At 32.9% G+C, this 72,089-nt stretch overlaps 1 protein-coding gene across 1 annotated transcript; it reads left to right on the top strand.

Moving 5' to 3' along the window:
- Positions 1-24,466: 24,466 nt before the first annotated feature.
- Positions 24,467-45,528, top strand: LOC148623063 (adipokinetic hormone/corazonin-related peptide receptor variant I-like). Its single transcript, XM_088573561.1, has 6 exons — positions 24,467-25,363; positions 42,705-42,909; positions 43,506-43,628; positions 43,957-44,020; positions 44,683-44,771; positions 45,042-45,528. Exons 1-6 carry the CDS (start codon positions 24,752-24,754, stop codon positions 45,167-45,169), a joined length of 1,221 nt encoding a protein of 406 aa, XP_088429687.1. The 5' UTR covers positions 24,467-24,751; the 3' UTR covers positions 45,170-45,528.
- Positions 45,529-72,089: the final 26,561 nt, after the last annotated feature.

Below are 72,089 nucleotides of genomic sequence, written 5' to 3'. Positions count from 1 at the left end.
TGTTTGTTGTTTAGTTATCATTGGACCATTTCATGTTCATTTTATCATCTATTCAATGTTCATCGCTTGAATATAGCTCCAATATTGATGCTCGGGCGTTAAACCCAATCAATCAATCAATCAATCAATCAATCAACATAGTTATCGTTGGATAACATTCTTGTTTCCCTCAGTATATTGATAAAGTTATCAATGATTCCTACAAAAATTAAGAGGGGTTGCCTATGGTACTTGAAAATTAAATGAATATCATTATTCATTATTTGAAAAAAATAATCGAATTGCTATGAATCGAAGATGTAAGGACATTAGGCTGTGAATATTGCCTAAAAACTATCAACTGTTTTGTAATAACATAACAGTTATTCAAAGCAAAGTAAAATAAATAAATATTAGAAAAATAAATGTTTCGTGGCTTTAGTTCATTTTAATGACGTTACAATAGTGTAACAAGTATACGTCATTTACAAAAACTGCTTAGAATTGTAAATTTTGTACTTTTGTGGGGCATGTTTACATTCAGAAAAATTTTCTAACCCAGGACACGTCTTTATATTTTCACATATGATGAATAAGGTAATAATGAATGTTTTCAATAAATATAAAGTTGTTTTACTATTTAGGATATGGACCCAATGTCTTTGCAAAAAAGTACAGAACGAACAGAACTTTAAGCAACTCTTTTGTGCCTTTAATGAAATAGTTTTAAAAAGTCCTTATGTTTTATTCTGGGTTATTATGGATTCAAAATAAACTTTTATCACTTGTTTATAATTTACAGTTGTATTTTAGTCCACTAAGTGCTTTGAACGCCTCTTCTCTTTCCTATGGCCTTTGTCCCTGGATTACATTCTTTTGATTTCAGCTAGAAGCTTGGTTCCATGAATTACTTTTTGCTGATATGTGATTATGATAAATTAAATTCCTATATTCTATAACTTTTTTCAAGTAAACAAGAATTAATATATGACTGTCATATCCATTCAATTTTTATCTATTATCTAAATACCATTGTATATGATCATTTTCCCTTCATCTTGACTATTTTTTTTTCTAACAAAACAAAAAGAAAAGTTCTTTTTAATTTGTCTCTCTATGTACAGCACTGACATTTTGACTTACTTTACCCCCATAACATAAATTTGGTTAAAATGGTACCTTGTATTCTTAAATGTCTGGTAGTACCTACAGTTTCAACTTTTGGTGTTTTCTGTCGGTTGAAATGCTTTATTAGGAAGATAATGAAAGCATATGCAAATGCACTTTTTTCAAACCGACAATCAGAAAACTAAGTCACATAGATTACACAAATTGATTTTTAGCGAATTTGTAGTCTAAGATAAAAGAGGGTAATTTATCTTTCAATCAACACAAAATTGGTGCTCTGAAGAAAGGAGTGTCATAATCGTGTTCCTTCAATGGTTATGCAACAAGTTCACTTAAAATCACAAATGATTGATCCTATAGCAACTACTTTGAGACAAATTCTGATTGAAAGCTGCCTCTGGCTTTGACACAAAATCTTTCATTTCTTTTACATTAGGCAAAGCTAAATTGAATACAGTTTTGGGAAAGCTTTATTAATTTGAAAAATGACACACGAATCATGAATAATATACAAGGTCGGCATAAGGTTGTAAAAAAAACTCTTTTTAAATGAGACCATTAACCAATTAAAAGACATTTTTCAAAAGACTTTTTTTTTCCAAGTAACAACTGAATATTGTACAATGTCATAAATTGTCTGTTAAGTATCAAATACAGAGACAGGCAAATTGTCTTATCTAAGCGATATAATGTATTTTTTAGTTGAATTTGCATTTTTTATATTTTGTATGATGACTAGGTAGTAACACGTTTGTATTCGTTTTGATTTGTATGGTATGTAAGTCATAAAAATTTTTAGAGTTTTAGAGGATAGCATGCTTTGTTTAGCGATGTTTTGTACCGTGCAGAAGTTTACAGATAAGCTTTTGGAGCAGGGTTATGTTACATTGAAACTAACAACTTGAAAAGAACAATGACCGCCAAGAAAAACTTGATGACATATATGGTGTGTTAAGCACTTTTGTCATTTTTTATTCGTTAGTAAACTACCGTTAATTTCGGCTGATTTATCTAAACAAAGAAAACAGAGAACATTAATCTGGTGTAAGGCCCGGATCCCGTTTTTTAAAGTTGTTCTTTATCATTATAATTATTTTGGTAGCTTTGTGACTTTTCTATTATGCATGTTGTTGCTGCCTTTGTGCATCATTGCTTTGTTAATCTGTTAAAACTTCAAATCTAAGTTTAGCCGTGGTGACTTATGATATACCTGCCGTAAGCTTAGAAAGTACGTCGTAGAATTTTACATGAATATAAATACACTGCCTAATGACTTTCTTAATATGAAACGTCAGACAAATATTACTACTGTCTAATATCTACAATTTTTCTTTGATTGAGGTCCAATCAAACAGAATAGATATTTGTGTTAGGAGGAAGCATTCATATATCTGGATTGCACCAATTTGCTAAAGGAAATAAGACAATTATAGTTAACATCAAGACGGACTTTTTCACCCATGTAAATTTATTACACGATTTGTACACATACCAATTTATCCCCTACCGATTCAACATGACAAGAAAGCTAGAGTTCATTATATTAACTGTCAACTTAGTCTACTCACAAGGAAGAGACGCTGTTAGTAAGTACACGTGTTGCTTACCAATTACCTCATTCATTCAAATCCTGGACGGTCCCTGCTCATAAAATATGAACAGGTTTCATTGTTCTGTAGATTGGCTTGTTATATCGATAAAGCTGATAATGCGAACTGGTTGTACATGTGTCAATATATTATTATTAAATAGGATTTTCCATTATTGTCAAGGTATATGTCCAAGGTCTGTAAAAATGGCCCCAAGGAAGACTAATGGTTCGAGGCAACACCAAGGTATATCGAGGGTTTATTGATAAAGAACAGGGAAATAATGAAGAAAAACATATTTCGGATACAAACGGTCGGTTGAAATACTTGATTAGGAATACAAACGTTTTACTACCTAATCATCATAATTTTTTTTTTAAAATATAAAAACATATAACACGCTGGAATTCTAACAAATAGGCTTCTGGAGCGAGGTTATGTTGCTACAAGATTGAAGTCATCACTACAAAAGTTTTATGGTCGTCATCATGAACTCGTGGATCGTTACGGTGTATCCATCTGCGCCATGAAAACTGATTTTTTTTTCAACGTGTCATAGTTTTCCTTTCCTCGTTTGTCTACCCCGGACTTGACTTTTTATGAGCAACTCGGCGGGTGTTTCTAGAAAAGCAGAGGATGCTTACCCTACCGGTGCACCTGGTCCATGCTCCCAGTTTTTAGTGGAGTCCGGGTCGCTCATTTGCTTTTGTTACTTAAAATGTTTGATTTTAGTAACTTTGTTCTTTGTTGTTTATGTCTGTTTTTCATGTCTGATTATTGTCCCTGGATTGCATTATTTTGATTACCACTATAACCTTGGTTCCATTGATTGCTCTTTCTTTATGCATTAACAAGTTTAAAATAATTCTTCCTTGTCTTATAAGTAAACATGTACATCGCGTTGTATTTACCGTGCATTTTTTAAATACTTAGTTCAAAATTGAAAGGGCACTATAATTTTAGTTTATTTCTCTATCATTTTAACAGGAACTAAAATTGATAACCCTACACTTGCATCTGCTTTTGTTTAACAAATGATGATGCAATATGGCCTATTTTTAGTAAGTCATAATTGAACGTTCCGGAAAGTAATAATTAGTCGTAATGGACCGATGAGTGGCAAGTAAAAAAATATGCAGTATGAAGTAATATATACCAGGCAAATAAATGTAACCACAATGTAATCAACTGAACTGGATAATGATTGTATTTACATGTCTTCGTCACCTTGTCGTGTAATTGTTTATTTGACATAATAAGCTTGGGTATTTTAGGTTTCGTTATCTCATGCCATATATATCTATTTCTGATTAAAAAAAGAAAATGTTGGCATAACCATTTCAACATTTTTCCGTTAAATTTAAACATAAATATATTTTTGTAATTTTTTTTTACATTCTTGACCAAAAGGGTTACAGTATCAATCAACATGATGAAAGTATTGGTGGTGAGTATTTGAAAAAAATCTAATTACCTTACCTCTTTTTTCCATTATCGGTGTTAGACCATGTCATGTACAGCTCAGTCTGTTGCATCAATCACATATTTAAAGTTCAGCAGCACATAAAAACCCTTAAATATAACAATAAATATTATGGTGAATATGTCTAAGAGACAACAATCTCACAGGGATAAAAATGTGAGCCAAAGAAAATCCATTGGTCTTCCATGAAGGACGAGGAAACCCTCACAATACCGGGCAGGCTGCCACTGGTCCTAAAACTTCAACATATACAGATACAGCGGAAGAATTGCCCCTATATACTCAAGTAACATAAACATAAACTAAAGGTGAAAACAAAACAAGTACGTGCTGCAAATAATATGTCTAAAAATGGTTTATCTTACTCTTGTAGAAAGAAAATATCATTACAGTGTGTTAGCAAATGAGCAATTGACCAGTACAGATAAAATTTTAGTTATACGTCCAATTATTGTATGAATGTGCCAAGTGAATTAAAGTAATTGGAAGATATTATTTCTGGTTTGAAGATGTCATTGTACTAATTGTGTTACTTGATTCTGTGAAGAATTCCATGTCAATTTGTGTAACAATGAGCATATCAAATCCCTTGGTAATTACAAATACTCTCTCTAAAGGATGCACGAATATAAACTGAATGCATTAGCATTTGTTTTTCAAGTATGAATGGGAGCCTTCAGAAACAGTAGTGTACATTATTCCGTGTGATGGCCGTAAACTCTATATTATATTGTAAACAATAAAAGGCTAAGTGTATATGGAGAGGTCAACTGAAGAATAAAGGTCACTACCACAAGGATTTACCACACAGAAAAGATGCTGTATTAGTAGACAAAAAGTCGGGGACATCACAATAACAACATTAAGAGCAAAATACTAAGCAAAACAAAATTAACCCCAAAAAAAAAAACAAAAAAAACAAAAAACAAAAAACCCCGGAAGTGCCAATAAAAAGGGCAGGTTTAAATAAGGAAAATCCATGAGCCACAAAAAAGTTCGAGAACACAAATACTGACAATAAAAAGAAAACAAAACATAAAACACACACACACACACACAGAGAGACGAACAACATCAAAGAGCTTTAAGTTGTCGTACAACGTTACCATTTTACTATAGTTCAAACCACTGACTGCCATGAATGGAACAATAGTATCACTCATCCCATTTGATGGTAAATATATACTTAATTGGAAGTATTATTAATATATTTTTAGGTCCTATTTTATTTCTTTAACTATATTTTTTATCATAATACTTTCCATTATAAACTGATATTTGCAACCACCACCCTCCCCTTTTCTCTCCATTATTTTTTTATATTGTTGAAAATGCCATAACTGTGGCTCCACACACCAGTAAAATCCAACAAGTCTGGTACAGAAACTCTGTGCATTATAAACTTATTAAAAGCCTTAGCAAATGTTGCAGTCTTTAAGGTGTTGAAAATTTAAATTCATTCAATTGTCATCAATCCCGAGGAACTCAAAACAAGACCCACACGCCATGGATATTACTTTCAAACCATAGTCACCAGTGACCACCGGAAGAGTTGTCTTTACTATTATGGCATTCGTTTCAAATCTACTGAAAGTGAACAGTGGGATAACATTTTATCGTATATATTGTTTTGGTTAGCTCTAGTACTTTAGTCTACAAAAAGAGTGTCTACATATAGGTATTGTGGCATATCCATGTTCAGATTTCCGTTATCTGTCTGTTTTCGGTATCAATTAAGTATTACTAAAACAATAGTTTACAATCAATTACCCACGCCTTTGATCCAAATATATTAGGTAATATGAACACAACCATGTAGTTCCCCTTCTAAGACCACCTTATAGAATTATCGATGTATGGTAAAAGCAAATATATAGAGAATAATCTGAGATAAAAAGCTTTTATATCACAAATCAATTCACACTTAAGATAGTATCAGCCAATTGCATATTAATCAAGCTTCGTCTGTACAAATGATTTATCATAATTAAGACGGAAGGATTAAGTCCGACTGTCTTTCCTTTTTTCAGTTTGTAACACAGTATTACTGTTCTCATTTTGTGATATTATTAAACCGTAGTGGTATATGAACGATAGAATGAGACAATTCATGCATTGTCCTAGAAAAAATGAAAATAAGCGTTTAACGGTTAAAAATTACATTTTTGTTCTATCTATACTTCAGTTCTTATTCAACAATTCTGGTAGTGTAAAAGATATTAAACTAAAAAGCACCAAAAAGAACAATGACAAAGTAAAGCACAACATTAATCACACAAACCCCGCAATTTCTGCAAAAATAAAAACAAGGAAGACAAAACTTAGAGCACTGCAATTATTCCAAAGATAAACATTTCCTGCTTTTGTGAAAACCCTATAATGTGCTATGAGCCATACAACAGAGGAAGCATCTTCATCAGAACAAGGAACAATAAAACTTACAATACAAAGAACAAAAAAGTACAAGTAGAAAAACAAACATCACGAAAGAGGGGTTCAATTAAGATTGAGTTCTATCACGAAAGAGGCCCCGTGCAGATCTGGGTGTCAAACGAATAGGCCTGCAGCAGCGCTAAGCTTGTCGTAAAAGGCGACTAAATAGTGCTCAGAACCCTAGCCGGGGGCTAGGGCGCTCTGCCCACAGAGCAACTGGGATGTGTGCCCCAGGTGGTGGAATGGGGTGCCCCTAGCGTGTTACATGCTGGGGTTGTCAGGCTATAATACGGAAAACCTGACCGCAAACCATAGTGGTGCACCGTGTTAGGAAAGATGCCACGTTCCTCGCACGTTAAAGAACCCTGCTGTGGTATTCTCCCGGAGTAGGAACCACAGGGCTCCGCCACAGGAGGCTAAATTGTCCGACCCTACCCACTTCTCCCTATTTCCAGTGGCAATCAAGATTTGTCGACCCCATTGTCCTCGTGTCCCATCCCTTTTTCATTTCATCATTATTTCATGTTCATTTTATCATCAATTTTATGTTCATCGTCTGAATATGGCTAAAATATTGCTGCTCGGACGTTAAACCCCAACAAACAAACAAACAAACATCACGAAAGAGGGGTTGAATTAAGATCGAGTTCTGTCACGAAAGAAGGGTTGAATTAAGATCGAATTTTATCATTGTTTTCCAAAAGCTTATATGTACTTTGTTCAACACGGATCAAAATGTTAAGGTGTGAGGAGAGTACTGGATCTCGGGAAAAAATACTGAAGCAACAAACCATTGGACACTAAACAGACGTTAGAAGGCTGTGGCCAAATGTTATAACAGAAAGGATAGACGGGGACAATATGCCTGGATTTCATAAAACAATCTCAAATTGAGATTGTCCTCACCTCAAATCCTTGCGTTTTCCTCAAATCTTCAAATTCAAGTTATTTGATAGGTCAAAAGTTGATTTGAGGAAGTATTTGAGGAAAATCTCAATTTGAGATTATTATGAAATTGGGTCCAGATAACAGAACAATTACATTTTAAAAAAGAAGAAGAAACAGCTCAAAACACGAAAAACACTTTGAGCTATTAAAATATGAACTTCCACACAACCGAGAGTGATATTTGGTATTCTGATAGGTTTTAGATATGCATAGCGAGTGGTACTCGACACATTGTGCAAGAGGTAAAACCCTGTCATTGTCAAAGTTTGATGGTTGTAAATCAGGCAAGTCGTAGAATCTGCCTGAAGATATCTTGTCTCTTCTGTGAGGTAGAGAAACTTTATATTTGTCAATCAAATTATGTTGACGACCATAAGACTTCTATAGTATTGGCAGCAACAAAGACTGGATATACCCAGAATTTTCGGACACATTATTTCCATGTCACTACGTATATACCATATACCCCTCGCATGAAAGGAATTTTTTTCTGGTTTGGCTGTATAACTATCCCCCTTAATCATTATTATCACCTTCTGACCAATATGAGTAGTTTTATTTCACTTCCAATCACCTCTCTCTCCCCCGAATTCAGACAAATATTTGCACTTGGGTATAATGTAAAGCATGGTTAGATTTAGAATGTTAAATTTGAAATTCATTTTTGTGAAATTAAAATAGTTAAGTTTTCGGTATAATTTTACATCAAATCAATAGAACTTTCTCATACTTTGGCATGCTATATGCTTTCAATTTTTCTAGATACTCAGGTTTGCATGTTGTCAGTGGGAAATTATGGAGAAATTGTGCCCACATATGTCAAATAGTTCAAATGATGAACCTTAATCGAAGTCTTCATTTATGTATCTGAAACATATACTATAAAAATCTATATTGGATAAATCCGGAATTGTTGATTATCTTAATTATTAAATGAGGAAAATAAAAGGGTCTGAACTGACGAAAAGTTCAATATGTACCAAAGTCTTTCTCATAAATCAGGTATAAACATTTGTTTTGTTGATGAGACACCATGCTGACTAATAAACTACACAACAATAAACCAAGAATTGAAAGCTTTTGTGTTAAGCTATTTCATCACATCATAGGTATACCGATTCCACAGCAAAAAAAATCTTGGTCAAGCAAAAATGGAATGACGAATAGTTATTTCAGATATAGAGTTAAGGATTTACAACATTTACCAAATAAAAAATGGGGAAAGGGCAAATTTCTTGGAAGAATATAGATCTGATGTACCTTTTCTATGATATCGATTGGTGGTACGGTTTTACAAGGATTGATTGCACAGATATGTTAACCTAAATTTACATTTTGCAAAGAATAATACACACGATTTGCTTCAAGTGGAATAATTCAAAATTAGTATTTAATTTTGATTTAAAAATGTCAAAAGCCTTCGTAAATGTTCAAAGTCATAATATGACCTTGATTCATTGATGAATAGAATAAAATTGCACTTTCTTTTTTAAAGTAATTAAAAGTAATAAGCTGAGGATAAACTCTGTAGATTTTTTTCCGTTAATTTATTAAGCGAGAAATATATGCATACTACATTGTAAATATATCTGAGGTATGTATTTGAGCCTCATTCTATTAGGATAATGCAGTAATTGGCATTTATATAAACATAAACTGCAATAAATGTTTTTAATGCTGACAATTGTAAATCTTCAATAACTTGATAAGAGCGATAAAATATAAATTTCTAGGAAAATGGATATTATTTTGACTTCTTTAATTGAAGGCCGATTCTCCAAAGATTGATGTATATTCATTTTGTATAATTTCACAATTATGTTTTATTTACATATGCTGTAACGTATTAACCTTCTTGTTGAATTAACAACAATTCGTATCCATTATAATTACTTTTTAATGCAAGTGTCAATGTAATTTAAACAAATCTTGAGATTTTCAAAAATAACAACATATCCTATCCTGATTTGACTAGTTAGTAAATATTCATATGGTTTACAGACCTGAAATTTGATATATGTTCATTAAACTGTAAGACCCGTTCAATCTTAAATAGTCATAGGAATAGGAATGGAATTACTACGGTTTTGGTTCATGATAGACCTAATAATAACAGGAGCAAAGTGTTATCACCATCTGATATTACATCAAATTCGTCTTTAAGTTTGAGATGGCTAATTTTTGTAGCAAACTTAGCATTACTTCTCAAGTAGTGGAAAAAATTATACATTCACCACTGTAATGAACGAAAGCATAATAGCTAAAATGGTAGGGTTTTACTTTAAGTACATTTTTCCACGGATGAATCCCTGCGAAATGCCTGAGTGCATAAACTTTTAAAAATCAAGAATGGTGAATAATTTTTAGCTGTCAACAAAAATGGCTTATGTCTATCAAATTAATTTATTGTTCATCATTCGGTGTTTCTTTTCTTTGACGGAATTTAATCGTTTTTTACTTACTTGAAAATATATACATTGCTCAAAACTGGTATACTAGTCATGTTGCCCTGTGCACTATAATGTCGAACAATTTAAACATCATGACGGAAAGGCTTAAATCAATTACTGAATAATGTTTTTGTAGTCTTAAGATATACTCCGACTCAAAAACTGTTTAAGTAAAACCATGTGACATAGTTAATACCGGACTTTGGAATAAATAGAAAAAAATGCTAATGTGTTTATGGAAGCTATACATTATCACTATATATATAGCTCGGTGGAAACTTCATATTTATAGTATATTTGCAAGAAATGTAAAATTTTGGTATAAACAAAGCCTTACAAAGATATCACTTAAGTATATCTATCAATTTTAGCTAATGCTTTATTGTAGTCTAACGTCAAATTTATTTTAATTATTGTAAATGTAACAATCAGCGCAGCTCTAATTGGTATTATTTTGTTCCATTCTACTAAAAACCTGGCAAGATGAATGATCATCGACGAATCGATTTTAGTAACAAAATATAATGTGCATGAAGGATAACGATTACATTTAGGCAGCTACTTTACCTAAATGATTGAGCAGCAATGTGTGTTTTCAATATCAGGAACAGAGCTTGACGGGACAATGCATATATATTTTTTACCCGTTAAACATAAAATTAGATTCAACTTTGTGTTTTCATGTGTATATTCATTACTTTTGTTATTATAATTCCAGTTTATAATAGTTGCTTGTTATGAAATATCGTGGCTTGGGCTGTGTCAGATATTGGCAGTTCATGAAAATGCACGATATAAACTGGCACTTAGACTGCCACTGCTTATTCAACTGATTGATACGTTTAATCACCCCTAAAAATGACAGAGATGTTTTAGTTTTAATGAAAACTTTTATATGTACTCTAAACTACTGAATTCATTCAACGCATGTGAAATTTCAATGAACGATATAACAATTTCGCAGCCATTTTAAATTTATTGAATAAAAAGAAATGGATTGTGAATATGTCATTGCCTCCAGTTATTAATAAGACTCTATTTAACATGTGTGGTAATGAAATCATTTGGTAGTGAAAATAAAACTTAATTACGGATTGAAACTCTGGAACCATTAGTAGCATTTCAATACAATATTGTATATCTTGATTGAAATGAAATATAACTTCATGTTCAGAGGGTATAATAAAATTAAAGCCTATAATTGGATCGGTAGTACACATGAAAACAGTGTCTGCAACAAATGAATCGAGGGTTCGTTTTAGAAAAAAAAAGATTTATCACTTTAAAAGTTCATTAGTTGAATGAATAGCAGGAATTCTGCAGGGTTTCACGTGATACTATCTTTTAATTTCTAAATGTCCCATGTGCTTGAAATTTCCTTGAGTTAGAAAACAATTGTCGATTCATATATTGCAGAGAGTGTTAAATCATTTTTTTCTAGAAACTGCGTATTGAGATCAACAACACATATTTCTCCTTTTTTGTTTAGAGTTTCGTATCTTGAAGTTAATACGTATTATCTTTAAAATAAAGTCCTCCTATACATCTTTTGAATGCAGCTTGTTTTGAGGAAATAAACCTAGTTATCAACACTGGCAGTTTAAAAGTAATACATTTTTAGGCTTTTAAGCAAATTGCATTCAAAAATAGCTGTTGATATTTTTCGGATGATATCTCAACCAACGAAAACATGCAAGATTTTCCACAACGGCCGTTTTGTGTCTGCGTTTAAAGTTCTAACAATCATTTCCGTCGAAACAAATTTGAGCTGTGTCAGAACCCCTTAGCTTCATATTGGAAGTCGCTGAAACTCTGTGCTTACAAAACAGTAGGATATGATTTTGATATACTTTCATTGGAATCATTACTTGAAGAGTATGGGCCAGGTTACTGTTAAACAGTCAATTGAGGTCTTAAACCTAGGTTTAGGGAGATGATCTGAATTGAAAGGTCTCAGTCACTAGAGCGTTTGAATGACGTGTGATATCCAACCATCAAGCGATACTGATTTAAAACAAATAAATAAAGAAAAGTAAGAATTTCAACTTTTAGAACAAAGATGTCAGCCTCAAGCAACTTTACTCCTTGTAAACCAGGTATGTACTGATCAAATGTATCATGCACTAGGTTGGAGTATGTTTGAAATGCACATGATATTGCATAACAAGATTCCTTTTGATCATTTATTCAAAATGAAATTGAAAAACCTTGCCAGTTTTACAACTCCCTTACATTTTGGAGTTAAGAACAGAACATTTTAATACTTCGATCAGATTTCAAGCTTTCTATATTCATATAGGTATGTACAGCATATGACTTTATTTGGCATTTAACTGTGTCTATCAAATGAATTTGTCCGTTCATGCACAAAATGAATATTTGCTGACATTTATTTTGCATCATTAGTTGCTCGACTTTGTACTTTATGCTCTTTATTCAATATATTATACCATACTTTGATATTGGAAACTTACATAAAGTAAGCCATTTAAGACGTTTTCCGATGACTTACACCGTGATCTATAGTGTTGTATGTGAATGGTTCAATAAATATCATTTTAACTGTAAAGGTTTATGTATAGACAAATAGCTGAAAATTACCTTTTTTTACAATACTTGAAGAAAAATAATTGCAAGTTAAATCGAATATTTTTATATTTTTTAAGTTTGATTAAATATTCAATTGTTTATGCTGATATTTTTTTAAACAAATAACCAGATATGGTTCGATTGGCCAATTCTTCAAAACCAAAAAAAAAAAAAAAAAAAATGGTAATTTTCTTTCAAAATTGTCAGAGGGTATATTACAGCAAGTGCTATATTATCTACAAATTTATAGAAAACTGAACCTCGGGAAAACCTTTGGGGTATCTGGGTCTACTACATTGAATGAGAAATGTCTGAATAGTGCTAAAGATGCCAGGCGAGCGAAGGGTGTATTTTTATATAGCCTAGCTGGCCGAGTGGTCTACGGCGCTGGAGACGGTGTTGCCATATATGTCACAGTGGTACGAGTTCGAGTTCCGCGGAAGGAACGACCAAATATTTGCTTCGTAAATTTGACAGTTCAAACATCGTTGACAATTTATCAGACTATTCTTTGCCTACGTTATCTTCCCAGTCTAGGATAGACGAAAGAGGAAAGGAAAACTATGACACTTTGAACAAATCAGCTTTCATGGTGCAGACGGATATACCGTAACGATCCCCCAGTTCATGATGACGACCATAAAACTTCTGTAGTGATGATTTCAATCGTAACAACATAACCCTGATCTAGAAGCCTAATTGTATTCAGTCTTGAGCGAGCAATTCGGGTTCCACTAAAAACTTGGATCCAGATGCACTGGTAGGGTTAGCGTCCTTTGCTTTTCTATAAACACCTGTCGAGTTGCTTATAAAAGTCCATGCTTCGTTACAACATCGGTATCACATTAGTTGACATTTTTTTATGAATCAAAACGACATGTATACATCGCTTGCTTCCAAATTTATTTATCTTTCCTCTCTAAAATCTTCTTTAACACTAAAATGACCTCATGAAATTGAAATCAATTACAGAAAACAACACATAATTCATTTATTTTTACAGCAGCTATTAGATGGTATCAGCAATATTACAAATTAATAAAAATACCAAAATATACCACATGTATCAATGAGTTGCAATGTTGCAAAGAATAGAGTAACACCGAATGATTATTTTTTTCGACATGCCAATTATTACATTAGCAGAAAAATTAATAAATTCAGAAAAGGGATCCCATTAGCAATCGTCAATAATATGTACAACAGTTTTGTTTTTAGCATTAACCATCGCTATAACCTTGGTTCCCTTGATTACTCTCTCATTAACAATTTTATCCCCAAAAAATATTATAAACTACTTGACCTATTGAAAACAAGAACCTAAAGTGGACCATACAGTAGATTATTGATACTCTCCCAAAACCATTAGATTAAGACAAATTCTGACATTTGGTAAAAGTGTTCAGCAATATAAAAGATATCAATGGCAAAACTAAAAAATCTTCTATGAAAATGTAAAACAGATTCTTACAAAACCTTCTAAAAAATTCTTTCATACTTTTTAGGATATTGTTCACAGAACCGATGCTGAGGAATTTTATTCATCGACAAAGATGTCTGTAACTAAAAATAGACAAAACGAATCAAACAACAATTTGACATAATATAATTCTAACCCATCACAAAAGGACGATTGGTATTGATTTGTGGAGATATGGCTATAAGCGATATTGAATAAAGTCCAAAAGGGGACAAACAAGCATTTCATAGAATTTAACTTAATTACTAAAAAACATATGACTGTCTATAATATTGTTCTACAATATTTTATTCTAATGTCAGACTAGGGTTGAAATTTCAGATGGAACAACCAAGAAAATTAATTTTCATTATACAATCAGCCAACAAAGGGAACCAGGCAAGTATTTCAGGTTTTAGGAAGCATCTAGTTTTGTGTAAGCTTCTTTTTTAAAATAACTACAAAAATATTTAAATTATAACAAAACAGATCTATATTTTGAACAGCTTTTGTTCATCAAAGATGAATTTATAAGTAGAAAAAAGTAATTAGAATAACTGCGCAAAGCTCACTTGGTGATTCCTATCGCTTAAATCACAAGAAAACATTGATTACCCAAAAGTGATTTATTTTGAAAACAAAGTAGGAGGTGCACAATGACATAAAGAATCTATGAAAGTTTCAATGCATTTCAACGCTTTCATGGGACAGATGAATAGCACGAAATCTATATACCTCCATGTTGCAGGAGTGGAAGTTTAAAAATCTTACACGTACTGTACGTTTTGACTTGTTTTATAATATTATACCGAGTAAACTATCAGCAAATGTATGACACGTTGACTTTGAAAGCGATATTACGTAATTATTAGTTAGTTGTCTCAGTTTTTTGCTTGTACAGTCTCGTACTTCCTGTTTAAGGAACTGAATGAAGTTTGTAGTGATTTATGGAATGATTAACACGAAATCGCATGCAACGGTCTGCTTTAAATGCATCTACAATTGACACAAACCTAGTAAAACACAAACTAATCAAGTGTTATAAATTGAACACTATTGACAAAAAGGAAAATCAAAGTCGACTAAGTGACCAACAAAAAAGTTGTCAATCATTCGACAATTACATCAGTTGCATCCATGCTGTATTTTTTTTTGACACACGATTCTCGGCTGCCTATGCTGTTAAGAAAAGCCTTTTATCTGGGTCAGTTCAGCTCAATTCCAATTTTTGTATTTGTAATATTTATTTTTTTCAATAACATTTATAAAAGCAACATTGTTCCTTTGTATCAACGCGGAAGGGGGCATAGAAATTCCGGTGTCCGTCAGTACGTTCGGTCACATATATGGACGCAACTCATCGGAAACTGCTCAATATGTAGTTGATAATGTTTCCATTTTCATTCGACAAATTTTACAGGAGTTATGGGACTTTTGTTGAATTTATAGATGTTACACTATAGGAAAACTATGTGGACGCAATTTCTCAGATATCACTTAACGGATATTGTTAGAATTTCGTGGGATTATTACTCACCATTCGTTGTTAATCATATGGCGCCATTCGACACAAATTTTACAGGATTTTTTTTATTTTGTATTTGTAAATACTACACTTTAGGAAAACTTTGTGGATGCAACTCCTCGGATACCGCTCAAAGGATATTGTTCGTATTTCGTAAAATCATATTGCACCGCCATTTTGATTCGACAGTTTTGATAGGAGTTATGGAACTTTTACACTTTAACTTTTTTTCCCTTTCTTACGAACTGTGTTTTATTTATCTTCAACGGTAGCTTCCTTTCTGGCTGTAAGTTAGTAGTGCTGTCTGACTTCAGTTTATCAAAATTGTAAGCTGAAAAAGCTGCCATTAATTTTGCGACATTTTGCTACCCAATTCCTTTATCTTATAATTTATTAAATATCGTAATTGACGGTTCAAAAATGTTATTTTGTGTATTCCATATATCCTTGACTCTTTTTAACCTTCTTTGTAAAAAATTGTCGTGGAATAAAGCTTTCCTCTGAATTTGAATTATAAGTTACCCATAAAACTTTCCTTTAAGGGAATTTCGCCAAAAGTTTTATTAGAGTTGTGTAATTGGCAGCTATAGAGATGATAAATTGTCCTCGAACAATCTATATTTATCCATCCCAAGAAAATGTCAAATAAAGGAAGACACAAACTTTTTCTACGCCTGCCTAATATCATTATCTACCTTTAGTTGGAAATCGGCACATGGATATGCAAATGTATGACCAACCTCCCCGACAGATGATCTACTAAATTCATATTCTATATCGTTAATTTTCTATTCATTATAGGAAATGTTTCATGCGTATTTTCATTACAGATACGTTCCTTTGTAAATGAATTTTGTCTTTTCATCTTCAGTGAGGGCAACGTCGACATTATAGAGGGTTTGAAGTGTAACGTCCTTATTTCATTTTCCTTTCCGGATTATCCGATTTAGAACGTATGAATAACCGGAAACGCTGTTTACTTCCGGGATCTCGAAACCCTTCTTTAAAATGGCAAAGTCTTCTATTTATTGCTTTCTTGACACTTTTAACATGTAGAAATATTTATATTTGTCATTTTAAATCAGTATTTTAACAATGAAAGATGTTTTGCATTTAATAATGAACTAAAAGCTCAGTAAATGGCAAATTTTCATCGTTAGTCTGATATTTATCAACCCGCTGATGATGCTCCGGTATTTTTGGCGATATATTTAAACCACAAACTTTTCATTGCATTCCAATTTTAATTTAATACTTGCAGTTTTTAATATTTTTTTTCAAAATATGTTGCATTGAAGTAACTTATATGTGTTGTATGCTTCCTCCTCGTCATTTTAGACCTCCACATTGAATTTGACCACAGTAGTCACCTCAGTACTAATATATATGACATCAAGACGATTTTGTTTTTAAATTATAAATTCTTATTTGTGCAGTAATATACCAGCTTACTCTGCATATGAAGTTTTTATTTCTCAGTTATCACAGTATGTCAGAGCTAATAGCGACTGTACTAACTTACGACGCCTCCTCTGCATTAGAGACAGGTTTTTTTTGACCAAAGTTATATCAAAATACGTTGCCTAAAAAGTTGTATTTCAAATATCCATATCTTATTGAAAAAAACATGTTTCTGGAGAACAGATTATGGGATTTTATAAAATGTCTACAAATTAATTTTCTGCAGTTTTTATTTGGAAATTATTATTTCATCTTTAACTTGACACCTTCCCACAAATTTAACGACTCCGACTCATTTTGAAAAATGTTGATTGGATTTACATATTTTTTTTTTTATTATATCAAGTTTTATTTATATTTTTTATTGTTTATACCTTCTGCACTGTAAGACTATTGATTTAACCCATTTTGACTGGTAGCAATTTATGCTGCGTATTTGTGTTGAAATATACAGGAAATATTGAAATGTAATGGAAGCAGGAGGATAAGCGCTATAAGACAAACCTAGTTCAACCCACCTTTTGAAAATGCCTATATATTGCAGTTTTTACCCTGATATAAGACTTTCCTTTTGACTACTCCTTTTGACTGCTGCCAAGATATCATCAGTTTGGTCATTATTACCCTTCATTCTTATAACAACCTTGAAACAATCTATGTGTTTTGGATCTAACATTTATCTAGAAAATTAGAACGACGCATGATCCAACTTTGATGTAACTCATTTAGATTTTAAAATTTGAAATGTATACGCATTGTAGCGAGTTTTTTCAATCTGTTTAGAGCTTGATGTTATTCTTTCAAGTATAAAAGTAAATAGTCGACATTTACATTAACAAGCAATAATTTTATTCCGTATTCAATCATCAAAGGCAAGACAAAAACAAGATATGCATGAAACTGGAAGTCAAATAAAATCGCACTGACGTAATTACAGATGATCGAACTTACAGCATTCTTTGAAGCGAGGGTTATAACCGTAAGTATTTGATAAAAATATTACGATCATAACAGTAGATCGTGCAATTTAAGTGCATTGATAAGAGCTGGTGTGTTGATATTAACTTTAAATATTATGGATATATGTACCAACAGCTACATGTTTACTTAGTTTATACTGTTTTGACTTAGCGCTAACATTGTCAATTGAGCGAAAAGAATGCCTGTATTGTCATTAGAAGAACGATTATTACCTCTTAAAGCGAATATTATCTCACATGTGCAATATGCTACTGTAACCGAAAGATAACAAATGAAACTTCACTATAAAAAACTACAGTTTCGATTATATACTAACGATCGGATATGGCAAAACGATACAAATACACCAGCGTATAACCTAAATACAAAATAGAAAATACTATGAGGGATCACCAAAATGTCTTCAACAAGTTTAAACACATCTGTATGTAAGCTATGAAAGGCCCTACAACAAAAGTAAGAAAAACCACGGTAACAGACCCATGACAATAAAGTAAAAAAGTAAAATAACGACTAAAAAACACATTAAGAACAAACATCTAAAGAATGTGTACAGATGCATGTATGTGGTGGCGTAAGTGTTATGCTTTTTAAAACTTTGATATCATATTTATTGTTTTTAGGCTACTTCTAAATATGAAATTATCAGTATAAGGTAGGCGTGTTGTTCAGTGCTTGTGTTTTGAAGGGTCTGTAATTTATTGCTTATTATTTTGTCAGTGGCAAGTCTATTTAAAACCTTTCACAGCTTGTCGGTTACAATTTAAACACAAGTTAATTAAAAAAAGTACAATATTATCATCACTCAATTTATGAAATGTTGATATTGGACACAAAAAGTAAAATAATTGATATGAGTATCAAACCAGGGACTTAAACATTTATCTGTTCACTTGTTATTGCTGCAACAAGAAGACAAAGATAATTACACTGTCTTTATTTGCATTATTATAACATACCGCTTAACAATGACATACATACGTTTTCTTTTATTTCTAAATGTTGTTAGAACATATTGACAATCCTTTATATGTGAAGAGATTTGGAAATGCTAAAACCATGTTACAGCGAAAATCTTGTCTATTACAACTTTTCCCCTTCGCTTTTGATACGAAACTCGGACAAAATCGCCTTCCAATGTGAGATAAAAAACGAAGCAATATATTCTTTCTAAACCAAACAATTCACGAGAATACAGGAAATTATTTAACACACCTCTTAATAATCGAATTGCAATGATAACAGATAACTTAAACATGAAGTATGTCTCAAAGAAATATTGTTTTGTTCTATCACTTCTCATAAATAATTCATGTAGCGTTGAGATAAAACAGAATTAAGGCTACTATCTGCCTTTGAAGTTTATAACCAAGTAATGTTTTAACATATTCGATATTTACACGATATTATGTTCAGTTTAATATATTCAGTACAACATTCACATGTTCTAATGCTGTGTCAAAGCTTCATGTGTTAAACGAAATTGAAGTACTGATATGGTATTTTTACTCCCTGTAGACAAAGTACCATGTAATTAGATTTGTCGGACCAAAATTTGCAATAATGAGGCGATATGTACCATCGATTTTCTAAGCAGTTTGAAGTTCTATTCACGATATGTCAACCAATTGTTATGAGGCGATTCCCACCATTCGTATTTGTGTGATGGTTCATGCAGTTGTTATCAGGTGGTTCATCGCACCATACTTCCACTCGGCCTATTTAAAATACAAGTATTGCTAGAAGGCTTTTTATTAGTGTTTATTTGTGTTAAAATGCAATAGAAATTGACCTGTTAAAAGAGAAGCGTCTTGTTTTTGCGAGAAAAATATTTACTGGTCTTAATATGGATTTTAGTTGGTCTTCATAAAGAATTTAACTCATTGATTCAAAATCTTCGTTGACGAATTAGACATCTCGAGAAGAAGCTGATAAGATATCTGGATATGATCCGAGTTGGCCTGTTCCAAGATGCACTCATTAAACTGATAAAAGATTGTACCAAGAAAATTCCATACAAAGTTGTAATGAAAAGGGAACACCAAATAAAGATTGAAAGGCTTACCAGAAGTATATGCTATGCTGCACACGTTGAGAGGCTAAAGCTGTTGAAGGAGGTTGAAAGGGGGACGAACTGACAATTTTTGGCTACCTTGCACGCAGGTTTGTTCAGAGATTTGTCTGTGCTTCGCACTTACTTCCCTTGACTCAGCAACGGCAGATCGGTCACCAGAAAACAGAAAAGTTGACGTTCAAAGCTTTCATTCTCCAGAAAGAAAATATGTTAAGTTATGAAATTTCTTGTTGTAGTAGTTATGATATTGAAGGTTGTAATAAAGGTTGCAAAACTTTCTTTTTGAACATCTGCTAAATGAAACAAAGAAAAGAAAAGCTTCAATATTTGAATAAAGATTGACAGGTTCGAAATACATGCTTTCTAAACATTACAAATACACAAAGAAAAATGTTTCTTTACGAATGATGCTTTTTATAATCCTACATTTAGATTTTGATTGACAAAGGTTTGGAAATACATATAATGTATAACATGATTGAGTTACAGAAAACAAACTGAGAGCTATACAAATATTAGGAAAAACAACTTTTTTGACACTGCATATCAAATAAAAAAAATAACAAAGTAACAAAAGAGTTAAATGCAGTTTTAACTCAAATAGCATAAAAGGAAAAAAATCTCAATCAAAAGTTAAATAAGAAACAATTAAATTATTCATTCACCTTTGTGAAGTAAACAGGAGAAAACAATTTGCTGATGAACCAAATATATAGATCTTTTCACATATTCAAATTACATCTAGCAGTATGCAAGTTATTTAATTTCACAGAAATATGACCAAACACTGATAAAACCGTTTTAAGTACTGTTTCAATACTTTACGCGGTACCACTTTGGCAAGCATCCGACGTGTATTCGTAATTTTATGTCACCTAGGTCTATTACCAATTTTAATGAATCATTTGGTCCCGTTTATTTGAAAATTGTCAAAAAAAAAAAAAAATGGCGTAATTTTCTGGCCTCAAATATATCAAAAAATTATTATGAATTCGGCTTAAAAAAGTTTTTAATATAAATTGTGTAATTAATTATAAAAAATATTAATTTTCTAATCAGGCCTTATTTTCCGCAAGTAAATTTTATCATGTTTAAAAGTTGGTCCTTTTTAAAGTCTAATTTAGGTAAATGTCATTAATTTACTGTATATTTTCCTTATTAGTACAAACATTTGTCCTATTTAGAATAACTGCTTCATCTTATTTAGCCTAATATAATCTGTGTTTCATACATCAGTAAAGTTACATCATAATATCATTATATTATAAATTATAACCCCTTACATACTGAGACTTGTATTGCATATGGCAAACTTCTTGGTGCTGGCATATGGCAAACTTCTTGGTGCTGGATTTGACTTTCCATTTCAATTTTTAAGCGTGTTTTAGGTACTTCTTTAGATCTACCTATGTTCTTGTTTCTAGTCTTAGCTGGCCGAGTGGTCTAGGGCGCTGGACTTTGTGCAGGCGGTGTTGCCATAGATGTCACAGCGGTACGAGTTCGAGTCCCGCGGAGGGAACGACCAAAAATTTGCATCGCAACTTTGACAGTTCTAACATCGTTGGGAATTTTTCAGACCTTTCTATACGTTTACATATCTTCAGTGTAGTGAATAGATTCGTCACATTCTGAAACGTTTGTATAATATTGATTTGTTGTGACATTAATTTGATCCTCTATCCTACATAATAACATCTAAATGAACTGTCCCGTACTACCATACATCGTGTACTAAGTTACAGCCCTGGATTAATCCTACGAGGAGGAATGAACCGGCCAGCGAACGCTATAATTTTATATAGCCTACCTGGCCGAGTGGTCTAGGGCGCTAGATTTTTGCAAGCGGTGTTGCCATAGGTGTCACAGCGGTACGAGTTCGAGTCCCGCGGAGGGAACGACCGAAAATTTTCATCGAAAATTTGACAGTTCTAACATCGTTGGGAATTTATATACAAACGTATGTGTGGTAGGATGCCTACATGTGCTGTAGTAAGTTGTGAGATTTAATTGGCCAGTTCATTGACTTGGCTCAAGAATTCATTCTTTAGCCGACTCTTATCTCCAGGCGGTCTTAGGGTTCGATCCTCGATAACGGAATATAATTTAGTGTGGTGGATAATGCTCTCGTGTTACATTTGTTCCCCAACTAAAAAAAAACCACGAGATTTATGTAACTAGTGAGCTGGTTGTTAAGAGTCGTTCGTGGTACAAAGACTCTTGAGGTGTTGATGTGTAGCAGGATAACCTACCTGCGTTGTAGTAGGCAGTGAGATTTAAATAGCCAGTTAAGTGACTTGGCTGAAGGATTAATTCGTTAGCCGAATCGGTTTGTCGCTGGCTTTTCAGAGATCAATCTTCTGTGGCGGAGTATACTTGGTGAGTCTAATCATGATCTCCCGTAATATATGTATATACCGGTATATTTATATATAATACACAAAAATCAATTCAGTTTTGTTTTATTGACCATATCACTGAATAATAAAATGTGTTTACGAGATTTAACCAACGAAGCTTTAAAAAAGGTTGAAATAGTGTTTTTTTTAATTTCGAATGCTTTCATTTATTTACCTGTACCTTGCATGGGTTCAGTGAATTGAACTTAACCATATAAGAGACGTTCGGTTTAATAAACACCACACTTCAGCCTTCAATAGGAAAAAATATGTTATTTTTGCTTTTTTGGATGAGACATCAATATGTTGGTCAATTCAACAGAGGTATCTAGGTGGCATGTCAGCAACTGTTATATTTTTATTAGTCCTTTGTTATTGTGAATTGTGATATGTTTGGTTTGTTATGTTCCCAATTTCTGCATTTGACTAAGACCTCTTAATTAAGTTTTATCGTATTCTTTGTATATCTTGATTTCTGCATTGATAGAAGAAGAGGAGGTTTGGATGTGCAAAAAAACTAGTTTGTTCCTGTCGTATATTGTGCCTGTCCAAGATCAGAAATTTAGTTTGTGTCTGATTTTAATTCTGTTTTAAAAATATAATGCGATAACCACATTACTGATCCGGTGTATTTTAAGTCTGAAGACAGATTCCACGAATGGGATTGTAAGCTTCCATGGATTGCATTTTTCGACTTTTGGCTTTTTGACACATTCCTCTGTTTTACATTTTTTCTATGCTAAAGATAAAATACTGTAAAATATAACCTCGTTTTTTTTTCAAATCATTGCAATAAAAATCGTTTACTTCATTAAATTTCTGAAAATTTAATCTTGAAAAAGACTATCATGCAAGCATAGTAGTATTCCTTAATGATCAATGTAAATGATATGTATTTATCATATGTATAATAATATTTCTCTGCACCTTTGTTAAATAACCTGGTTGAGAATCAATGCATAAACTGGAGTTGATCTATGTTACTGGTTGGATACTAAATGCCATTCAATTTACATTGGAGACATTCTTCAAAAATATTAGAAACAAACATTAAATGTCAATCAAAAACTGAATTAATGAGTACTTACTTTATACTGTGAAGGTATGTACATTTTCGTCAGTTTGTGAATTTAATTTTCAAGCTTTACTTTATTACTATAGCTATGAAGTAATTTTTACTGTACGAACATTTTTTCCAACAATACAATAAGTATTTGTAGTGCAATGTTTGCATTGTATATGTGTTAATTCTGTGTAGTTTTTATTCAATTGTGAAGTTGTGTGTAGATCTTTGCGCCATTTAATCAAACATCTAAATGGTTGAATGATTTTTCTTAATAGTCCGGTCGAAAATAATACATTAACGATAATGAAAAAATGAAACACATAGTATTCATCAATAAGGCAGCATGTAAAATATTTGTCTTTAAGTTTTTTCAACCATTATTATTTATCAAATTGCAAAAATAATTATTACATAATCTTGCATTTAAAACAAAGGATTATACTATATAAAATAAAGTTACATAAAGAATAAAACATTTACAATAAAAGAAAAAAAGTTAAAAGTATAAAATTGTAAATCTAGGAACACTATTTCGAAATATGAAGATGCTGCTAGAAGCAACACTGCTTTTCCTTTGAATGGAAGTGACTACATTACTCTGTATTGTATATCTTTGACATCATCATCTAAAACATCTTAAAGTTAAATACTTTACAGCTTAATAGATAGCAAATGACTGGAAGACCATTGTTATGTATATAAAAAAGTTGTCACTAATATTATGTGTTAATCAACAGATCTATAAATTATCCATAAGAAGAAACTTTCAATATAACAGTCATTTTATCGTCTATTTGTTTCATTTCCTAGACACAATTTTTTTTTCATTTACACAAATAGGCGTTCCTATTAACTCCACCAATCAGAATTCGTTTCCTTGAAAACTGATCATTAAAAGAATTTGTCAAGAGTAAACATGTTTTGCAGCGCGCAGAGTATGTATTGATTGATCTATATAAAAATAGCTGTTAAATATGTAAGGTGCTATAGAGTCATTCAGAATCATTTTCTGTCCGGAGTAGCTAATCAACATTGCCTCCGCACTAAATAATTGATGAAGTTAATGTATGGATATAATAGGATTTGAGTAATTAGCAGGAAACGAAAAAGAAATGATGTTATACATATAGACAGTTCCAAACATCTGTAACGAAAAGGTGAAACTAAATAGTACTGAAAAAATATAAATAATGACAGCTCAAGAGGATTTGTTTGATTTATTCGGGTATCATATGCCTGACGTAGTGCCTCGACAAAACATTTCAGGAGACTTAAGCCTTGATGGATCTTTTATTTGCAACTGTAACATGAATTACAACGTCAGCGGTGAAAATGTTGGATTTCACCATTCAAATTTTTCCCTTCCTCCATTGCCTCGAGAAATGACATTTAATGATGATGGGGTTTTGTCCGTGATTGCATATTCATGCTTGTTTGTAATAGCGGCTACTGGGAATTTAACTGTCCTTATAACACTTTTACGGAGTAGAACTATCAAATCTCGTGTAAACACGTACATCATGCATTTATCTATAGCGGATCTTATTGTTGCCTTTATCATGCTGCCTTTAGAAATTGTTTGGAATATAACTGTGTCTTGGGAAGCAGGAGACGCTGCCTGTAGAATTCTTATGTTCTTTAGAGCACTTGGATTTTACTTGTCGTCCTTTGTGTTAGTGACAATTAGCCTTGACAGGTATTTTTCTATTGTCCATCCTATGAGCATTCATGATGCAGAAAGAAGAGGCAAAATTATGATAACCTTAGCCTGGGCACTTAGTATCATTGCTAGTCTACCACAGGTAAGAACAAACATATTTGATTATTTGATAAACACTTATTGTTTTCGGTAGTGGCGTCTTTGTGTTTATGTACAAGTCCGTATACAATATACACTGCCTATACTAGAGATGATTCATGGTGTTGAAAACCAACCAAACAAATGATACTTTTTTGGTCAACAAATGCTATATTTTTAATGAACGATAGTCCTTTCTGCATTTAGATCTGCATTTTTTTAGAAAACCGTACAGTCACCACCCATTAAAATCAACCCAATGAAACAAATTCAAAAACCATAACTCTTCCAAAGTGCCAATTTCATACACAGTCTATCTAATGTTTTAATTCGAAAGTGTAACAACCAAATGACAAACTAAGACTGGTTATGTGCTCTGCTAGTGTTTATGAATATGAAATGAAAGTGTTTTAGGTGGATTTTTGACATGCATACATTGCCTCCATCCTGATTTTATATAAAGTACTTAAGTATAATCAAATTCGACTGACATAATGTTTATATGGCTGGTTGATTTGCAAAGAACCAAAAACAATTCGACACTATCAACTCTTATACGTGAAAAAAAGTCCTGTGGATATGTGAAGTTCTGTGTATCTTGGAATAAGATTAAACTGAATTTTACATTTTGAAAAAAAAAAGCAAAAAAAACATCATAATATGATATGCAGAGTTTATTTCGAAAGGAGTTGCATCGCCTTCACTTCAGGTTTTTTTTTAATGTATGATAATATTTGTATAGGTGTTATGGTGTAAAATACATTCACTACCGAGGAATCAAAACTGCATTAGATTTTTTACAATCAAAGCGTGGAAGTAACTGTTAACAAATCAGATTAATGATTTCACAGACAGATCTATATGTAATGAAATAAACGAGAAAGAGGATTCTTTAAATTAGTCGTCACACGGGATGGGCATCGGTTTGTTCTCTTTACATTTGTTTTCTTTATTTATCTATAGAATGTGTTTACTCACTTCTCTTTTAGAAAAGTGTAAACCATTATTTCTCTGTAGAATGTGTTTACTCACTTCTCTTTTAGAGAAGTGTAAACCTAAGTAATTATTTTTTCCATCTAAAGATCATGACAAATACCGACAGTTCAACTCTGTCATATAGATAACCATCCTGTCGCTTTACACAATTATGTTGGTTTATGTGTGTGTTATCCATTTTTATATAAATTTTATATTTTATATAATTTTTATATACTTGTTATTGTAGCGCGCTGTATGAAAATATCTATACAATGTAATTGTTTGTTTAATCTAGACTTTATTATATACTATTATGCTTTATATAAAATATGTCTTTTAAAAATAACGTCTACTAAAAATCCCTTTACTACAGTTGTTTAGGAAAACCCTATTTAGCAAGCGTGTCCTTTTCAAGCAATGACTTTTTTAGCGTTAGTCTCGTATGTTTGAACAATTATTGGAAAATGTGCAGTAAGTTTGTGCAAAATAATGGTTTTTGATATTTGATTGATTAGAAATAAAAATAAAATCATCAACTGAGAGTTCATCATCAAGTCTCAAATTATTACCATAAATGACTTTTATCTATGGCAAGTTATAATAATTCATGTTCTATACGTGTGCGTTTAGTAATATAACAATTTCAAACTGGTCTATAGTATACGTAACAGAAGCTAATAGTATTAAAAAGATAGTAATGTCAATTATATTGACATGCTCTCTGGAGGTAATGCGATTTCAGATTTAATCATTACCTTATTAAAGCAAAACTACATCTACTATTCAATGTAATCTAAATGTTACTCTGAACCTCCATATAAAAACGTCAAGTATGATAATGTCATTTTGTTCCATCAACACAATAAAAAATACACCAAAATAATGCTTCATTATCGACCATCTGGGGCAACTATTGATTTTTAAATAGCTGCTTAAAAAGGCGCCAATCAGTATTATTTACAACGTGCATATATATACCAAAGGGAAATCAATAGGATTCAAACCATGAGGAACGAGCATATTCCAGTAATAACGACTAGACAGGTAAAATAGACACAAATACCAAAGAACATGAAACTAACAAAATAACGCATAAATAGAAACAGAGGTAAGTGAGCAATCACGAGTTTACTAAACGCTAGGATTATGGATGTGGTACTCCTGTCGGGGAAGCGTCCTTCACTTTTCTAGAAACACCTGCAGAGTTTCAAATAAAATATCATATCCGAGGTAGACCAAAAAGAAAAAGAAAGCTTTGACATAGTTTATAACTTATAGTTCATATGGCCTCTATGCTTCCTTAAACGTAATTTGCAAAATCAAATGAGGAACTTTATGTTCATTTTTCTGAATCTCTTTGACTATCTACGATTAGCCGTATTAAACATCTGTAACATGAATATCTGGAAATCAAAATTCCACCAAAATCACAAAAATGATGAAAAACCGGTACAATTACATACTCTGCAAGTATTTCAACGATTTCTGACAAAAGAAAAACGAATATTTAAATTTTTTAAAGATTGTATAAAGCAACATAATTAAGCATGCCCAATAAAAGTATTTCTTCCCAAGATGATAATGAGATGTATACAATATACTTAAATTGAATAAATAAAATCTATTTTTATATTACTTGTTCATTTCTCATCGTCCATGGTATGATATCACAATTATGGTAGATATAATGATCAAATTTTGTGGTATGATATTACAATTATGTAGCCGTCAGTAGAGAGAATGATCGAATCTTGTTAAAGTTATACCCTAACAATTATCGAAACTAATATATCTCAGTAGATAAAGAAGATAACGTAGGTCGACAGTTGTAAATGTTGTTGTGTATTCTTTGTTATGCTATTAATTTAAGATTAAAAAAAGATAAACTGTCTCCACATTACAGAAGTTAATAACTTAAGACAACCGTCGAAAATAAATTGTAGTATCAATCTTACAGTAAGGTTGACTTTTCTGGTAGCGTGTGACGGCCTGTGAGATGGTGCAATTAAACATAACATTTGAATGATTTATGATGAATCATTTTTGGCGAATCATTAGTTATAATTTGTCAATCCCGGATACAACAACCATGAAACATCCACCTAAGTATGAATTTATTTAGTATGAAGCAGTGTGAATCAAGACATTTAGTTAATACCCTTACACGCAGAATTTAAGTAATTTCTAGATGAAATGCAGATATACCTTTTTTAGTTCGTGGGCACATACAGATCGACAAAAACAAAAAATAACAATCTATCAACTTCGAAAATTATTGTTGACTTCAGCGTCTGATTAAGTACAAATTACCATGGTAGGATAACTGAATATCATTCAGCTTCACGTCACGTATCAATATGATATTCCATATTATTGAAAAGTTTTTAGGCACTGAATGGAAATATAAAACAATCCATTTATTAAAAAATTCACCGACATTGCGACTTACATACAAAAAGTGTTGTATTGAAGCTTTACAATTGTTATTTCGTTTAAGTTATAATAGTACCAAAATCACTGGGTTGATTTAAAGAAATGTTATAATGTTTGATTCTTAGAATTGCACTAATCTCTTGTTAAATCTCTCATTACGTCAAAACTAAACAAGAGATAAGTGATTGATGTTCATTACATTGAAACATTTATCTTTCTGACAGATAAAGTGATTTTTGTTTTGTAATTCTGCAGTAATGAACTAAATTATCACTGAAAATTTCCTGTTGTTAATAGATATAAACATATCTTTCTTCTAACGAATGATTGATGTTATACCTCCGTGTGTAAATGTAGGGTAGACCACAACTAATATATGAACCCTGTATTGTACTATATCGGTACTTCATGTTTACATGTTTGCACACAAGAGCAACGGCCAGCAATTTGATAATAAATCCTTTATTGGTGATTTGTTATAAAAGTCATGTTCTTTTATGTAAACCAAACAACACAAAATGTTGTTATCACAAACCTTAATACATATTTAGTCAAAGGCAAATTTGAACTGCTGAACTCTATAATATGCCACATGAAAAGACATTTGTTTTAAAATTTTACAGCTGAAGAGTATGGTATCTTAATTTACTAGGAAAGAAGCTGTATTAAAATGCGACTATGGTTATATACCAAACCTGTAAAGTTCATATTTGTTTACCTCCTTGAATGCACAACTTTATAGTAGTCTTTTCTTTTGCTTATTGATCTTTAATGTATAAATAAATGAACATTATTTTATGCAGTTAAAATGTTGAATAAATACAAGACTTTTGTGTATTCTATAGAAAAAAAATGTGACGCTTAGCTTTTTATGCATTTCTTTCTATGATCATATCTGGTACATGTAGTCTTTTACTCAAAATATGTGGTTTAGTGAATATCGATAATCATTTCACATAATATGGTAAATGCAAAAAGCCTTTGACCACAAAGGGGGGAAATTAATCTATGAATGGCCAAAATGTCATTCTCTTATGTTGTTCCGCTTATAAATAAGTACATAGAAACTGTCGCTGATGCACCTAAATATGAATACAATATAGATTTAAACATACTTCCGTTAAAATAGATGTATATCTTGTTCTGTCGACATAATTGTACTGTTATTATGGTACATTTAGCCACCAGTAGGATAAAAAGTTGTTTGGCTGCAAATGGAAAATTTGTGTTGGAGAACTATCAATTGAAATAAAAATCGATTTATTGATTTGTGAACCTAGTAAAAATACGTTATCAACTTTTGCATAAGGTATAGTCATATCAGGGCGGATATAATAGCTGGAGATAAACTATCATAGAATTAGAATTAACTCTACTTCGTCATCAGGTTAAAGATTGTAATGTATCTCTTTTTCAAGTGTACATTGTATCTTTACGTTATATGTATATATAGTCTAAACTACACCCCAACTCTAGAGTCGATGCAAGGTTGCAATATAAAGTAAAGCAAATATTTATGAAAAAGAAAACCAACGTAGTGATGTTTTTTAAGATCAAGATCGCTTACCCCACCGGTGAAATTTGTCCATGCTAGTTGATAGCTAAGTCTACTTACCCGACTTTCGGTTCTGTCCGAAATGTGCACTGTTCCAATGATGTTTGAAAGAAATACGTCACTTTAAACACATACTATTTTCAAGGGTACTTTTGAGACAGTACAAACATAGGTATGATTTGCTTGAAACAAAATATCTGGACTTACCTTACTTGTATTGGATTCCCAAACATTTTAAGAATCCATACAAAGAAATGTATATAACAGGATCTCCATCTTGCTCCACAAAGGAGATGTAAATTTTTTATAAAGATATTGTCCGCAGCAAAGGGTGGACAGCAAGGTTGATGCAATACCACCTATTCTCGTATTGGCAATAATCATATGTCCCATATGTGGATACTTAAAAATTCTAAAGATTTACCTCAAAACCTTAAATTTCTTTACTTTTCAGAAATTAGTTCTCTCCAAACTTTTTGACTTATCAACTTTTTACACTACGTTACCACATGAAAAATTAAAATTTCGTTTGAAAGGAATTATTTGTAAATCTTTTGCTATTTCAAAAAATTCTGTTGTTTTTGGTTACAAATCTACATAATTTTCGAAAACATTGCAGTAGGGCAAATTGTGCTACACAGAAAAACAGGTTTATGAAATACTTTATTTTCTCATTAAAAACATATTTGTCTCATTTGGAGGAGCTATTTCTCAACAACAAGTTAACATTAGAATGACCGATTTTTTTTTGTTTTTTTTTTTGTAAATTGTTCTTTGTGCTAATGTGACCGCTGAATTACCGATTATGACAATATCATGCAAATGCCTTTTAATCACCACTGGTATATTCAAACCGCATTGGAAGAGGGAGGTTTAGCGCCTATAAATCCTAGATTTCACCTTCCATTTCATGCCAAGTCAGGACCATTGCTGTACCAGCTACTCCGGTGGTGAAATATTTATTTTGCCATATAGTTCTGGACTTGACTTGATTATGAATCGGATTTGTGTTCGATAATTGTTTTGTTACTCTTATTTGATATGCTAATCTTCCGTATTATTTAATTATAACATTTATCGTTTAAATAATGCTTTAATAAAAATCCCTAATATCAGTAACAATTTGGTTATTTTTTGTGGACCAAGTTTACACAGCTATAAAACCAAGGACATCACCAAAGACATATTTTTTTTTAAACAAATCTAAATGTTTTCATGTGTAATCTATTAGATAATCTTTGAGCAATGAAAAAAAATTCAGTAATGGTTTAATTACTGTGGCATATGGTCCATTTCCGTTTTTGCCATTATAGTTTAAATGAATTATTACAGATAATATATCTGTTGTTTCCCTCAGACATCTGCTAAATATTTTTTTTTCTAACGTTGTATCATTATTTTCGTTGATGTTAATTACTATTCATACGTGAGTTTACTGAACAACAAATGATCTGTGATTTATTTTCCTTATTTCCAATATCTTTACTTTAGCAGTAAACCACTCAAAAAGAATCACTCTATCTGAAAAACACAATCGTTTTACTAGAAAATATCCTTGAAACGTATTGGCATCTACTCATCATACTGTTTTACACATCTGGCATATAAAGTTCAAAGTTTTCACCAAGCATATTTGCATATAAGAATTTTTGCTTTGAATTTGAATCAAAGTTTACTATACTTTTATTGTTTAGATAATGATTGAATTGTATGGAAGAACCTTGAAAGCTTGCTGCATTATATCGCCGTCGCTGTAGTGAATTTCGGAATATTTTTAATGTTTATATTTTTGTTTAAAACTATACGTCAATCTCCTTATTTACCCTTTTTTAAAGTCTATTTACTGAAGTACACAGCTGACATGACATTAGAGCAATTCAATATCCAATTTCCGACATATGTAAGGTTCATGGTAAATCAAATAGACTATTCTAACTTAATAAGGTACATGCAACATCAACGTCTTTATACTTTTACATGTATAAGTGAGCCAAGCTGTAATGAGCAAAATCAGATTCTCAGTCAATTAAAATCAAAGTGTTATTTTCGTTACATAGAAAGTTAAAACAAGGAGACAGTATACTATTTACATGGGTCATTCTCTGTTTGGTAGATAATAACAGAACTATCTTACAGATAAACTCTATGCAATAGGCAAAAGGACTTTCACTTGGAACGTATTTATTTAAAAGTGCCAAAAACAAAAGCTACTTCGTGTAAAAGAAAAAAAAATATCATTTATTTAAAACAAACGATTTCCTTATTTTGCAGCTGTGGGCTTGAAAGTCAGTTAATATGTTCTCTAATTATCAGAAGCTGACATTCAATATAAACAAGCTTTATTTGTCATTACACGAAAATATAGTTCTAATTACAAAGTAATCCTTCGAATAACTAGATTATTTTGATAATCTTTGTTGAGTTCATTGCTGGGTTTGTCAATGATACTTTTGTGAATAAGCAATTATAAGATAGATAAATAGTGGATTTGAAGGAAGAAAAATATGGGACGTAACCACACATACCAACAGAACATAAAATGTATCTTTAAGTGCGAGTATATAAAGATTATCTAACATCATTAGTATAAATTTCAAGATCAGGCGATAACGATGTCTGTATGTCAAAATAAGTAAGATAAACGCCGAACTGCTGATTGTTACGATGCCTACTCCTCAGCACTAAACAGGGCAGTGAATTTGTCAAATCAAATCTAGTGAGTGAATTAAAAGAAACGAAGTAAATTTACATCGTATCAGTAATTACTTACAGAAATTGTTGCTTCGTGTTTACTGATATTTCCTATGATATCTTCAATTACAGTATATTGGTCTGGAGTGGGTTTTTGTTTCTATTATTGATGGTGATGTTTAACCTTTTATTAAACACATTATTCCTTACAACACTCCCAGCCTTCATGGTAACAATTATATTGCCCCTAAGCTTGGAACAATTATTTCCAGTCATGAATTATTTTCTAATAACTAAAACAAAACGATTATTTAAAGTTGTAAAACACTGAAAAAAGAACAGACTTTGAATAAAAGGGTTGTAAAGCTTGTGATTAAACAGAATAAATTGATAAATATGTGTAATTAACTTTATTGGTAGAACTCACCGAGTTGAATTATACAACATATTGATAATATGTAGTAATATATATTTGCATGAAAATTGTTCAATACTATTTTTACTTTTCCTTTCATCATATCTGGATACAACATCATTGACCTTATAAATTTAGTGTGAACATGTGATTTGAGGAATATCTAGAATGATGCATTATTGAAATCAAATGTACTTGGGAAAAAGGAATCCATCAGTTGGTTTTATACATTTACATAGGCTTTCTAAAAGACAAAGACACTCGTGATTTTGTAAAGGCCTTGCAACATAGATGCAAACTACCTTAAGTGTTGTCTGTCCACCCGTCTAAAACTTAGAGTAAATCGTCAAGGTAGTTAAACATTTTCATATTGTCAATTTCAAATACTATATGAAAGTGCATCGCATACAAACTTCTTATTTGTGCCCAAAGGTTCCAATTGTCTTCAATATCTGGTGTTCATTCCTTTCTTGTGCATGTACACATTCATTGAACAAAATACGCGTAAAATGTGTTAAACATCAAGGCTTTCATATTTTCGGCTATTGATTTAGGACGTGTATTTTGAGATGTATCTTTTTAAATCACTAGACCCTAATTGGAGTTATTGTCCCTTTTGACGTTTCTTTTCACCTTTTTCTGTTTTCTATTTTAAAGATCAACTCCTCAAGTGCCAATGTTTTAAAACTTTTTATGGATATTGACCTTTGATTAATGGAACTGGTGTTTCATATGATACGAGTAAATGATTACATATGTTTCAGGATTGTAGTAAATTCTAGTTTTCTAAGCATTACGTCTGAATATAGCTTTTTCGGACTGACACTAGAGGCTTTACTAAAGTAGGTCATGATATATTATCATATGCAAAGAAAAACGCTGCAGGTATATGGATGTCAGTTTGCATTCATAGTTTTACGTTGTATAAAGAGTAATCAAGGGAACCAAGGTTATAGTGGTAATCAAAAGAATGCAATCCAAGGACAAAGACAAGACATGATAAACAGACATACACAACAAAGAACATAAAGTAACTAAAATCATACGTACAAAGTAAAAAATGCAAGTGAGCAACTCGGACTCCACTAAAAACTGGGAGCATGGACCAAGTGCACCGGTAGGGTAAGCATCCTCTGCTTTTCTAGGAACACCTGCCGAGTCTCATAAAAAGTCAAGTCCGGGGTAAACAAACGAGGAAAGGAAAACTATGACCGTTGAATAAATCAGTTTTTATGGTGCATATGGATACACCATAACGATCCACGAGTTCATGATCACGACCATAAAACTTCTGTAGTGATGACTTCAACCTTGTAGCTACCTAACCCTGTTCTTCAGAAGCCCATTTGTTAGAGTTCTAGCGCGATTCAAAAAGTCTGCGTAGTTTCGACAAGCTCTGGCATAACGTATGAGTTGTGATATGAACACTCCATACGCAAGTGCCGAAGGGATGTTGCCACAGATGAAAGGAAACTTGACAATTCTGAATGAAAAGTCATCACATTTGTCGTAAAGTTTGGTCAATAGTTTTCCTTTACCATCGATTTTTAAGTGTAGGTCAAGATATGAGGCTGACCTTACATTGTCTGTACCCTTTATCTATAAAATAAAAAAGATAGAACTGTTCCAAATAGCTGCAGCCACACTAACATCAGTTATAACAAAATTACTAGAAAAGATATTGCTGAACCGAATTAAGGAATCTCTACATCAGTTTAAAGCAGTTATGCCACATCCGCTTCTGTTCCGTTTCGTAAAAGAAAACACGGCTCCATCCCACCCATCTTCTCTCTAAAGGAATAAATTAACTTTTTTTAACGAAGGTTATATACCAGTTAATGCAATATTTTTGGACAATGAAAAGGCATTTGAACGTATTTGGCAAGATGGATTGCTTTACAAACTCTGGAATATCGAAATAAGTTGCAAAATTTGGAGAATTATTTACATTTGGTACAAATCTACTACAGCTTATGTGAAGAATAGAACATTTGTAAGCCGAGAATTTCGCATTGAAAAAGGTGTCGGTCAAGGACGGGTCATGTCTGTCTGGTTACTTTCTCTCTTTATCAACAACTTAATGCATGTACAACAACTCTACGACACCAAATATGTTTGTTTTTTATTTAAACACTTGCACATTCCCTGTGTTGTTGACACTTCTCTGTTAAGTGGAACAAACAGTGGCCTACAATGACTTCTGAACATAGTACATCAATATTCGATTAAATGGAGGCTAAAATACAATGCATCGAAGAATTTTCTTCTCTTTAGCCCGAAAAAAAACATTTACAGAAGACTGATTTCAAATTTGACTTTGGAGATAAAATTATAAGAATGTGTGGTCAAGCAACTTTTTCTGGAATGTTATTAGTCAGTACTGGTAAAACTTTTGATAGAACCGACAAAGCTTGCAAGAAACTAAAACGTAACTTACATTTTCTTGTTGGTGTTAATCGTAACGAAATTTCGCCTATTGAAATACTACCGTATGGAAAAGAATTATACTACCAACTGCTATGTATGCCTTTGAAATCTGGGGAAAGTTAACGAACACTGAATATTAAAATCTTGAACAAACTCAACGATATTTCGCTCGATTTTCTTTAAGTTGTGATAAGCGATCTCGAAAAGACTCTTTTATCAGTACCTTGAGATTATGGACTATCTGCGGCCTAATTGACAAATTCAAATTACTTTTTATAAGAACACTGTTTAAGGCTTCTATCAACATAACTCACAAACAGCTCTTCAACTTGCGCCTAGGTAAAATTATGACTGATGATTATAACAAAAAGTCCCTTACTTACAACATGATAGAAACTTTGGCAAAGTACGATATGATTCCTTTTCTATTATCCATATGTTTTATTTTAGTTTGTAATATTATGTAGTTTTATACACAGACGCAAGTGGCGAGGTAATATGTGATAACCGAGAAAGTTGCGTGCTCGTCTGTCCGTTCTCTGGCGTTTTCTAGATAATTACTTGAGAACGAATTAAAAACACTTTTTACATTTATTAAGCACCGTATAGAGTCACAATTACAGCAGAATCTAAGATACAGTTTTTGAGTAAGGCCATTTTGAAATTTTGCGATCCCCTTTTTTATCAGACGTCTTAAGTACATACGAGGCATTTATCTACCACATAAAAAAACTTCAAACATTAAACAAATTAAGTTTCCATTAATAGATCTATAAATTGTTTGGCTATTTCTACCGTATTCAAACTTAAAGCAAAATCTTACATGGCAGTCAACAAATTTTTAAAAGTCTCAAAAGTTAAAGACAAATAATTTGTACAAAAAATATTGTACATGCATTTAATTGATTATACCTATATAGCACATGGATAGCCTTTTGTTATAGAACGACTGATAACTAATTGGTCAAATAATTGTACTGCTATTTTGATGAGTTGGTTATTCACTTAACCTGAATAAAATTTACTATTTTCCTCTTTAAAGGCTGGTTACCCATTTCACAGAGTGAGTTTTTATTAAATTCGCCCTGTTACATATCGCCCTAATAGCCCAGTGAGAGCCAATCCAGAGGTCTTTTAAATAGGGCTATTGAGGGCACATATAAAATTAGACTAAAAACAACATTTTTACAATTAAATATTATATTTTCACTGGTATTAAATAAATGATAATAAATAAACAATAACTCTTATCTCTTACAATGCGTCTTACAGACAATCTTTCTCTAATACTTACAGAAAGATTGCCAATTTTACTGTTAGAAGTACTTATAATAACTGTCTTTTAGGCTCCCAACCCAAGCTCAAGGAAAATCTGACTTCTTTAGAGGTTCTATTCCAGACTATCATAATGCACTCATTTTTGGGGGGAATAAACTAACAGGTTTATTTTTCTTATGGAATGAAATATCTCCCTATAAAAACACCCATTTAATGGGCAGAGTAGGTTCTTTTCAAATTTTTCGTTACTCTTTAGTTTTGAGGCGAATATGTCACACACTTATTGTTATACCGTGTCAATGACGCCTCTTATACGCCTTTCCGTTGCAATTTTGAAAAAGAGTTCCCCACATGTATTGTTTTTTTTTCCTTTAGAGGTAAACGTAAACAGAAAGTTGTTGCAGCTGCATAAAATTGCGACCAACTCGAAGATCAGGCTGTTCACTCCAAACAAGAGGCAAATTTTTGTACAGATCCTTAAGATATTGACTTTTAATTTGTAACAGCGAGGTCCTTAGAGATGCTTTTCATTTCCGTGTCATTTTCAGTGACAATAAGTTATAACGAACTTACACTTTCTTCATATTGAAATGTCTGACAGAAGAAAATTAGAATATGACAGAATTACGAAACCTTAACTTAAAAATCAATTTTTCATAAATTGTGTAGTCTTGAATACAATAATTTGTCTCATCGTCAGCCTTATTTATCAGACTGTATGTCTGAATTCTAACAAATCTATCTGACCATCACACATTCCATCTTAGACATTACTTATAAACTTATTAAGGCAGTTTACCCAGAATATATCCCTTTATGAATTAGACAATAGCCTGGAATTGCCTTGATAATAAGATTTGTCACAGTAATGAATCAGCTTTGTTAAGGCAAATGAATATTGCGTCCATATGTTTGATTTCGTTAGATGTTCGCAATCATTATTGTAATCAATATAGGCATATTCTCGTCCCTTTTGATTGTTTTGGTGAGATGATTTATATTTGACCGAGGATACTTACGCTTAAAGATCTAACAAATATTTTATTTCATATGCCTGTAGATATTCCAATCCGACCCTAACACCATCCCTTCTTATCTTTTCAATAAAGCGTAATACAGTGTATTTTTTCCTAATCTTTATATATCATTTTAGTGAATGAACCAATAAACCAGTAACTAGAAAACCACAGAGATGTCCCAACCCCTTTTTCATAAAGCAAATATACAAACTATAGACACAGTCATCAAACAGAAATTTAATGTCAATCAACCCAATATGACGTACCTTTACTAAGTTTTTCACAATCCAATCACACAATACAACGTACTTATATCAAGTTTTTTTCCCAATACAATCCAACGATATGGCGTACCCATACAAAGTTCTTTCCAATCCAATCCCACGATATGACGCACCAATACCTAGTTTTTTCAATCAAATCACAATATATCACGTACCTATATCAAATTCTTTATAATCAAATCCCAAGAACTGACGTACCTATATCAAATTCTTTCCAATCCAATCCCACGATATGACGTACCTATATCAAATTCTTTATAATCCAATCCCAAGAACTGATTTACCTATATCAGGTTCTTTTCAATCCAATCCCTCTATTTGATACACCAATACCAATTTCTTTCTAATCCAATCCCACGATATGATGTGTACGTACTCATACCAAGTTCTTTCCAATCTTTCCCCACGACTTGAGTACCTATACCAAGTTCTTTCAAAACCAATCCCAAGAAATGACGTACCTATATCAAGTTCTTCCAAATCCAATCCCAAGAAATGATGAACATATACCAAGTTCTTTACAATCCAATCCCAAAAACTGACGTACCTATTTTAAGTTCTTTCCAATCAAATTCCCCTATATGACATACTTATATCAAGTTATTTCCAATCCAATTCCACGAAATGGCGAACCTATATCAAGTTCTTTTCAATCTAATCCCACGAAATAACGTACTATATCAAGTTATTTCCAATCCAATCCCACGATATGAAGTACCTAAATAAATTTCTTTACAATTTAATCCCATGAACTGACGAACCTATATCAAGTTCTTCCAAATCCAATCCTATGTGGTTGAGATTATTAAAGAAAACACCTAACAAAACCTTTTGAAGGACAGTTGCAAGGATCACTATTTACCTCTTATATAGCGGCGGGGAATATAAAAATAGTTGACAGGTAATGTGACGGTGTTACGTCGACAAAATTGACACTAGAAGTAACAAATCACACTAATGTAATCCTTTGCCATTCATGGGAACCTCGTATAGATATTGTTCAGATATTAAATAGTCAACTTTTGTCAGAAAAAGTTCCTTTTTTACATTTTTGAAAATCTATACATGCGATCTTCACATGTTATCTGTTTTCCGATACCTACAACGCACGATTTCACTTAAATTAATCATCAAAGTGTATTGGGGTCGTTTGATCTTTGACCTCTCCTCAATGCAAAATAGCAGAACACTTTACCACTTTTCAGTAAGAAAAGAATGATAATCAAAACATACCTAGATTTATCTTCTCATTGACGTATAATATAGCCGTATACACCCTAAGCCCATTAAAATTCTAAAAACCCTTCGCCGTCCGCTGCACTAAAAGACAGCTGATTTTAATGGTGCAATGTCATCGTAAAATTACGTACCAATAAAAAACATTTATACTTGATGAATGATGCTAAAAACTACTTATCTAACAAAAACTACTGGTAAACTTCGATGTACAGAGGGTACTTGAGAGTCCATTCAATTTTGTGATGATTTTCAAATAGTTTGTGCAAAGGGAATATATTTGACATGCAAACTACTACCTAAAAAATTAAAATTGTCATCAAACATTCATAAAAATTAGTACCATTACTTTTAATGTATCAAAATATTAAAAGAAAAGAAGATCAACAATGAATGAATTGTAAATTGCTTTTTTAAGTACATTTTACAAATTTAGTTGTTAATACAATCAAGAATCTGAATAAAGCCATAAAAAGCTGTCTGTCACAACAAGTCCTGGTATTTGATATAACATGAAAACCCAACACCTTTATCTATTGTCAGTGAGAAACCGTACAACGTTTAATATGATGTTGCAGAAAATTGGACAATGTTTATCATCTTTTATGGCGATAAAAAGCTGCGCTGAGCGAAGCATAATGCGATCAGAACATGATGAAACGTTTTTTACTTGATGCAAGGGTGGACACAATATCAACTTTACACAAAAGAACTAACAGCTCATTGCAGTTCATTGTGGTAACAACAGCTGTTTTGACACAATATTGCACTTAAATAAACATGGTCTTCCCTTATAACTCATGAAATAATTTTATTAGAAAAACGAAAACACGGACATGGACTTTCATCAAAATCAAAATCGGACAAAAAATTAATACTTTTATTTTGATCAGTTGACTTATTTCGGACCCCTATAACTCGGAAACGGTGCAGGAGAAGTCTTTTTTGTAAACAAAATACTTTTGAAATCAGAATTTCAAAAGGAACACATTGACAACAGACTTGTTTAGTTCAGATTAATATTTAAGTTTTTCCAAAAAAAAAAAAAAAAAAACAAAATTAATCAAAACATCTGTTTTCTCCCCAATCTCAAAGGTTGGGGCCAGAACCATAAAAAAAGTAAAACGACCCCCAAGTCGATCCCTATGCCCCATGTATTAAAATGAAAAATAATATCGTACATAAACAAAAGTTATCATTTTTATATTTTTAAGGACACCGCAGACACTATGAAACCAGCCTAATATCTTGACCTCCTGTTGTAAGGAAAGATTGAAGTAAAGTGAAAACTCATGACCAAAATTTCCGACAAATGCGAGTAATTCTCATTCCGTATCAATTTGTCTTTATTCTGTGGCAACATCCTTTTAGCACCTGCGTATGGAGTTTTTATATCATAACTCTTACGTTATTGCAGAGCTTGCCGAAAATACGCGCACTTTTGACCACTGTTAGGCTTATTACAATAAGGCTTGTGAAACTGGATTTTGTTGCTACAAAAGTAAAAGTTTAATGGTCATCATCATAATCTCGTGGATCGGTATGTCGAATTCATTATGAGAACCGATTTGTTTACCGTGTAATGTCTTTTCTTTCCTCTTTAGTCTACCCCAGATGTGACATTTTATGAGAAACTCGGCGGGGGTTTCAAGAAAAGCAGATGACGCTTATCCAATCAATAAACCTTTTCCATGCTCCGAGTTTTGTATGGAACTTGGCTTGCTTATTTCTTTTTGTTTCTTTGTACGCTTTTTGTTTTGTGCGTCTAGGTTCTTTGTTTTGTGTGTGTATATTTTCCTTGTCTAGCCGTTATCTTTAAATTATATTTTTTGAGTACCATTCGAATCCTGAATTCGTTGATATCTCTTTCCCCTTTTAAACCCCTTATTTTCAAAGTGGGGGGAAATATTTAAAATCAGAAAGAAAAATTCTCCACGACCATGGAAACAATATACCAAAATTTCAACAAAAATTTTAAATGTTTAAACAAGTTTTGTAAATTACGAAAGTGGACGTACGCAAATGTCGACGACAGTGCTAAATGTTTTGCGGTCGTAGAAAAAGGAGTATGCACTTTTTGTTTGTGCGATTTTTAAGGGTTAGACATTTTCACCAATGATTACATTCAGATTTAGTACGGTCTCATGGTTTCTGGTTCGTCATAAGACTACTAATGGTATGTGACAACAAAATGATACCCATATTTGTACGATTGTTTATTGTTTGTTCAATCATATTTCTTGAAGAATCTTATAGAATACGCTTTTGAGAAGAAGCACATTTAAAACTGAATATAAATAAGAATCTAGGTATGTGCTTCTTCATTAATATAAACATAAAACAACCTTATCAGCTGAATTTCAAAAAAAATTGAATAATAGTCTTGTGCATAATTATCAATATGATAGAATTGATCATGACTAATATACAAAACCACCAGTGGCCATCAGCATGATATTAGCAACATCACAAGTTGTCCGGGAAATGTTTGAAAATTAAAACATTGACTTTAAACATAATCCAATACAAGCATTATATGATGTAGAAATAATTAGAATATCAGCTTGATATTAGATAATTTCGATTTGTACAGTAAAATGATCTCCAGTCACAATCATAAATCATTCTAGACAAGTAATCCCATTATAATTTCAAAGAACATTTAGGGATTTATGTTGCGTTGAATCTGTAATGTGTTATGGATTAAGAAATGATGTTACGGTGATGCTTTACTCGCCTTTATAAAGATAAAAAACATATGTATCCAACAAAGTCTGTTGTACTTTTAGAGAACGATCATAATATACTAATAAAACGACAAATGGTTCTTACAACGACTTGTTTGTACATTTTATAAGATGGTAAAACGTTATGGTAGATTTGTAACTAGCATTTAGACCTATACTTGGTGTGTGTTTTGCACCGAGACATGTTCAATGAAATGAAAGCGTTTTCCATTTGTTTATGTATGCTTCCTTTAAATTTTGTTTGCCTGCATACTTTATTGAAAGCACAGATTTGTTTTGTAGAGTATCATCTTCCATGAAAAAAGACATCCAGTGTACAAGTGGTATACACAGTGTGTGACGTTTGGATTTTTTCCGACCCCACGACATGAATTGGCCTACAATTTGTTCAACTTAATAACTGTATATGTTATGCCTTTAGTCATCATTACAACATCGTATTCACTCATACTTCACAAAATATCCAAGAATGCTCAGCAGGCAAAAGGTTAGTGGCAATTCCTGACAAAACTTTGTATATAAGGTGGTCTTCGTATTATAAGTTGGAAACGAAAAAAAAACAACTGAAATTCATTCCAATATTAATTCTGATTGAGACAGGATTCTACATCATCACAATACATCTTACTACCCTTTTTTAGCAAATTAAAAATGAATGGTTTGGCTAAACAGGTCTGAAACCTAACTTTGCCTACATTCCATTACCACCTCGACAGATATAGATTAAGTAGTAATCTAAGAATGTTTATGAGCTTAAGACATGGCATGCCGTAATCTGTCCCATTATGGTATGATTGGCTGCCTCCAATCAAATTCTCATAGTAAATTGGAGGTTATCACGACATTTTCTACAGTTCAAAATTGATTAAAACCGATATGACTTTTGAAACAGAACACCAAATGCAAAACTTTTTAAAACTAAAAACTGCACTCCGTCTGGTTTAAGTAATATACCAATATATCAGAAGAAAAATATAGTTGTACTAAATCTTTATATATACAAAAGGTTAAATTTGTTTTCATGTATGTAGATTGTTAAAATATACTTCATTTTTAAAGAAGTATATACATTCTGTATTACAGATGACTGTTTAGAGTATGGCGAATTTAAATATAGATGTCATACATACCCGGCACATAATTGTGCAAGAGCTGGAAAGATTGGAAAAGCCAGAATAAGGACATTGAAAATGACATTAGTCATAGGTAAGATAAGACACATCTTCTAGATCTTATTTTTAAGACCTGTGATGTTTTAAATGTAACAATTTCATGCTATTTTTTCCTAGAACGACTCGACATTCATAAGATGCAAATTGTATCTGAAAATAACAATGATAACTAATATTACAATGAACATATTGAAACGCATGGCTATCTCAATTAAAATGTACACTTTACCGCATGCAAATCGGATGATTCTCGCATGTGGCGCTTTCGGTTGTATCATTGGACCCGACACTATAGTAGCAATTTTAAATTACCATTGCAACCACAAGGCGCCTTGATTAATACATACATTTGTCTGTTTCAGTGACCGTTTTTATTTTGTGCTGGACACCATACTTCTTTATGGCTGCATGGTGGTGGATCGACAAGTAAGTAATAAATTCCTACATGTTTTTCTGATAAGATTTTTATCTCTTTCCCCAAAAATTGAATCTTCAAACTCAATATATTTTATCATTTGTTAGTATAAAACTGACATTAATTATCTTAGATCTCTATGATTACAATATTGGAAGCAACATTCAAGCCCTTTAAACGTCTAAACGGTAAGGCGTCTTCCAAATACACACTCCATTCTTTAAGTGGTGAGAAAACATACTTTTTTGCTTTTCTCAAACTTTTAGAACTAGTACAGTATTATGTTCAAGACATTTTAATGTAAATACGACATAAATCAATTATACATAATAGGGATCCTTGCTAGGAAAAAACACAATGATGTAATATTGGTAATGAGACCGGTGACAGATACTCAATCACATTTTACAGAGATCTGCAATAATAATTTCGTCATATCAAATCTCCCATGTTAGATTACTTCAAATCATTTGGGAAATTGCTTCCGACTAATTTTGCAAAAAAATGAGAATTTGTTTAGCAAGTAATGGGAAAATTTGACGTGATGCTAGTTCCACTTTAATATAACGTTGATGTTGCTCAATGTCATTACCTATTAATTCTCGGTGTGTAAATTTTCTCCCAGTCTTCATGACTTCTGCAATATAATGAATCTCATTATTTTATATGACAGGAAATCAGCTGAAGCAATAGATGCTAAAGTGCAGCGTGGATTGTTTATTTTTGCTGTTTCTAACTCCTGCATTGATCCTATTGTTTATGGTATAAGATTTGCACATTTCTTATCTTGTTGAAGTTAGACACACCCTAACAGTGACATCACGTGTTCTTTTATATTACTGGTACAAAACTAATTAAGCAAACATCTTAACTTATTAGAATGAACGTCATACTTTTTTTATAAATACTTTCTTGCGAAATTAATATCACATAATGTACTATGCATCTTGATTACTTTAAGATTATTCTATAATGCAACTTAAATACGAGATTTAGAAAGAAAAGAATTGAGGACTATAACATGTTTTTTAGGTATGTTTACAACAGCTTTCAGACGAGAGGCAAGGAAGTGGCGTGGTTGGTTCAAACGAAGGCTAAGTGAAATGGGACTTTACACTTTGACACCGAACACTGCAATAGCACAAGAATTCTTTAAGTGACTTATATAGTGATTTTACCATAAGTGTCTTACGATAATGGGACCTCTTATTAACGTGGTTAATAGACTTACAAAGCAATCATTTGTGGTGAAAATTAGTTTCCGTTTATTTACATCAGATAATAATTTTGTATTATGTTCATTTCTCCCGTCACCTCTCCGTAACTGCATTTCTCCAAAACTGATGTAAAATACGGTTGTTCTTAAAAATGATGAAACAACATTCAGCTAAAATTCAACCTAATGAAGGGAAGATTGATTTAAAAGAGGTTGTTATTCATGTGGGCTTACAATTTTATCTAGACGAAATTGTTGTTATATTTGTGACATCTAATCGCTTTTATTAAACGTTGAAGCATGGTTTGAAAATTTATTGCCATTTTCGTAGAATCAATTTTGTCTGAATGTCTTTATATGAGCTAGTATTGAGTTCTCGGAGGTATAGAAAAACAACATGGTTTTTAGATTTAATAGGTTTATGCAGTCATTAAAGTGCTTTACATTGAAAGGAATTATATATCTGTGTATTATGTCTGGTCTGATGTTTCACTGACAATATAGTGACAATAATGTTGCCCACTATGCGTTTAATAATAAACTTGTCGTTTCTTACAGTCTCTGTGTAGAAGTACAATCTTCTCAAGTTTCGTATTCACATTTAATCTTCTCTTAAATACTTTTATTAAAACCAATGGAAATAAGACATTTTGTTTGTCTAATGTAATTATTTTCTCTAAAGATTCACTCCACATCAACACTAAAGAAAACAAAAGCATTAACAACAATTACAAGTAAAAAATCACGGGTCAAAGTTGTCGTAATTAGTCATGTGCTGTAAAGTTCAGATTATTCAGGACCATTGGTTTTCATCTTTCCTGTTTTTATCCTAATATTGCTATTAGTTTTATGGACTTTCCTTTTAGACTATTCCTTCGACTACAACCTAGGTTTTATCAATTCGGAAATTTCTTGTATTTATTTATTTAATTTTGTTATCAAAATGGTTTTATTTAAACATTAGACACATTTGATAAAAAAAACTGTTTTTTTTTAGTTTTCTTTTTTAGTTTTTTTTTTTTATAGTTTTTCTTTTTTGGCTTGGAAACGAGTGCGGCATCTATACCATCACTAAATTCTATGCAATTATTGTTGTATTAAAAGGAATTTTCAAATATTTTCCGTTTGTATATTCCAATCATCATTATCTTACTGAGACTTGTCGATGTTTACCGCTTCATTCAATCTTGTAGGAATTACATGTTGTTAAGTTCAGCTTAGTGTTAAAAATTAAACTTTGTAGTTTTTTTATACAAACGACATCAAGCAAACAACATTTTTTAGCATGACCTTGTTTGCCTAGGAAACAATAACTAACTACTTGTATAAAAGTGTTTAAGGGTAAATTACTGCATGCTACATTTTTTTTTATTATTAAAAGATTTAATTGATATATTTAAATGGCTATACAGTACAGGAACGTTAAATATAATATACCATATTTATTATCTTGTTTTTGTAACAGACATTCAAACTCGAAATACCATTCCTGAATGTTGATGCAAATTTTAATTTTTAGAAATTTAGGTAAAGTGAATGAAACATTATTTGGTATACAGTGTTAGTAATGTATTCTACATACTTGTCCGGTATGTCATTCCACTACATTTAAAAATCCCATCATGGACCGGTTATATTAAATTGTATGCACAAGACAATTACAACTAGGTCATCATTATCAGGTCGACATTAATTAAAATATACCTAAACATTGTACAGTGTAGCATAATAAGTGTGTGTCTAATGGCAACATCCCTTCAACACCTGCGTATGGAGTGTTCATATCACAACTCATAGGTTATGCCAGAGCTTGCCGAAACTACTATGGTGTATCCATCTGCACCATGAAAACTGATTTATTCAATGGGTCATAGTTTTCCTTTCCTCTTTTGTCTACACCGGACTTGACTTTTTATGAGCAACTCGACGGGTGGTTCTAGAAAAGCAGAGGACACTTACCCTACCGGTGCACCTGGTCCATGCTCCAAGTTTTTAGTGGAGTCCGAGTTGCTCATTTGCTTTTGTTACTCTGTATGTATGATTTTAGTTACTTTATGTTCTTTGTTGTCTATGTCTGTTTTCCGTGTCTGGTCTTTGTCCCAGGATTACACCACTGGGTCGATACCTCTGCTGGTGGATTTTGTCTCCGATGGTATCATCAACCCAGTAATACATTTTTTTTAATTATAGTTTTAACAAGAGGAATGAAAGAGAAACTGGCTCGGACGTCGCGCAATATAAAAAGGCCCGAACCTGACAGCAGATCGGACACTCTGTTGTCTTGTAAGTATGTTGTGTCCCCAGATGGGAATCTTATCACACTCACATCTGGTGTGGAAAGTGCCCCGACCAATTCAACTAAAAGTACCCAATCACACGTTCAGTCCGCAGACCATCTATTCCAGTACAAAAATTCTGACTATTTTAAAATAATCAAACCATGTTCCATCACTTTAAATGATATATTTGACTGCAACGTTGACGAACCACACTGTACCATAACAAAATATGGTATTAAAAATTGCAAAACATGCAACATTCTTATAACCGCCTCTTACTTCTCCAGTTCCCTTACAACAAAACCTTCCTACAAGAAGTCACGATGACTTAAGTTGCAAATCAACAAACTTAATAAATGGATTAGAATGCAACTTATGTGGTTTAGTATATGTCGGAGAAACACAAAAAATATTAAACAAAAGAATGTGGGGTCGTCGGTCGGGAATTAACACGACCAAATTCCCGACAGCTTATCAAAACTTTAATCAACAAGATCATTTAATCCTCTGTATGAAAGTTCGTATTTTAGAAAAAAAAATGACCACCCTACGAAGATTCCCGTTCAAAGTATATACCATCTTAGGGAAAGAGAGGAGTACTGGATACGCAGACTGGGTACTGCAATACTTTACCGATGCAATGACAACATCAAAAGTATAGGAAACCTTTCAAGCCAATATAACAATAGCATAAATGTGATGAATTTATTTGACACAAATTCTAGACGGGAAAGGAGTCCCGGCCATCGCCACTATACGTCACATAAGTTACATGATGTCTCCATAGGCTCCTTCCTTTCATACAAAGCCTCTTGGACTTTATCACATTAGAACCAAACTTTATTCTATACCTCTCACTCTACTACACACCCTTTACAAAACCAGTCTTGACACTCCTGTTTCTGACCCCACCTCATCATTATACAGACTTGTGGCCATCATTTTGAATATTGGTTTCCACAGACATTTTAAACCAGTTTGTGTGAAAAGTCAAAATGAAGAAAAAGGATCATTTCTCCACTACCGTTTGTCAACAAAGTATAGATGTAATTAATTTGGCTAACATCCTCCATCACAAAAACGATACTTACAAATTTCCCCCATATTTCAAAGACAAATCCACAACAATTATTTCGTATTCCTATATTTCACCCATTACATCAAAAATTTTCAATTATAAAAGGCTATTGCAGAACCTCGAGATTGAGGACTTCAAGCCTAAACCACCTAATTGTTCTTGCAAAAACTCTCCATTCAAATATGGTCCTTCTAGTAACGTCGTTACGGGAGATTTAACCATCATCGAAGACGAATCTCTGCGTAATATCCTTTCGAAAAGTCCCAAGTACCGTGAACCACGCTCCATAAATTGGAATTATAAATATAAAGTTCTTATGGATGCCGACGAGGGCTATGCGAGAAAATGGATAAAACGAGAACAAGAAGACATTGGTTGTTTGCCAGATTGATTAAAGACCGTGAGGTCTTTAATTTTGAAATGAATGAAAGTTTTATGTAGGTCAATGAGTGCCAAGGCTTCATAAGTTTTCAAAGACCCCGATGTAGCAAAAAAACTGTCTATTATAGATGACAAATATGTTGTGTACAAGCAGACAAAGCCCAAAACAAATTTTGTTTTTGTCTGCAAAACGTTTTACATCCAATGTTTATTATCAGAGGTAGACGTAGAAAATTATGGCAGCGATAAGACCTATACTGCTACCACACTCTCCAAAGAAGAGATTGTGGAAAACCATAAATCAGTGCTATCCTCTTTTAGTCACTCTACTAAGGACGATTATTGTGATTTACCGTCTATGTACTGGAATTCTAAACTCCACAAGTATCCATACAAACAACGTTTCATACCTGGATCTGCAAAATATTCCATCAAACCTCTTTCAAAACTTTTAACTTCTATACTCACAACTGTCAAAAGTGTCTGCAGTCCTACCACAACACTTATTACTCCCAAAGTGGTATTAATTCAATGTGGATCCTGAAAAATTCGAACGATCTTTTGGATACAATCAGTTCAAGACTATTATCTGAATATAATAGCATTAAAACCTATGACTTTTCAACACTGTATACTTTTATTCCCCATACTCAGTTAAAATCCCGACTTAAAAACATTATACATCGTTGTTTTTCCAAAAAAAAAAAATATGGTACAATTGGATACAAATATATAGTTCTTGGTAGAGATTCCTCATATTTTGTAAGAAATAATTCCAAATCATCCTCCACATATACAGAGAAAGATGTTTACACAATGCTTGAATTTTTAATGGACAACATAAATGTCCAGTGTGGTGGATGCGTTTTCCAACAAATGGTCGGCATTTCAATGGGAACAAATTGTGCTCCTTCACTTTTTGACCTATTCCTTCACTTTTATGAGGCTGATTTACAGCTGATCTGATCCGGAAGAAAGAATATCGTTTGGCTAGATCTTTTAATCTCAGTTTCCGCTGTGTAGATGACGTATTATATTTAAACAATCCTAATTTCGGGGATTTGATACATCGCATCTACCCAAAAGAACTTGAGATTAAGGATACTACAGACACTGTGAAGTCAGCCTCATATCTTGACCTACTCTTAGAAATCGATGGTAAAGGAAAACTATTGACCAAACTTTACGACAAACGCGAGGGTTTTTCATTCAGAATTGTTAACTTTCCTTTCACCTGTGGCAACATCCCTACGGCACCTGTGTGCGGAGTGTTCATATCACAACTCATACGTTATGCCAAAGCTTGCCGAAACTACGCAGACTTTTTGTATCGCGCTAGACCTCTAACAAATAGGCTTCTGGAGCAGGGTTATGTTGCTACAAGATTGAAGTCATCACTACAGAAGTTTTATGGTCGTCATCATGAACTCGTGGATCGTTATGGTGTATCCATCTGCACCATGAAAACTGATTTGTTCAATGTGTCATAGTTTTCCTTTCCTCTTCGTCTACCCCGGACTTGACTTTTTATTACCAACTCGGCGGGTGTTCCTAGAAAAGCAGAGGACAGTTACCCTACTGGTGCAATTGGTCCATGCTCCCAGTATTTAAAGGAGTTCGAGTTGCTCATTTGTTTTTGTTACTTTGTATGTATGATTTTACTTACTTTATGTTTTTTGTTGTGTATGTCTGTTTTCCATGTCTAGTCTTTGTCCCTGGATTACATTCTTTTGATTACCGCTATAACCTTGGTTCCCTTGATTACTCTTTACCGTTCTTAACCCAAATATACCTTCTAGTTAAGGAACTTCTATTCAATGTCATCTATAAGTGTAGCAGGAAATGGCTATCAGATCGACGTCTTTAATTGTCGTGTAAGATGTGATTACTGAAAAGCTTTTTTTTTCACTTTATTTCTTTGTCGTTCAATAGATATAATGTTTCAAGATTACTCTTTGTTTTTAGTTACCGCCAATCCTTGCACACGAACATACTACTATGCCAGAACTAAACACATAATTCGACTCTGAAATATGTTCTCGAACGATAAAACTATTGTTTCCCCTTCCATTTTCAATAGTTTATTTGATTTTTTAGGGATAAATTGTCATATCAGACCTTACGTAAACGGTCGAGGTTATTTAAAATGTAACATACCGCACCGTATAATCATTATAAATCCACATACCAAATATCAATGGCTATATATAAATATAAATAAAAGTGTAGCCAAGGAAACCAAGATTCTAACAAAAATATAAAAAGATTTATCCAGGCGCAAATACAAGACACAGGAAAGAGACACAAATAACATAAAATAACCAACGTAATACTAACAAAGCAACGTAAGTTTATGAGCAAATCGGACTCCACTGTTTAAATCGGAGAATAGACCAGGTGTACCGGTAGGATAAGCGTCCTCTGCTTTTTTAGACACCTGCCGAGCTGATCATAAAAAGTCAAATCCTGGGTAACCGAAAAAGGAAAACTGTGCCACTTTTAGCTAATCGGTTCTCATGGTGCAGATAAATACACTTTACCAATCCACGAGTTCACGATGACAACCATAAAACTTCTGTAGTGATGACTTCAATCTTGTAGCAACATAACCCTTTTCTAGAAACATAATTGTAAGAGGTCTAGCGCGCTACAAAAGTTCTGCATAGTTACGACAAGCTATGGCATGATGTGTGAGTTGTGATGTGATTGATTGATTGTTGGGGTTTAAAGCCTGGCCAGCAATATTTCAGCTATATCCAGTAGGTGAACATGAAATGAATGATAAAATGAACAATAAATGATGAAAAAATGAAAAATGGGATGGGACACAAGGATACTAGGATCGACGAATTTTGATTGCCACTGGAAATAGGGAGAGGTGGGTAGGGTCGGGCAATTTAGACTCCTATGGCAAAGCTCAATGTTTCCTATTCCGAGAGAATACCACAGAAGGGTTCTTTAACGTGCGATGATCGCGGCATCTTTCCCAACTCGTTGCACCACTATGGTTTGCAGAACGGTTTTCCGTATTATGGCCTGACAACCCCAGCATAAAGCATGCCAGGGGTACTCCATTCCACCACCTGCGGCACATAACCTAGTAGCTCTGTGGGCAGAGCGCCCTAGCCCCCGGAAAGTGTTTTAGCACTATTTAGTCGCCTTATTAGACAAGCTTAGTACTGATGCGGACCTATTCTTTTGACACCCGGGCCCGCAAAGGGAGAGTTGTGATATGAAAACTTTACATGCAGGTACTGAAGGGATGTTACCATAGATGAAAGGAAAGTTGACAATTCTGAATGAAAAGTCATCACGTTTGTCATAAAGTTTGGTCAATAGTTTTTCTTTACTATTAATCACTAAGTGTAGGGCAAGATATGAGGCTGACTTCACAGTGTCTGTAGTATGCTTTATCTTAATGTATTTAGGGGTAGATGCGATGTATCAAACTCCCAAAACTAGGATTGTTTAAAGATAATACGTCATCTATATAGCTGAAACTGTGATTAAAGGATTTAGCTTAACGATATTCTTTCTTTTGGATCAGAAGAGCTATAAAATCAGCCTCATAAGAAAGAAATAATAGGTCAGCAAGTAGAGAAGCACAATTTGTTCCCATTGGAATACCGACCATTTGTTGAAAAACAAATATGTTATCGACGATAATCGCGCATTTTGAAAACATCTACTTCTGTATATTCGGAATTAATTTTTACACAATTGATTGTTTGTTTGTTTGTTTGTTGGGGTTTAACGTCCGAGCAGCAATATTTCAGCTATATTCAGACGATGAACATGAAATTGATTATAAAATGAACATGAAATGGTGAAACGAAAAAGGGATGGGACACAAGGACAATTGGGTCGAAAAATTTTGATTGCCACTGGAAATAGGGAGAGGTGGGTAGGGTCGGGCAATTTAGCCTCCTGTGGCGGAGCCCTATGGTTCCTACTCCGGGAGAATATCACAGTAGGGTCCTTTAACGTGCGAGGAATGTGGCATCTTTCCCAACACGGTGCACCACTATGGTTTGCGGTCAGGTTTTCCGTATTATAGCCTGACAACCCCAGCATGTAACACGCCAGGGGTATACCATCTCTTTTTTTTTTTTAGAAACAACGAGGTATGTTTTTAAGTCGGGATTTAACAAAATGTGGGGAATAGAAATATACAGCGTTAAAAAGTCATAGGTTTTAATGCTATTACATAATACTCTTCAATTGAAAGTCTCCAGGTCTTGTTGTAGGACTGCATACCCTCTTTCACAACTGTGAGTATAGAAGTTAAAGAGGTTTGGTCGTACATTTTTGCAGAACCAGCTATGTAACGTTATTTATATAGATTTTAGAGTTATGGAATCCAGTACATAGACGATAAATCACAATCATCGCCTTTGGTAGAGAGGCCAAAAGAGGATAGCACAGATTTATGGTTTTCCACTATCTCTTGTTTGGAGAATGTACTAGCAGTATAGGTCTTATCACTGCTATTATTTTCTAGGTCTACCTCTTATAATAAACACTGGATGTAAAACGTTTTGCAGACAAAAACAATGTTGGTCTGGACTTTTTCTGCTAGTATGACAACATATTTGTCATGTATAGTAGACAATGTTTTTGCTACATCAGGGTCTTTGAAAACTTATGTAGCATTGGCACTCATTGACCTACTTAAAACTTTCATTCATTTCAAAATTAAAGACCTCACGGTCTTTAACCACTCTGACAGAAAATCAATGTCTTCATGTTCTCGTTTTATCCATTTTCTTGCGTAATCCTCCACGGCATCCATATGAACTTTTAAGTTGTAATTCCAATTTATCGAGCGTGGTTCACAGTACTTGGGACCTGTAGAAAAGATATTACGCAGAGATTCGTCTTCGATGATGGTTAAATCTCCCGTAACGACGTGACCAGACGGACCATTTTTAATAGAGAGTTTCTGCAAGAACAGCTAGGTGATTTAGCCTTGAAGTCCTCAATCTCGACGTTCTGCAATAGCCTTTTATCAATGAAAATTTTGGATGGAATGGGTGAAGTATAGTAATATGAAATAATTGGTATGGATAGTATCGTTTTTTGTGATGAAGGATGTTAGCCAAATTAATTGCATCTATACTTTGTTGACAAACGGTAGTGAAAGAAGTGATCCTTTTTCTTCATTTTGACTTTTCACACAAACTGGTGTAAAGAGTATGTGGAAACCAATATCCAAAATAATTGCAACAAGTCTGTATAATGATGAGTTTGGTTCAGAAACTGGAGTGTCAAGACTTGTTTTGTAAAGGGAGTGTAGTAGAGTGAGAGGTATAGAATAGAGTTTGGTTCCAATTTGATGAAGTTCAAGAGGTTTTTGTATGAAAGGAAGGAGACCATCTATGGAGACATCATATAACTTATGTGACGTATAGTGGCGATGGCCATAACTCCTTTCCCGTCTTGGATTTTTGTCAAATAAATTCATCACTTTTATAGAAAAAATTGATAAGAAGAGAGGAAGTCTTCCTTTTAACCCCATATCAAATATATCTTTTTAAAATGCCATATTTCCACGTCGTGTCATATGCTTTTTGTTAATCGAAAAAGACAGACACAACGTTTTTAGCATTTTTAGTAAATGGATTTCTGATAAGGGTTTCAAATCGGACTAAATGGCCAAGAGTACTTCTGCCTTGCCTTAAACCACACTGAATGTTAGTGAGCAGGAATGTATGGAGAGATGGACTAGGAAGTCTGCGCAGACTTTTTGTATCGCGCTAGAATTCTAACAAATAGGCTTCTGGAGCAAGGTTATGTTGCTACAAAATTGAAGTCATTACTACAACAGTTTTATGGTCGTCAACATGAACTCGTGGATCGTTACGGTGTATCTATCTACGACATGAAAACTGAATTGTTCAACGTGTCTTAGATATCCTTTCCTCTTTCGTCGACCCCGTACTTGACTTTTTATGAGCAACTCGGCTGGTGTTTCTAGAAAAGCAGAGGACGGTTACCCTACCGGTGCAACTGGTCCATGCTCCTACTTTTTAGTGAGTTGCTCATTTGCTTTTGTTACCTTGTATGTATGATTCTAGTTACTTTATGTCCTTTGTTGTGTATGTCTGTTTTCCATGTCTGGTCTTTGGATTACATTCTTTTGATTACCGCTATAACCTTGGTTCCCTGGATTACTCCTTCAAAAGTTGATAATGAATATTATCTAGCTCACTAGCTATAGCCGTATCATGAGCTTTAACCAGTGACGATTTTAATTCCTCTATGGAAAATGGAGAGTTTAAGATTCAGAATTATTTGACTTAAAGTTCAGTTTTGTTCTTCATGCAGATGATTTTTTTAAAGTCTATGCTTTATTAAAAGGGGTGTGAGATGTTGCGTTCTTCGATTGCTTTGTCGCACTCATCACTCACCATTGTTTACTAGGCCGTTTGGGATTTGGCGAGGATCAGTTGACGATTAAATATATTTGCAGATACTGCAGTGGACAGTTTGGCAAGACCATTGATGTCCTCTTTCCAACTCATGATCGTCTGCACCTCAACAAGTGAGGACAGACGAGCACGTTTTGCAACACAGGCATATGATGTTTTACCAGATGCAATGAAGCTGTTGGGAAGTGACCACTTCTGGCGAGCTTCACTATATGAAATATTGTTTTCTGTTTTTATCTTTAAAACATATTTTTCGTTTGTGTATAGAGGGCAATATTTAGATGAGGACATGTGAGCTTCCTCACAGTTTCTGCATTCTAGATCTTTCTTGCAGTCGACGCCCTTGTGTCCTTCTGCAGCGGAAACAAAAAAAATTCCTCTACACTGGCCCTTTCCATACCCACAATTCTGACATTAAAAACAGCAAAGTGGGTTAGGAATGTACAGACGGACAGCTGTTCTGTATGGGCCAATGTAGACATGGGATAGCAGGATTGTCGCATTGGTGTGGTTGCAACGGCACGTCGTCGAGAAGTACACTTTTTCATTGACTTGACGCCTTGTGATTTAAGTTCCTCGCAGATCTCTTCATCACTCAAGATGTCGAGGTATTGACCTCGGTATTTAGGAACGACCTGTGTGCAGATGAAACCACATTAAGGTCACCAATCTTGGTCAAATTTAACAAATTTGATGATTGCCCAGGTCTGAGGTATTCAATTAAATTTCAAGATCGTATTTTCTATGTGTCTCCAACATCGCCAACTACACTTTTGATGGTTTTCTGTATTAAAAATAGAGAAAGGTCATTTATTTTTAGGCTTTATCTTTTGCAGAAATTACAATTAATCTTGGCGGCCAGTTATTATGCCTTTCGTGCAAACTTTGCTTTTTCTTTCTTTCTTTTTTTTTTAATAAGAAACATTTGAGTCCGTTTTGTTTTGTATTGTCGCCATGTTAAGTTTTATATGATTGATTGATTATTGGGGTTAAACGCCAAGCCAGCAATATTTCAGCTATATTCCGGCTATAAATATGAAATGGCTGATTAAATGAACATGAAATGATGATTAAATGACAAATGGGATGGGACACAAGGATAATAGGATCGACAAAGTTAGATTGCTACTGGAAATAGGGAGAGGTGGGTAGGATTTGGCAATTTACCCTCCTGTGGCAGAGCGCAAAGGTTCCTACTCCGATGTAATAACACAGAAGGTTTTTTACGTGCGAGGCACATGGCATCTTTCACAACACATTGCACCTCTATGGTTTGCGGTCAGATTTTCCGTATTATGGCCAGACGACCCCAGCATACAACATACCCCATTCCACCTCATGGGGCAAAAACCCAGTTGTTATGTGGGCAGAGCGTCCTAGCCCCCGGTCTGGAATCTGAGCACGATTAAGTCGCCTTCTACGACAATCTTATTATTATCACCCGGACCCGCACGGTGGTTAAGTTTTATAAAGTTTCGTCGTCTGTTTCCCACCCACCACCGAGTGCCAACATAGGCGATGTTAGGATTCTACTGATTTCCAGCAGATAGCATCAGAGATTTCAGAGACGACATACTCTAACAGAGCGTATCTATTAATGACGCATATACGGCGTACTACTCGATTGACCCATCAGCGACCACCTTCTTCATTTGCCATTTGTAAGCTTTTGAAAATTTAAATAAACACAGGATTTAATCAAAAAGCCACCACTGAAGCAGACTGGACAAATGAAAGGCTTGGCATGACCAGTCGATGGATCGAAACAGGTCCATTCGATCTCCCGTTTAGATGACCTAAGAGTCGAGTGTCACATACAGCCGTATCTTCGATCATCCAGCCATCAATGACACGGGGCTTACGTAGCGACTGGAGTCTAGATACGACCTTCACCCATTAGGACCTCCTCGACAACCAATAACTCACGAGTCGCAACTCACCGCAAACAAGCAGTTGAACCCATTTTTTATTTTAAACACCGAGGCAGTGGTCTGGCCTCTAGCCTTTGACCTGTCGTCCAACATATATAATTCTACCAGGAGAAAAAAAAATCCTGCTGGTATAGATCTTAGGATCACTGAGGCACGCATGCTATCTACCACGACCAGGATAGCGATCCACTGTTATTTTAATTCAATCATATTGGTGTGTACATTATATGTAGGACTCGATTCTTATAAGCAATAACTTACTGAAAGCAATTTTTGACTAGCTAGTCTGGTAAAGTATAAACTTTAGTAACTATTTTATTTGAATTTTAATATAAATATTATATGCTGATAGTTAATCCAGCAATGTCAAAAATGATAATCATCTAACTCATTTAAAGGTTCATGTTATTTTACTCTTTATGTCTGTAGCATTGTTGTGTTATTGAAAGTTTATTATACAGATCTCCGGGCTTCCCTTGGTGGTGCTCTCATATCACATTTTTTTAAAAAAAAAGTGCATTATGAAGATGGAATGCATAATGTAAAAATATTCAATAGTTAAAGCAATTGAATAATTTGAATTGTATGAAATCAGAAACAATTGAATGAAGATGACTCTATTGATGTATTTAAAAAGAAAGACATAATAGGTATCCAACATAATATTTACATTAGAATCTTTTATATTTTAAGTTCATGAATCAATAGGTGGCAATGAATTTGCAAGTTAGATTCGTTTTCTGAACAATACATAAACATAGGATACTTCTCATTGTTGAATAATACATTTAATAGTGACATTTCTATTTTGTTACAATTTATTGAATTCTATTGATTGCATGTAACATTCAAAAGAGATATTATTTCAATAAAAAAAATAACTTTATCTATTGATATCATTTCATCATTATGTTGTAAATTTCAATTGGTAAAACAAACCTTCACAAGTCATACTTTCCAATCTTGTAAAGTTCATATTTTGGATGTCAGTGATTTAATGTCAAATTCTTTCATTGCCGACAAATGACTTACCTTTAATAAATAAAAAAAAACGAAAACTTGTTTTGTTTTGCTCCTGTGGTGTAATATCTATTTTGCCAGATTTATTTTTGACTTGACTTGATTATAAAACGGATTAGTTTTCAGTAATTTTTTGTTACCGTTATTTACTGTTTACTCGTCAAAAAGAATGAGTTTCTCCAACATGATGCAAAGAGCTCAACGAATATAAAAGAAAATCATCTTAAACGATATTTCCCCAAATAGAAAGCCAGGGAGAATGCGCGCGGGGTATATTTTTCGTTTCTGCAGTTCAGAGCAGCGGAGCAGTATATTTTACACAACTGACTTTACTGTTTTAATCACCAAAAAGGTCTAGAATTTTAATGATAGGAAAATATTCCGTTATTGAAATGACCAACTATCTTTCAGAGACATATACGAATGATTATCTGGTAATAATTATTATTCACGTCAAAAAACATTGTGTTGGTAAGAGTTGATACATACACACTCCTTAACTAACATGATTACATTTTATACATTTATATATATTTAAGTGTTTGTTGATGGATGATGGAGGAGTTGGAGGAGTTTTATTTCTTAAGGAAACTATGAAAATCTAATGAGACATCACAACATTAAGTCTTAGGAAGAATTTTTATGGAAACATTTGTGAAAGAAAAAAAAAACATAAAATGCTACCCTGTAAATTTACAGTGTATAATGATGTTTAAATGTGCTTAACAATAAAAACATAAACAGGGTGTCAATGACCAAAGTAGTTGGTAATGATGGCATATCAACTATACTGACGTTGTTGCTGTTTTAGTTCTGTAATTAGGTTCCTTAATATATATATTCATATTTGCGTATGGTAAATCCAACGTTCAATTTCACTCATGGGCAATGGTTAAAACGTCTTTATATGGGAACAAATAATTAACAAGTCACTTTGAAATACTAATGAGACGGACATCTTCACTTAATTAGTGGTTTGTTCAGAGATTACTCTTGCTATATGACACACGTAATTATAACTTTACATGCATGGGTATTGAAGTTAGCTTTAAAATTTAAAAGAGACAAAAATAAAAAAAAAAAACATTCAGGCAATATTCCTCAAATTGCATATTTTTACAATTTTTGCACCTATACTGAAATTCGTACATTATAACTAAGCTTTGAAATTTAAGGAAAAGTATACTCAGGAAATATGTCAGTTGTTATGACTAGTTTAAAAAAATAATCTACGTATACATAGTATAAACCCTGCAAAACTGAAATTAAAAAGTCAAAGCCCAGCAAGACTAAATTTCTACTATTGCAGTTTAATCATTTATCATTTAATTTATCATTTAACACCATTTTTTCTCAAACTAATTGTTTCTTCACGCAGAGAGAAACTTCGTTCTGTTGTGTATGTCTGTTTTCCACGTCTGGTCTTTGTCCCTGGATTACATTCTTTTGATTACCGCTATAATCTTGGTTCCCTTGATTACTCATCCAACAAGCGGTCCGCATTCCAATGGGAACAAATTGTGCTCCTTTACTTGCTGACCTATTCCTTCACTCTTATGAGGCTGACTGTATAGCTGATCTGATCAGAAAGAAAGAATATCGTTTGGTTAGATCCTTCAATCTCAGTTTCCGCTATATAGATGACGTATTATCTTTAAAAAATCCTAATTTCGGGGATTTGATACATCGCATCTACCCCAAAGAACTTGAGATAAAGGATACTACAGACACTGTGAAGTCGGCCTCATATCTTGACCTACACTTAGAAATCGATGGTAAAGGAAAACTATTTACCAAACTTTACGACAAACGTGATGACTTTTCATTCAGAATTGTCAACTTTCCTTTCATCTGTGGCAACATCCCTTTGGCTCCTGCGTATGGGGTGTTCATATCACAACTCATACGCAATGCCAGAGCTTGCCGAAACGACGCAGACTTTTTGTATCTCTAACAAATAGGCTTCTGGAACAGGGTTATGTTGCTACAAGATTGAAGTCATCACTACAAAAGTTTTATGGTCGGAATCATTAGCTCGTGGATCGTTACGGCATATTCATCTGTGCCATAAAAACTGATTTGTTCAACGTGTCATAGTTTTCTTTTCCTCTTTCGTCTTGCCCAAACTTGACTTTTTTATGAGCAACTCGGCGGGTGTTTCTAGAAAAGCAGAGGACGTTTACCCTACCGGTGCACCAGGTCCATGCTCCCTGTTTTTAGTGGAGTCCGAGTTGCTCATTTACTTTTGTTACTTTGTATGTATGATTTTAGTTACTTTATGTTCTTTGTTGTGTATGTCTGTTTTCCATGTCTGGTCTTTGTCCCTGGATTAAATTATTTTGATTACCGCTATAACCTTGGTTCCCTTGATTACTCATCCATAAACACAAGGTAGACTAAGATTCCATTACACATAAGAGTTGAAGATAAGAAAAAATAGACAACATTTGAAAAAATACAACTTTGGAAAAATCAACTACAAAAAAGACAGGAGTGTGGCATAAGTTGCCCTTTAAGGGTAGGCAAGGACTGTTTCGTCTTAAGCACTGGTCACAGTGAAAGTGAGTAAAATCAGTTAGGTGTCTATTCAGTCGGTTGTCAATTTTGGTAAGATATGAAACCTAACCTATGGTATCCTGCCGTATTTCTGATATTGAAACTTGATATCGGCCAATAAAATTTAAATGACGACAATAAAACCTCTGTTGTAGGCTAATTGCAACATAGACTGAAAAAGCCAGAAGAGCTTATTTGGCAGTAAACTGGCTCCTAAGAAACACTTGCTATGCTATATATACATTTGCACTTTTATAAATGATTGTTCTTTTTGTATTTTTAAACTCTTAAACGCACAAAGGTTATTAGCCTCACTGGTATTTCATTTTAAATTAACCAAAACAAAAGAGCGATTACCGGATATTTATTTTCGACAGAATTTATTTCACTCTCTTAATTCCAGTATTAAACTAAGTATTTCTTTTGCTGACACTATTAAAACACTGAAAAGTAATGTTATGTTTTTGTACATTTAAACTCACAAAATTACTTTAAAGCGGAAAATGTTACCAAAAGATTAATCGAACTTTTAAGAGAAAACGCTGGGAATGGTGTGTCCCTTTTTTTTTAATTGAATATGGGATATGGGATTCTATAGGTAAAAGATATTTTTTCCTGTGTTCCTTAAACGTCGAGGCGGTCGGGTTCTTCATCCTAATCAATTGCCATCATGTTAAAATTTACAAAAAATAAGCCTTGAACTGTTCCCTTATATAACTTGAATCTATTAGATGATTTTAGAGGAGACAGTAAGCTTTTCGAATTCTAATCAAATAACGATAGAAACAAAGGTGCCTAAAACATAGACGCCTAATTCTAGGCGATTGGTAAACATTCAAACTTACTGCATCCGTTCTATTAGTCCAAAATCAATTAATTACATATGTAGATAACTGAACGATTGTTGGCTAATCTTGCCATCTGACATGGGCATGGTTTGCATAACAAACGACCAAGTACCAAACTGTCCTACACAGCTTGGGAATTACGACGCGTAGTCAAGTAAATACAAAAATGCCAATTATATATACTGCAAATTTCTATATGCTGTACATGTATATAAAAATGAATTTTCATTGAATAACTTAACTCTCAATGTTCTCTTAATTTCCCAGCCGTGTAGTGAATAAAACCGACCGAAACAGTATAGGAAAATCGATAAATCTGATCGTTTATAGGACTGAGTAAAAATCAAATTTATTTCAAAAGTATAAAATTGGATCAGCTAAAATGATACTTCAGGAACAGTAAAAAATTTTACTATATAATAAAAGGGTTATTGCATGAATATTGATAAATATTAGGCCTCACAGAGCGCAAAATGCTTTAGTATCAGTAAAAAATTATTAATATATAATAAAAGGGTTAATGCATAAATATTGACCAATATTTTTCCTCGATCATAGAGTGCAATACGATATCTGCTCGGGCCAGTATTTACCAATATTCATGCAATAACCCCATACTTAGCAATGAAACAAACCAATAAGTATCATGGAAGACATATGGAACAATTAATACAGAAACATAGCGGCAACAGAAAAAGAAAGCAAGTTACAAAACAAATTCAAGAATGTTCACACAGCTTTTTAGCAACTGCTTTGGTAAAAGTGTTGCTGGTAAGTCTTGCTTTGACACATTATATATAGACAAATCTATTTTTAAACGCTTTATTTCCATTCCATTTCAAATGTCGCTGCAAGAAAGTAAAACCGAAAAATACTTGGAAATTCGGGTCTTTGCAAAAAGAGAGCGTTTATGGGTAATCTGAGAAATATATAGTTATAATGTTACTTTATTTGATTTCCGCTAGAATCTTGGTTCCCCTGATAACTTATAAATAAATTAATTCATTTCCGAATTATTTACTTAGGGGGTTATACACGGTGTAATGGTGATGTCAGTAAAATCTTGAATGATATTTTACTCTATAAGCGTTCTAAGGTTAAAAGGTCAGTGCTAATTGTTTTGAATGTACTTAGTCGACAATAAACATCTAGTGTTAGACGCTAATGACATAATTGGACTTAATGATACATAATTTTAACTAATATCCATAACTGACAAAATACTGATAAAGTTACACGTGAGTTTCATGTTAAATATACATGCTCAATAAATATACCTTTGCTACTAAAACGTGTCGTACTAAAACAGATTTAATAACTTTAAAAATTTTGCTTGCACAATATTGTATTTACTAATAAGTATTTTTTTAAATGTTAACGGATTGCATTATTTCAACATGAAGAAATGTCTTTGGCAAATAAATTGTGTTTAAAGGCAAGACAATGACTATGATTATAATATATCAGGAATATGTATTTATCAATGTCATAAAAAAAAAGTCGAACGCAAACGAAAAAAAATCCTGAAATCATTTTAGTTCAAATACTTCAATAGTAGAAATTGTCTACTTAGATATCACCACGCTGTAATAACAATTGTATTTACATTAATATCACATTTACAATGCATAATACAAATACAAAATGTATAAATTCATCTCGGATGGTAATTCTAAAATGGAAAGACTAACCTAGTTGGTAAACGTAAAATAAATTGAACTTCGCGAATCACGTCTGAGTGGTATATTACATTCATTAATAAAAATATGTTTCTGAACAGCACTTGCCATACTGATGACGTTTATATCACTCTATAATAACGGAAATAGAAACAACGTAGTCCCTGTTCACACGTCAATCAAGTGTAATGATTAGACTTTCGAAAGACACGCAACGCGCACTTGTAATCAAGATTTTTAACGATTCAAATTAACTACGGAGATTCAGTGTTACTTTCCCATACATGAAACATAAGATTTCGGAACTAAATAAGAATTTTTTTTGAGTGTGATAATATAAAGTTATAAGTTATATATATTTATTGAATATTAACACAGCGAAAATATTAGTAATGTGCAAAAATCACACTCTGCTTCGAATAATACTTCAGGAAAATGTATTATTATATAATAAATGGGTTATTGCATGAGTATTAGTGAATATTCATGAAATAACCCTATACCATTTTTTAATGACACAGTAATTATTTTTAGTAAAGTTTTTAAGTGGTAATTAAATCAATCTTAGTTTTGAAGTACTTTAACAATAGTTCATCGGAATCTGTGTGGTATATACTAATTAAACACACTGATCAAATTCAAACAAACCTTGAACAATATATATGTATGAACCTTCTTATCTATAAATGCCAATCTTTTTTTCTCTAACTGACTAATATTTGTTTAATTAATATTGTAAAAAATCCTTAATTCCGGTGTATTTGAGGTGTAAAAATGAAACTCGAATGAACAGTAATTTGATTCAATTGGCCTTTTTATAATACCTAAACCGAATCATGATGTGATTTATAAAGCAAGGAACTAATTACAATCATCGAAAATAATAAAGAAAACAATTAGCGCCAATTTTTGGGAGTAACATAAAATTACAATTTACAATTAGCAGCAACAATAATATCTATAATTAACACACACAAAAACGATTGCTCGAAAAGCAGTGTTACACGTGTATGGTGTATGGAACATGGACATTTATTTGTTCTACCCCACTCCAACACAAGAATATACTCTGACCTCGTCACCTTATTCAGTAGTAATCCGCCCGCTTGTAACACTTTTCTGAAGACAAGAATTAAAGAAAATGACATATTTTTTTATTGCGTAAAAATGTTTCAGTAACTTTTATATACATTGGAAGATTAATCAAGGGAACCAAGATTATAGCGGAAATCAAAAAAAATAATCCAGGGACAAAGACCAAACACGGAAAACAGACATACACAACAAAAACATTAAAAAACTAAAATCATACAAACAAAATAACAAAAGCAAATGGGCAACTCGGACTCCATTAAACTGGAAGCATGGACCAGGTACATCGTCTCCAACTTTTTCATTGTTTGAACAATATTCAAGACACAAAGAAGGGTTAACCAAAGTGTTTGCAAAATATTCCGAAGCATGTACAATGGGACAATTCAGATATATCAAAATAAAAAAATGACCATAACCAAAGACGATTTCTATTCTTTTAAGCAAGTAGAATTTTAACAAGATAAAGGAATTGCATCAATTCTAACATTGTTGTAGTTTAATCATTGTAAATATAGCAGTTCAGACATCTTGACGACTTCATATCAATGCGTCATTGTTTTAAGCAGCATTATCTCAGTAATGTTGTGCTACAAAATTATCTGAACCAAGTTTTGTTATAATTATATCGTTTGATTTCTTTTAAAGTTAAAAAGCGACTGAAAAATGTATGAAGATGATTATACCTTATTTTATTTTTTTTTGTCCATGCTCCCAGTTTTAGTGTAGTCCGAGTTGCTCATTTGTTTTTGTTACTTTGTATGTATGATTTTAGTTACTTTATGTTCTTTGTTGTGTATGTCTGTTTTCCATGTCTGGTCTTTGTCCCTGGATTACATTCTTTTAATTATCGCTATAATCTTGGTTTCCTTGATTACTCTTGAAAATAGTGGAATGCCCACTCCTTTTTATTATTTGGTTGACTTTTTCCGTTCTTATACTTTCATAGTTGAACAACTAGTCCCCAGTTGTTTACACATGTGATGATTCGTTCTTTTTGCAACATTCAGTGGATAATTGTCAATTTCATTCGTGAAAAGTTTCTTAGTTAAATGTGTGCGGTAGAAATTTAAAGCATTATAGGGAAGAAAACTGACAATATCTTATGATATATTGTGTTTTAGCGAATGCAAGCTCGATGAATATGATTAATTGCAATTGTTTCCATCTCCAACCTTTAAATAGAAAAGGTACCAAAAGAAATTGTGGTGGCATTATTGTATTTGTTGAAAATGTTTTTTTAATACATTGAAGTATTGAAAAGTTATTCTGGTAATGCTTTATGGTTTGTAGATAAAGATATATTTTCTATTATCCTATTTTATTTCGTTCAATTTATATTCCACCTGCAAATAGTGACTATAGTGATATAAACTTTTTTTGATGTAATACAAGATATGGTGAAGCACATTACAGAAAAGGACTATAAAGTGTGCTTTTTTGGTACTAAATTATTACGATTATGCATGTGATGATATCAATAGACAAGATTTTGACTGACTTTTCAAATTTTGGTAGGTTATGTATTGATTGTAATCGTTACAACTATGCTGGACTTGTCAATAAGTATGGTAATTACAATTGTGTAAACACTTAAAATTGTTAATAAGAGTAATCAAGGGAACCAAGATTCTAGCGGTAATCACAAGAATGTAATCCAGGGACAAAGACCACACATGAAAAACAGACATACACAACAAAGAACACACAACCAAGAACATGAATTAACTAAAATCATACATACAAAGTAACAAAAGCAAATGAGCAACTCGGACTCTACTAAACACTGGGAGCATGGACCAGGTGCACCGGTAAGGTAAGCGTCCTCTGCTTTTCTAGAAATACCCGCCGAGTTGCTCATAAAAAGTCCGTGGTAGACGAAATAGGAAAGGAAAACTATGACACTTTGAACAAATCAGTTTTCATGGCGCACATGGATTCACTATAACGATCCACGAGTTCATGATGACGACCATAAAACTTCCGTAGTGATAACTTCAATCTTGTAGCTTTGTTTGTTTGTTGGGGTTTAACGTCCGAGCAGCAATATTTCAGCTATATTCAGACGATGAACATGAAATTGATGATAAAAATGAACATGAAATAATGATGAAATGAAAAAGGGATGGGACACAAAGACAATGGGGTCGACAAATTTTGATTGCCACTGGAAATAGGGAGAGGTGGGTAGGGTCGGGCAATTTAGCCTCCTGTGGCGGAGCCTTGTGGTTCCTACTCCTGGAGAATACCACAGTAGGGTTCTTTAACGTTCGGGGAACGTGGCATCTTTCCCAAGACGGTGCACCACTATGGTTTGCGGTCAGGTTTTCTGTATTATAGCCTGACAACCCCAGCATGTAACACGCCAGGGGTACCCCATTCCACCACCTGGGACACACATCCCAGTTGCTCTGTGAGCAGAGCGCTCTAGCCCCCGGCTAGGGTTCTGAGCACTATTAAGTCGCCTTTTACGACAAGCTTAGCGCTGCTGCAGGTCGATTCTTTTGACACCCGGACCTGCTGCAGCAACATAATCCTGTTCCAGAAGCCTATTTGTTAGAATTCTAGCCCGATACAAAAAGTCTGCGTAATTTCGGCAAACACTGGCATATCGTATGAGCTGTGATAAAAACACTCTATACGCAGGTGCTGAAGGGATGTTGCCACAGATGAAAGGAAAGTTGACAATTTTGAATGAAAATCATCTAGTTTGTCGTAAAGTTTGGTCGTTATTTTCCTGTACCATCTATTTCTATGTGTTGGTCAGGATATGAGGCTGACCCCATAGTGTCTGTAGTATCCTTTATCTCAATTTCTTTGGAGTAGATGCGATGTATCAAATTCCCGAAATTAGAATTGTTTAAAGATAATACGTCCTCTATATAGCGGAAAACTGAGATTAAAGGATCTAGCTAAACGATATTCTTCCTTTCGGATCAGATCAGCTATATAAAGTCAGCATCATAAGAGTGAAGGAATAGGTCAGCAAGTAGAGGGGCACAATTTGTTTCCATTGGAATGCCGACCGTTTGTTGAAAAATGCGTACTAATGAGTTGGACAGGATAAACAAAAAAGGGGCGATCGTATGTAAAGAATCATCAACTAATGAATATTGAATTTTACCATATTGTTTACTGGTATAGTAATTTTTGAAATATATAACGAGAAAAGGTATGGTGTACATGCAATTCGTAACGCTCAAAGTCTAACAAATCTAGTTCAGTGAAATAAGAAGGTACTTAGAATGCAATACTATGTTTATAAGTAAAACTATATAAAACAATTAGAAGTCTTCGACGAAATGATTCAAAGTCTTATTGTACATTAATAAATAAAGCATGTAATAATGATGAGAATAGAAAAAAATGTAAACAATGTTCCTCTAGAATGTTTCTTGGATATTTCAAGAAATTGATAACAGTAAATGATATTGCTGAAAATATTGATCGAAATTATTTTAAAAATATAAATACTGAACATTGATGCTGAAGTGTTATTACTAAAAACAATTAGTTAATTGATGCCGTAAAATCTGTAACAAATAATAAGGCATGTCGTACTGATATGATATTAAATGAATGTCTAAAGCTTTCATGCGACAAATTATTGCAAGTTTTTCCCTAACTTTTAAATGTTATCTTTTATTCTGGTATTATTCCTGATTCTTGGTCAGTAGATATTATTATTCGATTATATAATAATAAAGGTGATTCATGTAGTCATTATAATTACATAAGCACATGTATATCAATTTTAAGCTGTTTTTGGTAAGTTTTTTATTATTGTTTTAAATAACAGACTTACTTGCTACTTACAAATTAAACTGTTTTATGTGAGGAACAAGTAGGTTTTAGAAAACACAACAGTACATGGGACCGTATAGTCAATATGATTGACCTATATAGTAGATAAAATAAAACTTTACACTGTGCACCCATTGACTATCGCAAAGCTTTTACTGTAGGTTGATTAACATTATGGCACACATTGTTATTAACTTGTATGAATTTAAAAATGTCTAAGATTACTCATAGTATGTGATCTTGTGTTAAAGGTGTTGAACTATCAGATAGTTTCCATAGTAATGTTGGTATTTTTTTTTAAATGATCTTGTATTATTCATTTCTCATGTATATGATGACTTCTTACTGTATGCTTATATCACAGTTATTTTAGCAGAATCTCAAAATGAGCTTCAAACTGTATTAAATGCTATGTACCTATATTAAAATCCTGGAAATGAGACGAGTATGCTTCCAAAACTAAAACTGTATTTTTTCATGAAAGAAAATGAAATATAAACAATATACTTTCAACAGTGAAGTTCTTGATATTGTAGATGACTTTACATTCCCTAGGAACTGTATTTATGTCAAATGGATCTTTTTCTTTTAAATAAGTCTAAGTTATGTAACCAAGATAGCATTTTATGGAAAAGTACAAAACGTAATTTACCTATTGACATACAGGTAGACCTTTTGGACGCTATGGTAGTCCCAATGTTACTTTATGGTTGGGAAGTAAGAGGTTTCAATAATAATATTTTCGGATATTTTTGTGTACAATTTACGAACAAATACTTGGATTAAAAAGAGTACAAAAAATGTAATTTGTATGGAGAGTTAGGTAGATTTCTAATTAGTACTGCTATAAAAAGTAGAATGATAGCTTTTGGTAAAGGATAATTTGTAACTATAAGGACAAAATTTGTGCTATATTGTATAAATTTTTGTATAACATGCATATATGACATTTTTTCGTCTACCCCGGACTTGACGTTTTATGAGCAACTTTATGAGTGGGTGTTTCCAGAAAAGCAGAGGACGCTTACCCTACCGGTGCACCTGGTCCATGCTCCGAGTTGCTCATTTGCTTTTGTATGTATGATTTTAGTTACTTAGTGGTTCCCTTGATTACTATTTTTAAATTCATTTTACATAATTTTTATTATGTAAAGAAAATATCCTGAGTTCTAGTGGTCTCTCTGAATTGGTTTATCAGAAATTATACAACATAATTTGGCATTGTCTTGAATTGTTAAACAAAATTTATGTGATCAGTTCAAACAGTGTTAGAAAGTTGTAGATAATGTTAATGTTTTGAAATCTAAAGTATTTAAATGCAGTCATAATTTTGAAGACAAAATATTTAATTGATCTGCCTTTCGACTTCAGAAAGGCTTGTTGTAATTACAGAAGTTTGGATCACAGATTGCAAGTTGAGCAAGACCGATTTTGGGGAGTAAAAAGAGACGATCGTATTTGTGATATCTGTAATACAGAATAGTATTGGTGACAAATTTCGCTAAATTTTTTTATGAAGAAAAATTCGATTTTTGCGTGTTTATATGATGAAACCTAATGCCGTAAAGTTTTATTCATTATTTAACATTGATGATTATAATACTTAAATAAAAGTTGCGAAATTTTGTAAAATAATATTGTCGGTTATTAACTAGAATTTTAAACTGTTGTCTTTCATATTTTGTACTGGTACATACATTTAATTCTTTGGAAACGTTGCAATTAATAGTTATCACTATTGTGTAGGTATGTGATATATAAATTTCATTGTTTGTACTCACATTCCTCAGGGTCTTAAAAGTTCAAAGAAGTAACAACAATACAGAGAATGTGATGATAAATGAATGAAAATAAAATAATAAAGAGCTTCAAAAGGCGTCAAAAATGAATTTACTCTTCTGTTTATAATGACAGCAAAAGCAAAATAACACGAGTTCTTGACCTGTTACTGAAAAAAGCCGTTGAGGCTAAGTGATTTAGTCATTTTATTGACACCATTTCGACATACCTGCATCTACGGAGTTGCTTTGAAACCCGTTTCCTTGGATATTGGGAAAATCCAACATGTCGCCTACAAGGTAATCTATTGACCATATTAAACATCGGTACAGTAGGTTTATTCGCATGAAGTGACTTGACTTTTAAAATGTATCAACACTTGACTTTTCCTGATTCCATACCTTTTTATTTACCCTTAAAATATTCAGTCATCACAAAAGATGTTTAATAGTTTTTATTCAACTCATGTTTTATTCATGGAGCTTATCTTGCCACCTTCATTGTCTACATGGAACATTTACGTTTGTAAGCCGTTATTTTTTCACAGTTATTGTTTATTGGATATAATTGTATAACTGTAGTTAAATGTATATCAAACCTTTATAACTGATGAATTGAACTTACATACATTGACAAGTGGACACAAAACGTGATACTTCTTATACATTTGTAATTTCTCTCCCAATGGATCACAGCAACCATCCTTTCCACACATGCGCTGTTAAGTATAGTCACGTTTATAACTTATTTTTTGTTATTGTATCTATACATGTGATTTTAAAAGACCTAAAAACGTAATTCGTTTTACGATAGAATGTCATTGCGCTAAATACTTCAAATGTGTTATTTGTATATTTTTAACATTTTATTTACCCATCAAATAGCGCTCAATAGCATTTTTTGTTAATTTCTGTTAATACCCCAATGTCAAACTGTGTAGGAACCAAACGTTTGTTTATACGTTGTACACGCCATTGTTGCAAAGTGCATATTTGATTTCTGTTGATGTCAGTTCCTTTTTTGATTTATAGAAATTTCGATTTTTACGTTGCTGAACTCGAATTCCAAAATTTATGGGCAATGTATATAAGGCTTTCGTGAACTGTTTATTTCATTGATATAAGCTTTTCCGATTTAATTTTTAATTTTAGTTCCCCTTCAAGATATTGGTTTTTGTCCAAGAATTTAATTATTTCTCTACTTGTTTACCATGTTAAATCAAAACCTTCTTCATCGGCAACTTTATCGTTATTCATTGTTCAAAATGTCGATTCCTCCTATCTTTATCGTTATTCATTGTTCAAAATGTCGATTCCTCCTATCTTAGATTACTGAATGCCATGATATCAAAATATATTGGCAATATAAAATGACAGCGTTACATCAAATCGACTGTGTCGTCATTGATAAAGAGAAAATCGACAGAATATCACGTCTCGCCAATGTGGTATTTTCTGTCTTGACTCTTATTAAGACCCATTAATATTGTCGGCGCGTATTTTAAAGGGGACAGGGAATTGGTCTTATTGAGCCATTTTCTTGATCAACATCAGTCAATCATCAGTCAAACATCAGGACAGGCGTACCATGCATTGATGATGAAGATCTTTAGTTATGGTATTTCCATCTACACAATGAAAACTGATTCATTCAACGGGTCATAGTTTTCCTTTTCTCGTTTGTTTACCACGGACTTGACTTTTTATGAGCAACTCGGCGCGTGTTTCTGGAAAACAGAGGACCCTTACCCTACCTGGTCCATGGTCCGAGTTGCTCATTTGCTTTTGTTACTTTGTATGTATGATTTTAGTTACTTTATGTTCTTTGTTGTGTATGCCTGTTTTCCATGTCTGGTCTTTGTCCCTGTATTACATTCTTTTGATTAACCTAAAACCTTGGTTCCCTTGATTACTCTTAGAGACATATTATATCATCAAATCGGACTTGCAAACGGAGAATACATAAACCAGAGAATAGGGGCATTGT

This window comes from Perna viridis, chromosome 3, assembly GCF_037379345.1.
Source record: "Perna viridis isolate PV_CMFRI_1.1 ecotype Kerala chromosome 3, ASM3737934v1, whole genome shotgun sequence".
Classification (NCBI taxonomy): domain Eukaryota; kingdom Metazoa; phylum Mollusca; class Bivalvia; order Mytilida; family Mytilidae; genus Perna; species Perna viridis.
The sequence above is the reverse complement of the archived record's forward strand: the minus strand, read 5'-3'. Positions and strand labels throughout refer to the sequence as shown.

What these genes read in the sequence shown, in the direction of transcription:
- LOC148623063 (XM_088573561.1), top strand. Translation starts at nt 24,752, where the DNA reads ATGACAGCTCAAGAGGATTTGTTTGATTTATTCGGGTATCATATGCCT. An exon ending in TCATTGCTAGTCTACCACAG is followed by an intron (nt 25,364 to 42,704) that starts GTAAGAACAAAC and finishes TTTGTTTTGTAG; the next exon opens with AGTATCATCTTCCATGAAAA. An exon ending in CATTGATCCTATTGTTTATG is followed by an intron (nt 44,772 to 45,041) that starts GTATAAGATTTG and finishes CATGTTTTTTAG; the next exon opens with GTATGTTTACAACAGCTTTC.